The following is a 72,089-nucleotide window of genomic DNA, read 5'->3' as shown; positions in this document are numbered from 1 at the left end:
CTGGAATGTTGTCTTCCCCGGAGACTAAAATATCGTGGGCGAAAAGCGCTAACTGAGTTTCGCACGATCTGCTTTTCCTGAATCCATGTTGAGTTCCCATTAATAAGTTTTGCGCGTCTAGGTGTTTCATTACCGAGCTGACTACGATGTGTTCAAGGACTTTGCAAGAGATGGACGTTAAAGATATCGGCCTGTAATTAGATGGCTGTTCCTTATTGTGTACTTCTTCACCAATGTCGTTTACATAAAGAAGGAATAGGAGTGGGCCTATGACACTACCCTGAGGGACGCTGAAGTGACTCTGACCTCGTTGGAGACTGACCCGTCTATTACTTCTCTTTGCACGCGGTCACTCGAAAGTTCTCTTATCCAGGTAATGACATCTTCATCTAGGCCGGAAGATTTCAGTTTTATTATTAACTTTCCGTGAGGTACTTTATCAAATGATTTTTTGAAATCAAGAAAAATCGCGTCTACTGGAATGTTGTCTTCTCCGTAGACTAAAATATCGTGGGCGAAAAGCGCTAACTGGGTTTCGCATCATCTACTTTTCCTAAATCCATGTTGACTTCACATTAACAAGTTTTGCGCGTCTAGGTGTTTCATTACTGAGCTGACTAAGATGTGATCAAGGACTTTGCGTGAGATGGGCGTTAAAGATATTGGTCTGTAATTAGATGGCTGTTCCTTGTCTCCACTTTTGAATATTGGCGTTACATTAGCAATTCTCCGGTCATTTGGTATTTCGTGTTGCTTGATGGATTTACTGAATATTAACTGCAAGTAGGGGGCAATTTCTGAGGCCAGTTCTCCGTACACGCTGGAAGGGATTTCGTCAAGGGAAGGGTAGGTGAGTAAATATCCCCAACAAGCACTTTAGTACGTGTATGAGTAACCACAATCAAACGTACACAGATGTAGGTGCTAAAATTAGTCTTTGCCCCGCTTAAGCGACGCACCTAGTAACGTTAGTTTCTAACAGTTTTAATGTATTTTTACCCTGGTAGGTTTCCTATCAGCTGAATGAACGACTTGGGAAACATATTGAAAAGAGTATTACCCGTCCTTATTTTTGCTTCCAATTTTGCACAAATGGGCAAATGTTTGCAGGCGGTATGAACTTCCACCAAGCAAGCGCTGATTCCTCGTCCACGGCAAAGAAGAAGGTGTACTTAGTCGATACCTGTATTTTGGAGGGCTATGACCGTGCTTGATACCCAAGTGTGCAACTAAAAGGTACCTGCTGAATACTATTAATATATAATAACATCTTTGATGCTTGTACCTAAGGCATATGTAGCCAATAGAGGAGAGAGCAGCTCATGCAAGAGATATCACCAGCAAATTTATATGATATAACACCGAATGACGAAGATTCAATGCAATCTTGCGTCTATATCTGAAATATGAAGGGCATGCTGTGATGAAGACGCTGGGATCAAGGAGAAATAATGAAAAATATTCTGATCATCTAAAAAATTCAAGCGAAACAACGGAATATCTTTGAAAAAGTATTAAGGATATTAAAAGCGGAAAAATGGCCTCATACTTGACCAAAATTCCTACGGCACATAAGTGACATTGCTGAATTAGTACAAGATCGATATTACATAGTGATGCTAAACCTGCCCTAGTAGATGCGGCATCTATATTAGAAACTGCCACATTTAATGATAAAACTAAAACAAGTTCAAACGAAGCACCTATTCCTAACGATAGGGAATCCACGAGTGCTGCTACTGATTTTAGAGTTGAGGTAGGGTTAAACAGAGTAAAATTTGCATCCTTTTAATTTCGATTTCGCTCAATATCTTTGAGAATATAATTTTTCCGTCGATTATGGATCATATTGACGGTCGAATACTGTTAGCCAATCGTCGACATAGAATGAAGAAAAGGTTCTACAAAAGCGAGAAATATTCAGTTTTTGAGCCACGGACTTTGAAGTTAACGGTGACACAATTTGTTTGGACCCTTGCGAGTAATTCGATAATTTTTGGTACACATTTATGATAGCGGAAAAGCCAGAAGAGTACGGAAATGATTAGCGGGATCCGCGTTGCAGGTGCGATCAAAAATATTCCCCATCGGGAGAAAAATTTTTATGAGAAAACTTTCTCCAAATTTCTGATGGGGGCTTTGTTTGTAATTCAGGGTAATTTTATATGATTTCTATTACTCCTTCTTTTTAATTGTTATGGCTACTGCCGCAAACAATAGAAATATATTCCTTTTCGCAGATGCCGGGAAACTGAGTTTTGGGTGTGTTAGAAAAATACCACGCTGCTGCGATGGAATGGTGTAATGCACGATTGATTTTCAAATTTACTCATAATTTGCCAGAATATGTATAAAATTATTTATGATATTTTGACTTCATGGACTGTTTCTCTTTCCATAGCAGTTTCCAGTATTGGGTCAAGAATCGGTATAAGTAAGGAGTCGACTCATCTCCAGTTATTGCTGTAATCATAGAGGCATATTTAATACCTAGATTATCATTCAATTCACCTCACTACACAACTTTTCTCTATGTATACGCAATACCTTGTGAGGCACTGCTAGTGTATTTGGTTGGGAACGAGTGTTATACCCAACATGCATTCAGCTAAATGTTGATTAGTATAAGATTCTATCACAATGACATATTCGCATGTGTGTCATGTGTTAGCTCTCATCCAGCATGAAGGATTCATCCCATTGCAAGAGTACTAAACCCAGAGTTTCATATATCTCAAGCTAAATGCATGGAAAAATATAAATATCGACCAGTTACATTCGGGCCGCTACCTATCATTCGGAAATATTGATTGTGAGTAATAAATCAAGCAAGTAGCCAGTTTTCCTGACAAAAGACCATCTTTTAAATGACGCTTATAATCGTGACTCCGTATTATAACGACACATTATCCTATCAAACCGTTTGATCTCCTCCTTTCCCCATCCTCTCTCTCTCTCTTCAAATCATACTCGCCGACCCTCATATTTATCTCGCGGTCCGCTGTAATGTGTCGGCGGAGACAAGAGCCATCGCGATCGACATCCATCCACGATGAACGGGAATCAATGGGAACACCTTTTTGGCCACGTCCTGACCTACGACCCGACGCCGCACGGCCCAATTGAAAATCCTCCGGAGAGGAGGAGGCGCTGCTGAGGTGTGGCCCATGGAATGTTGCCCCCTGGCGGCAGGGCGTGGAAGGGGTCGCAGCGACCCACACGCTGATAAGCCACATGCGTGAATGGGGCAGGGGAACCGGTTGTCCACCCCTCCCACCCCCCCCCACTGCCACTCTGGCCAGACAAGGCAAGGGGGATTGGTTATTTTTTTTCTCTCTACACCAGCTCGGTTGAGTTCCCGCATCACGTATTATGTGAGGTGGGATCTATGAATGAATCTCTTCTCTCCCTTTAGACACCGCTCTCTCTCTCTCTCGTGGGCCTCGGATCATTCCGTCCTGCGATGAAAATAAAAACCTCCGTTCCGGAAGCCTTAATTTACTTTATTCCTTGACGGGCGTCATTTCGACATTCTCTTCTTCTTCGTGGACGATTTTTTTTCACCGTGCTCCACGACGGGAAGTCAATCGCATTTAAATATTGGACGTGATGGATCGAAATGCCCCATACCCATCGCATTGGAAGGGCAAAACCCTCTTCCTCTCAATAAAATTCTTACATTTCCGACGTAGGTACTGTACCGCAACAGTTATTTTAAAGCTGAAAAATGTGTTTGAGCATTTCCAGGGCTAAAGCGTAGATTTATTCGACTATATTTCTAGTTATTGCGAACATTAATGAGGCCGAAAGAAAAATTATTTATACATGGAGGTGACCAAAAATGTTATCCAGGACAGTGTTTGTGGACTTATAGGTTAACTCTCTTAGTACCGTGGGACAATATATCGGCTTTGCTTCTTAGCCAATAAGTGCTACGTACCGAAATATCGGCTTTTGGGCAATTCACTGTTCCAATTAACAGTTATGCCGTAACCAAGTACTTGAATGAAAAATCAGGATTCATTAAAAATTTAATAAGTATTATATTAAGAGTGAAATTTAATAAATAGCATATTGATATACCAAAAAAAGGCAACAGAATTTTTTGAAGATGTTACTTACCTTTGGCATTTCCACTACGAATCCAAGGGAGGAAAGAAAAACTGTTTTCTGTGCTGCCAGAGTTTTTTTCTCATGCAGTCGGATCAAAACCTGTGGTGGTGGAAGATTTTCAGCAGGAATTCGGTACGTCTCCATTTACATCTACATAATACCCTCCAAGTCAAATCTAGGGTGTTTAGCAGTGGATGAACAATCAGCGGCATGCAAGAGGATTACCACATGCAGAACACACAGACATGAAAATATTACGCATGCTAACAAATTGTGCCTCCACGCTTATGCAAAGGAAAAAATTTCCAAATGATTATGAAGGCAATCTGTCAATGAAGCCAGAACATGCTAATCGTGCTGTTAAGGCCTGGCTACACGATACATTAACATGCTCGGGTTAATGTCTAAATGTATGAACGCGAGAATAAATGCCAAAATGCACGGTGTAACCACCCAACTTGTGCGAATGCATGCACAGAAAATAGAACATGTTCTAATTTGGTTCATGCATTCGTACATGTTCCGTTCTGGTCCACCAAAATCATTCACGCAAACGTATATTAACTTGTACGTGTTAATGTACCGTGTAATCAGGCCTTTAGAAATGCTGGGAAAATTCAGAAACATGCACTTCTGATTGGATTTAGGTTTTTAATAAGATGCAGCCAGAGGGTCCGTCAAGTATCGCACATCGTTCATCGCATGAGACCTTATACCGTCAGGGACGGTCTAGGGAGATTTGGGGCCCTCGGCTGGGACTAATTATGGGGCCATCTTCTTCATCATGGAAGCCCCCCGGAAAACTTAAGGAAATTGCACGCCCGGAAATGGATTTTGACGCTATTTTGGCTCTTAAAAATTAGATAAAAGTCATGAACAATAATATTTCACAGCTTATAAACTGTAATATTGCAATATGGTTCTATTAACTATTCAGTGAATTCGTTCCATGTGCTTGCACGGTCATCAATAAAATCTCTAAATGACATTTTGAACAGCCTCTTCAAATAAGCGTCAGGTTCTTTTTAATCTTCTAACACCTTTATTTTATCTATTTTTCATGATATTTTCTCACTCAGTATGTTGTAAATAAAGCTACAAATGAAAAATTATAACTTTGTAATTACAAAAAAAACTGGTTGAAGTAATCTGAATCTTTTTTATAAGACTTTTCATATACACTTCACGGTAGACGCGAGCGTTGTGGGGGCCCCCTAAGCTCGGGGCCCTCGGCAATCGCCGACCTGGCCAAACCGCCCCTGTATACCGTGATTTTCTTAGCGCCTAACGTGAACTGTAACCCAACGCTGGCATACAAAGTTCAATTCGCAGAAAAAATATTGTTCAAAACTGCTTGTTAATAATAAGTAAACTATCGTGTTCCGACATTTGGATACTTTTCATCGTTTTTGGTTTTTAGTAGTTCTTCTTAAATTTTGTGGGAGTTGTACAGGGTAAATAAGCAGCCTGCCTTTAGTTTTTCCTTTACTGACAGTGGGAAGCCAACAGGGAATCCAATCATCCCAACGGTGTTAATTGGAACAGTCAATACCGCCGATGAGGTGGAGACATTTACACCACGGCAGCGACAAGATTATGGTTTGAAAAATATCCGCGTAAAAGAGTGGTCGGTCAGTCAGCCAAATTTCCCTTCTCTTGATATGCTAACCTCACGAAATAAATGACCGGGGCTGTTCAGTTATACAGGAAATGACAGGTACCTGCAGATTTCACTCTGGTAAGGAAAGGAATAACGCAGTGGTAAAGATTTGGAAGAGAAGTGAAGGGAATTTTGGGTCCTAAATTATTTTCTCCGCACAAATAAATAAAGGGAAGAAGGAGAAGAACGATGGGGTTGCCCAGCTTACGTTCCTGAGACTACCCCGCGGGAGGTGGAGTTACCCACGAGAAATCAATACGTCACCACTGGGTTTTGAACCCGAACTCTCTGGAGTAAACGACCGCACGCTGAGTAGCCGTTCCTTTGGACTCGTAAATATCTTACTCTCAAGGATACAGAGGCTTATGTAGGTTCGCATTCACTTCAAAGTCTACTTTATTTTATCCTAAATTATTTTTCTAGGTAGCAGGACGTTGAACTCATGTGGAAACCATTCCCTTTGATGGAGAGTTTATGTACGTGGCCGTTTTCACGTATGCTGTAATTAATGTAATTTTCAATTAAATTTCTTAATCATGATAATTTTCTAGCTTATCCATTTTCTTGGTGGTGTTGCGTCAGCCATTTATTTAACGTGAGAAGTGGCATTTGTGTAGCCAAATACCATTACACTTTTTATGTTTCATTTCGGGTGTTAGGGTATCAATTCACAGTGATGAATGCTTTATTTCATGGTTTTTATTACATCGCATAAAATAAGGACTTTATTTATCATATAGTTCAGTCGTCTTCTGTTGAGAAACTGGCAGTAATGGAGCCACCATAACATTGCATGATGTTATTCTTCACAAATTCAACTTTGAACTATGCTCAGCGTGGGTCGCTAAACATGTGTGCAGTTTAATAAGAATCAAGTTTGCATGGAAATGAAATGGAGGGACACGTACAATGGGCAAAGTTTGCCATTAAAAGACTAGTCTTGTTATAATTGTGATCAATTATGTTGACTCATATTTATACCGATTGCTGGTACCGGGGTGGATTTGAAATTGCCATTCCAATCGTTTTAGTGGGAATGTCATAGCTTATGATCCGGCTCGAGAAGGATTCTCGCTTCCTAACGGCAGCCACGGCTTATATTTTGCTGCTGTCATTCCTTGCACTCTCGTTATCTAATGAGGATTTCCATTTCATTTCAAAGAGATGTACAACGACGTACTGCGGGTAGGTTCTTTGCGCAATTTAGAGGGTAAGTAACTACTATCCATGTAGCAATATGGCGAGTTTTTCGGAGAAGGCCTTACTTCACCATAACTTTTACATTTCAAAATCGTTGCGGTAATTATGTCACATAATATTTCTGATGTAGTTACCGTACGTTTAGTGTGCTTTAATAAGGCCTAATTTTGATGCTGCCGTCAAAAAAAGTAGGTAAATTAGAGAGGATGCTGCTTTCACCGCGTACAATGCACAATAGACTTTTAATAAAGGTTTCGTAGCTACCAACTTTTGGCATACCATGGCCGTTACGATAGAAACTTATAAAACTGCGAAGACAATAAAGTAAATTTACATTACGTAGGAATAGCTTTAAATATAGCACCTAATATGGTGGTACATACCCACAATGGCAGGGTTCATTTATGAATAGTGTTTCCGAAAACTTAAATCTATTTTGTATCATTTGACCCTTACATATACCTTGAAGAGGCAAGGACCAAAATTGAGACTTCTTGCACCGCATGTATGGAAGCAAGCAAATAGTACATGTACCAATATTTTTGGAGCCATTATACACTCGAAAGCTACGTGCTAGGCCTAAATTTCTTCAGAAATTAAGATTTGATTCCTTGTAGAGCAACACGGAGAATACCATCATGGAACTAGGTAGACTAAATTTCCTGGTCTGACGGTAACGATTAAACGAGAGAGATATTTCGGCGAAGGGCTTATTATAGGAATCCGTTTATCCCTTCAACCATCATCATCATCACTGGTCAACAATCCTAAGATAGGTTTGTCGCTGCCCTTCATTCAATTCTCCTGACTCACCTACCTGTTTATTCCCTTTCACATCCTTATATATCTGTTTCATATATTTTACTCGAGGTCTTCCTTTTCCCATCTTTCCATCCTTTTGTCCCTCGACAATTGTCTTCGTCAAGCCATCAGGTCTCAAAACATGGCCTGTGGGGTTTTTCGTATCTTATCAATGTGCTCATGACGCTTCTCTTCTCTCCTTCTCTTCTCAGGACTTCCCTATTGCCAAATTGGTCGATCCTTGATCATCATCATTGACTTGAATATCTAAATAATACCATGCTGCTCTGCCCATGCCTCACTTCCATCTACATCTAAGCAATACCCTATGAGCCACCTCTAGGGTGTTCGGCAGGGGGTGGTCAATCACTAGCATGCGATAGGATTCCAACATGCACACCAAACGGTCCAAAAACATGTTACACATGCTAACAAATTATGCTACCACATTCGTTTAAATGCAAGGATTGCCAACTAGTCACGAAGGTAATCTGCCAGTACAGCTAAAACACCTCTAGAAGTAGATGTACCAGAGAGCCACCCTTGGATGTAGATGTAGGGTGTTTGGCAGAGGGTGATCAATCACCAGTATGCAGCATGCGATAGGATTCCAGCGTGTAATAGGCTTCCAGGACACCAAACGGTCCAAAAAACGTTACGCATGCTAACAAATTATGCTATCACATTCATTCGAATGCAAGGATTGCTCACTACTCACGAAGGTAATCTGCCAATAGAGCTAGAACACACAAAACAGTGGAAGAAGGGAACTTTCGTTGGGAAGCATACTCCAAATGTAAGTTATGATGAATTGTTTCTTTACTTGAGGGCTAAGATTTCTCGTTGTAAGTGGATCTTTCTTTTGATGGAATGTCTCTTCTTCCGGGCTATTCCGCAGAGAATTTCTTTCTTGCTTCTCCCATCGCCAGTTATCCTGCTTCCCAAATAACAGAATTCCACCTCTTTCAGTTTTTATTTCTCTTTGTCGTTATTTCTTCTCTTTGGCCGTATACTATAATCTTAGTTTTCTTTACACTTATTTCCGCCTGATATCCCCATTTCTCTACTAGCCATATCCATCCATCCACATTAACCAGAATCTTTTTCAAATCCTTCTATGTCTCTGCTTTACAGTTGTCCCATCGAAAAATCATGGCATTCTACTTTTTTCTACTTGGACATTAAATCTCGAGGCCTTTCCATTGATCGGATTATTTGATATAAACGTCGAAAATTACACGTTTCACTACATTCTGGTTTCACTCCTTTCCTAATTCTTGCTTCTTCACACCAGGTTCCGAATGTAATCACCGCTACTTAGTTTTGCATAGATTGTGAAAGAACTTAAATTAACATGATTTTCCAAAATTCCCATGGACCGGGAATCAAACCACGGACCGTTGTCTTTCCAAGCCACTGCGCAGAACAATACGCTATTCAGGTTCCTGAACTTCCATGGCAATTGTTCCGATGCTACTCATTGCTCATGGCACTTGATATTAGTACTTGAATTAATGGTAGATAAAAATCATATAGTCAAATCTATCAAAATCCGCGCTTAGATTTTTCAGTATCTTAGAGGAAATTTATGGCGGATGTGCTTACACCACCCGCCATCAGTTTATTGCGACGGATTGCTGGATTCTTCGTCGGTGAGGACGAAGCAGAAAGTGGTATGAACCGAGTACCGCTATGCACCTAAATCTGCAAGCCACCACCAGGGTGTGTGGAACGGGGTGATTCCACATATGAAGCACTCGTCCTTGACTTCATCAGAAACGCTCTTGCTCACCGGACACAGGCTAAGCACACTGAACAACGACACGGGGTCAGTCCAGAAACTGGGAGAGTGCTAAGGACATGAACAAGCTACCATGCAAATAAAACTACTAGTTAAACTTTTAGTTACTAAATAGAAGTCTGAAGAAGGCATCTTTGAAGTAATCTACATATTCATGAACATAATACCCTGCGAGGCACCACTAGGGTGTTTGGCAGGGGGTGATCAATCACCAGCATGTAATAGCATTCCCACATGCACACCACACGGTCCAAGAAACGTTACGCATGCAAACAAATTATACTACCGCAAATTCAATGGAAAAACTTGCTAACTACTCATTAAATATTTATGCCAATAAAGCTAGAACACACAAATCATGCTGTTAAAAATAATAAGAAAATTCAGAAACATGTATTAAGGTATACATCAGTTAGTGGGCTACAATACAAGCCATCTAATATATTTTTGAGTTCCAATTCTACCGTTATAGTCTTTTATTGATCATGGGAAAAAAGACACTCTGAATCCATCTGTTCTGCAGTCTATCTCTCTTATTTTATTTATATTATCCGGTATACCGCAGTATGTTGGCGTTCGTAAGGCATCTACATCTACATAATATTCTGCGAGCCACCTCTAGGGTGTTTGGCAGGAGGTGACCAATCACCAACATGCAGACTGCAAGTGGACCGCCACATGCACACCGCACGGTCATAGAAATATTACGTGTACTAGCAAAATATACATGCTTATTCATAAAAAAAACTTGCTAATGGTTAGTAATTCCTAGAGAAAATACATACAAGGTTAGAACTATGGAAAAAAACATATAATGAGTCATCCTAGCGCGTGACGCCATTAATCCTATCAATTGACACAACGTTGCTATCCTTAATAGTAGCTCAGTAGTGGTATGGCTAACTTCGTCAAAGAATACGTTTATACTTACTGTTGATTAGTGAGAATGACATGAAAGTATAAGTATTTGTGGCTAACATAAGTAAGAAGAGGCTTAGGCACTTGGTAAATTGTGAAGATAAGCGCGAGCTTGAGTGCGTGGTAGTCGCGGGACGTGGGCTGCGCGGAATACAATGGATTTCGAGCGAAGTATAGCCCTAGGGAGGAGCCGATGCATGATGGAGAAACAATTACAGATTTCCAAGAAAAATAATCCTGAAGAGGATGTGATTGTTAAAGAAATAAAAGCCGTATTAACCACCACAATAGAGAAAAGAGGACCATTAGGAGAAAGGGGTCGATGTGAAAAAGTTTTTGAAACCTAGCGCTATGAGATTACGTAGAATATCAAAAACAGACAAAATAAGAAACGAGATGGAATCATCCATAGGATGAAGAAAATATCCAATTACAGAAAGAAATGTGGGGACAACGCTGAGCGTATTTAGAAGGAATATCCCATTTTTGTTGTAAACACCCACCGCTGATGCCAAGAATGGCGTATTGTGATGCATAAAAAGTACACCCAGTAAAGTTGCGAATAACTTGGCGTGAAGAATAGCTAGTAGTCACGTATAGGTTAGTTAAAATTTAACTAGGCGCTTTGTGCATCGGGTGACAAGCAGGCTTTTCTCACGGCTAAATTCAGGTACAAAGTTATATCACAAATGCGTGCACTACTTATTTGCAGCATATACAATTTGGTCAGATGTTGCATTGCGAATTATTTCTTAGCATATAGTGCAGAGCGCCATGTGATATTTGGATGAAACTCACATCATTTATTTGAATATGGCGTTTCAACACTTTTTCAGCTGGCGACAAAAATGAAGAAACATGTCAACTGAATGAAGATAGTCGGACAAAATGTGGTGCGACCAAAAGTTTTTAATACACCCTGAGAAAATGTTTCTAGCAAAACTGTATTCAGGATTTCAAGTGCTTCTGAATTTTCAGCGTAATTTGGTTTATGATCAGTTAGACTCAAATAACATGGAAGCTGTTGTAAAAAAATAAAGTACTTATTTCAGGAAAATTGACCATGCGTGTCCAGAAAAAAATATTTGCTAAAGAGCTGTTACAAATGCATTCTTGTGCTTGTAGTGCTCATGCTCGGGTAATGTAATAGTAGTAATGTTTATGATCCTGCTGAATAACAACCAGAAATTTTATTATTACATCAATTCGTCTTAGAACCAAAGAGAAGAATGGTGAAAACATCATTAACTACTCATTCCAGCTGTCATATTATTTATTGCCTGTTTTTTCGTCCAACTGAGAAATGTACCTACCATCAGCGAATGATGTTCGTCTCGCCTCGTCGGAATTTCTATTTTTGTTGTACTACACTAGTCCCAGCCGCTTTGGCTGTCTCCAGTGGGTTTCTCATATTTTTATTTCAGGTAAATTTTATCATTTTTGTTTTTAGCTTTTCAGGTGGAAAACTATTATGGGGGATGAGATATGGCTAGGGAGAAATGCGGAATTAAGGGTTCGGATGATGTTCTACGCTACGCTGAAATTTCGCGGATTTATTGGATCTCAAGTTCCCAGCTGATTTAGCTGTCTACTGAGCAGTTCTAGACTATTTGTTGTTTAAGGCGATTCACATTCTCGGTGTGATCATGGCATAGATTCTACGGCTTGATTAAGTGAGGGTGGGAATATGGGAAGGGATAAGGGCAGTTTTGGGGACTTTGTGCTTGGCGTATGTTCATCTACATCTACATAATACCCTGCGAGGGTGTTTGGCAGGGGGTGATCAATCACCAGCATGCAGCATGCATTTGGACTCCCACATGCACACCACACCGTCCGAAAAACGTCCCGTATACTAACAAACTATACTACTATATGCTGTTAGAAATAATAATTGAATTAAGAAACATGCATGAGTTATTACATAGGTTAGTAGGCTACACTACAAGCCATGAAATCTATTTACGAGTTCTATTGCTGCCGTTATAATCTCTTATTGATCGTGGAAAAAATGACATTCGGAATCTGCCTGTTCTACAATCTATCCCTCTTATTTTATTTATATGATCTGATCTTCCGTAGTATGTTGGCGTCCGTAAGATATGGTTAACTTCGTCAGAAAAGACGCTGCTCTTGAATTTATCTAAAAGGTTTAGTCTATTTTTCAATCTACGGTCCGACAGAGATTCCCATCCGAGTTTATCTAAGAGGTCAGTTGGGTACCCCGAATTATATAGCTACGTTGTAGGGAGTTGTTTTTCTTCCAGAAATTCATTACGGCGCATTTTTTTAAATTTAATTCTAACTGCCAAGCATCGCACCAAGCTAGTTGATGGGGTATAAACCCAAAGAGTGTTCAGTAGTCCGTTTTGCGTAGCAGCGAAGGATTTTTCGAACTGGGTAAGATATGATTTTTAAACGGTAAGGAGAGGAGTTATTTTCAGGTCTTTCCTAATATTTTTGTTCGACACGAACCTAGGTGCGCCGGCAATTCTTCTGACGATGACGTTTTCGGCTGATTGAATACGTTTTAGATGCGTCGCGGCAGCGTGGAGCCAGGCCGGGGATGCATATGACAGAAGAGGCTTGATGCAGCTGTTATACAGGAGAAGTTTGGTTTTGAGGCTCAGTAGGGGTTCGGATGATGTTCACCAGAGTGATAATGAGTTATATCTCGGGCTTGGGTCCTAGTTTCGGCCATCCAGGATCGATCCATCCATCCATTTGCCTATGTATGACGAATCCCTGCAACCCCGTCAACTAAAAGTGAGGTGCCCTGTCCCTGTGTGAATTTCTTCACTCCTTAAGGCGTAAATAATAGTGCTATTCCTCGCAGGGAGAGTGGGAAAACAAGTGTATAGGACCGGCTAACCTTTTCAGCGTTACTTACAACAACAGTGTTCAGTTTCAGTGTTCTTACAACGAAAAACTTAGCGGCTACACGATTCCGGAATGTAGAAAAAAGACAGCACAAAATTGAATATTTGATATTAAAATTGATGAATGTGTATAATTCCTAATGTTTCCAGACTTAAATAAGACAATATGTTAATATTGAGTAGCATCGCCTTAGCAAGATATTTGAATGAAAACGATGCAGTAAAATTTCTTCAAGGCAATAACCAACCAATGGCCGTCCACAACATGTCGTCGGTCATCAACAACCACGATCAATGGCTCTCTTAATCGGCATTCTTTGGCGACCGAATCACCTACCTGAAAGATTAGTGGTCATCAGAGATTTGCCGATGATTAGCCGTTATAAAATGTCGGAGATTCAAGATTTTTTCATGAAAGAGTAACGGATGAAAAACTAGAGTAACTAATTGTTTAGGCAAGCTTGTAGTTCAAATAGTCCGTATCCTATGTGGCCGCTACAACTCTGTTCATTTTAGCTCCACGATGGCAATCGCCAATGCAAAACAATCACTGCAAAAACGTCTGTTTTCTATAATTTTGATCTGTTTGTTTCACTTGTTGAAAACTTTGATTACGGAGCTTAGTTTATTATCGTCTAATCTAGATGTTTAACAATGGAGAATTTGTGTAATAGAAGTGCATCGTTATGGACGAGGTACTCTGGCTCCTTGGGCGTTAATATTTTCTATTGTTTCCATCGCTGGTCGTTATTTGGTAACGCGTTTGCTGAAAAAAACAGTATTCGCCGAAGAAAGGCCCATAGCCGAAAAAATATTTATCGCGGAAAATAAAATAATAAAGCTCAGTTAAGTTCACTTTTATACTTATATACGCTAAGCCTGGGTTCCATAACATAGTGTCATCTTCATGTTTACTCCTGGGTTGTGCCTATTTAAATGTAAAAGGTTACCAAACGAGGTTTTAAGTTCATAATCTTACAATGGATAATTTACTCATAGTTGAGTCTGAAGTTATGTTATAAAATATCTAACATCCAATATTGAAAACTGAATTGCAAGAATGAAATTTGCAGATTTAATAAAATAATCAAAAAATATTATTTACCACTCCGGACCATGATTGTCACTTAAATTCCTCATTGAACGATGTACACATTGTCGAGAGTATGTCACGATTGACCGTATAGATTCAGCGCCTGTTCCCGCTATCGTTTCAGTGGCTGCTCTACCATACTTGTCTCTCTAACCTTTTCTCCTTAAAGGCCACATTTTTGCAAGACGGTTATTCTATTAGCACTCTATCAGCCGACGCATATTCATAAGCCTCGCTGAGCCGGCAAATAGATAATTCGACAATGTTTACGATTTTAGCCAACACGCGGCTATGTGGTAGGTGCGCCGTGAGCATCCAGAGAGTTGGCAGTCCTTTCACTTGGCGCCAGCCGCTCCTCGTGGAGAGCCTTTGGGACAAGTTCATTCACGCGCATAGCTCACGGACTGTCCTTGGGAGCCAAGGCGAGCAGAAATGTCGTGGGAGGCAAGAAGGGCAAATATCCGAATTTCTGAAAGGTGACTCGTTTATTATGTCTTTTTATAGCCGGTGTAATTTTATCCCCATTGTTCAATTACGTTGTAATTCACCATATTGTTATAGCTGTCAAATAATGTGTTGGATTGAATAACTGCATTTCTAATTGTGCTCTTATGGTATATTGTAAGCTCCTTCCTGAAGCGCGTGCTGTTACGGTGCCTGTTTGACATTACCTACCGCGTTAGGTACCAACAGCTGTTCTTTACAGCAACCTATTTTTATTTGCGCAATGCCTTCTCGCCCGTAAGCACATGTATTTTTTCTAGTTTGGCAGGTCTTAATAATCTTCATAAAAAATCATTAATCAACAAATTATTAATGAATTTTTTTAGCTGTGATTAGATAATTGATTGGACTTGTTTGTCTTTCTTGCTCTTCAGACTTTCTCAATTTGTTTCCCTTGGCGATATAACGAGGATGGAGTTATGGGTGTTCTAATGTCTTTTATGTGCATTGATGTCTGTTGGAGATTCAGCGATCGGGTGAATTTATGTACCTAAGTTATGGATACGTTAGTCTCCTTAGAGTTTACAAGTTTCGATTCTCTTGCTACTGCAGCTTCAAAATTATCTAAGGGCATCGGAATTTTATATCAGGATATGCATGATATGTATGTTTCACTCGTAAGTAACATTTTTGCTTCTTTTATAGATTTGTATTTCGTACCTTCTCAACCATAGAATGATGACTATTACCATGGATACCCACCGTCCCTAGGGGATTTAAGCTTTTTTTGCAATATGGCTGTGTCATAGATTTTTATTGGTGAAATTTCTAAATTAAGATGATTAAACCTGCCTCTGTTTTCGTGATGGACTTATTTCCTTTCGAAAAATTTTTGGGCACAACGGTTTCCCCTTAGAATATACTTAATCATTTGCCTGAAAACATTCTCGATAATATCGTGAAAAATAGAATGGCTAAAATATTCAGTGTTAGAACAACGCATTTCATAAGCTTTAGTAGCCTCTGATATAATTTAATTTCTTATATTTCTCATTCGTAGGTTCTCTTCAAGGCTCTACGTTGGATTCAATTCGGAACTAGAAATGCTCGTGCTCCAGAATAAACTTTCAACTTTTTGGTGAGATATGGACATGACGACCGCTTTATCTGCCTAGCCCTGTGCATTATAATGGGCGCGAGTGTACAAGTAATTTGGATGATGGGTATACCTCCAATTATAAGCCAAAGGCTGCATTTACGCCTGGTCTGCAATCTATAACTGCTTCTGCATTTCTTTCTTTACCCAGGTAAGCTCTATATCTGTGAGAATTTTCAAGAGCCATTTTGATATTCTATGTCACAAAACATATTTATTTTCCAGCACAACTTTTTCGGCAATTATACGATATTATGCACGGGATAGCTATTTCTATGCTAAATTTGGTCACATAGGTGTGAGGTATAGTAATTGATTACGGTATGTTTTGATTCCATCATCGCTTTTATGATTATCTGTTCACAAGTTAGTGTTCAATTCTGAGCGAGAGCACGGAATTATAGGGTTCACAATAAATTTTATTGCCTTCTAAATCAAACTTAAAAAATATCAGTCAAGTTGCTGACACGAATGCTGTTGGATAAGATTCGATAGTGACGTACACTGGGACAGGGGCGTAGCCAGGAATAAAGGCTAGGGGGGTTATTGGCGCAATTAATACTGGGGGGACCTGGGGGTGTAGCATACCCGCCAGGGTAAGCGGGATGTGCGGGGGCCCTCCGACGTAAAAAAATAAAGATAAATGGTTGAAAATTATGAGTTATACGGCATTCTGAGAGATATTTTATTAATCCTTGCACTATTATATAAGTACTATTAATCCAATTTTGTTAAATAGATTAAACTTAAAAATTCTCTGAGCTCTGGGGGGGTTAATCCCACAAAACCTCCCCCTCGCTGCGCCACTGCACTGGGACACCCCATGATTACTTCAGAGGCCGGTAGGATCGGTTGCCGTCGGGTAACTGGACAAAATGCAAGCCGTAATTTGCTTTCTCCTAAAACAATATCCAATTACCTGCTCCTGTGGTCACAGGTTCCGTGATTCTAGGAAATCGCCAAGTTGAAGGAAGTTATTACACCCCAAAACTTAAGCCGGAAAATAATCTTTGGCTATATTACGTTGGCATTATATCCCTGAACGAACTGAACTAGAGAACTTATCTAGTCTCCATCCAAAGTTCCTCGATGGATCGAGAATGAATGAAAAAGCCAATTACAGTGGTTGCACTCATCTATGAAAATTTTCACTCAAATCTTAGTGTCTATTGTGAAAGGCATTTAAAGTTATGCAAAATTCCGAATGCGAAGTGAAGTGTCATCTACGTGGGCGATTATAAATGACGCCTGTTCGCTGACGATTCCAAATTTCATTACCTGTTTCCCATATAGCTCTGTGAGACATAACATCCAGCACTTCTGACTCCGTATATATTCAGTTGTCAGGTAAGGTGCTGACTAAATTACCTGCTGGTATATGCACCAATTGAAATGCGACCACTACTGAATTGATGCGTAAACAAACACAGTCTCAAGCTACATCATATTGGGTCTGAAGGTAGAAAAAAATTCCAATAATTTTTCAGCGTTGAACTCCTAACATATTGGCCGCTCACTCACCTGTCTCTTCAAGATGGCATGCCTAAAATCGAGATAAAAAATGACGCTCCGGAACACACACTGGTTAAAGCACTAAACTTTACGCTAAGGGAGCCGTTGAGCATCATACCGCATCTCCACGACTTCTGCGGAGCCGCCGGGCGATGCGGTCGCCGCACCCGCGGCACGCCTCCCAACTGCCGCACCCGCTCCTCCCTCCATCCCACCCACCAATCATTAGCCCGGACGCGTGACGGCCCGTGGATATTCGCCTTCGACCGATCCGTATGCAGGGCGACTTCACGTCTCTATTTGCTCGGGGGCGGGGGTGCCGGTGTGGAAGGGGGCGGGCGGTGTGGGGGGCGGAGGGGGGGGGGGCCAGCCGAGGGGATCCGGGCGCACCTCTCATTCTCTCGCGCGCGCCGCCCCCCCACCCCACCGCCACCCCGCCGCCCCCAACGGCCCACGCGCCCGGCCCGTCGTCACCCGGATGGCGTGGGCGGCCACTCCCGGCTTACCTCTGACCTCTCGCGTCGGTGCATGTCGCTGGGGGAGCGCCCGACGTCGACTGTTTTCGTCTGCCGTGGGCATGAACCGCGCCAAGGCCCGTGGATAGATCTCCTTCGCTGTATGTATCGGTGGTGTAATGGAAGGTTCAATGACCTGCGCATGGTACATGCATATTTATTCAAATATGGTTCAATCTTCTCCCATGATTGTCATGGACGAAGAATGAAACTACATCTTTGAAGGGAGAGCATTCTTCGAAAACTTATGACCTGCGCATGCGCATGCAATGACCTTTACATGGTACATACACATTCATTCAAAATCGGTTCAATCTTCTCCCGTCACTGTCATGGGTGAACAATGAAACTACATCTTTCAGGGGAGAGCATTCTTCGAAAACTCATGACCTGCACATGCTACGCACTTGGCCAAAATATTTATCCGCGGTCAATTCAATTTTATCTGTTGGCTTTCGGGTACTAGGACTCATATCCGAGTTTTTCTTACTTAACAGCGTGGACTATAAGTTATGATTGGAATATGAGAATAATTTCAACCTCTTGACAATATTTTGTGTATCAAAGGGAGCTCAAGTGATCATGCATAATGTAATTTCTTCGGCTATACTCACTATTGATTTTCTAAATATATGAATATACAATTATATTAATAACACCTATTCAGTGACAAAACCATTGTAGATCATTTCCCATCATATTTCACAGATTATTTACTTTGCATATGCATGATAAATTTGGTTTTTCGGGTACAAAATGCTTGCTGACGCGGCCCGCCGGCATGGCCGCGCCATAGCATCGTGGGCGGCCACTCAGCAGTGCTGCCACCTGCCGAGAGGTGATCGAGTTGGTGCTCAGTGGCGGGAGGCGCGAAGGATTGTTGGGAACAGTGCGCCGCGGGGCCTTTTTCAACGTTTACACTCGGAAAGACTTGTCCATCAGTCCGCTCCGGCATTCAATAATCGTCCTTTCGCCTGGATGCCTGTCCAAGAGAGGGATGTTAGCGTCATTGAGAGGCATGGCACAGACGAGTGAACTCTTGACAAAGGATGAAACCGTTTCGGTTGTATATTTCATTAACGACGTAGTACACTATCAAGAGTCAGATATATTGCACTCGCGTTGAAATGCTTTGTCAATCTATTTTCCTGAATAGCCATCGAATTTTTTAACGTGTGATTGAGGTACAGTTGTTGAAATTTTAGGTTTCATTTAATAATTAAAAGTGATGATCGACATAGAACGCTGTCAAGTGTGAGATCACGATTCGTTTTTAAGATATCTAGGAATACAACTGTATGTATAACATCAATTTAATGGCAAAGCTGTTATAAATAATGATTCCCATCAGATCTTACTGGTAATGTACTTTGCACTTGCGTTGGAATGCTATGTTTATCTATTTTCTTGAATAACCGTCGAATTCGTTACGGGTGACTGAAATAGAGTTATTAGAATTAGTTATTAGAAGGCTTCGCTCAATAATTAAATCTGATGATCTCTCACGTAGACTGTTTGGCATTCTCATTCACTCTCATGGGTAAAGGTTTGCATTAGTTGGCACAATCGCTTTTATAAAAAATGAACTTTCTTTCTTGCTTGTTATTTTTCTGCAACGAAATAGAGTTCAATTAAATGTATATTCATGTTCAATGTCTATGTGTAGATCTTCATATCATCATTTCCATTTTTGCCGAGTAAATTCATTCAATTCAAGCGATATATTGTGTAAGTTCGACAAATGGAAATAAAAGGTAGCTGTTCTTGTCCAAAATACTATAATTGCTCACGACGCGTTCCGTCTCACAGATTCATCGTGTGGTGCAAGACGATCTTCTACTAGATGATGATTCTATGAGCTGAAACGTGTCGTACGCATTGAAATTATTATGGAAAAGTGGAACAACCTTTTATTACAATTTTCCAGGTTTTTGCACAGGTATCCCTCACAAGTGGAGAACCATGTTCAATTAATGTCCCCACCCAGCATTGACAGTAATATCAAGTGCGTGATTACTTGATAGTTGGGAGAGCTTTTCACCATTTAGCGGTACTAAATGCTCTTCAAATTTGAATCCATGGGTTACAGTTACTGATTTAGAATACAATGAAGTTGTTTAAAGTGGACTTATGATGAAGGATAGAATTTCTTTTTTTTAAAAAGGGCAGTCATTCAATATGCTGCGAGTTCCTTTACTCGGAAAGTTTTTCCTGGTGCCGAGTGGTCAAGCCTGGAGTCCTATGAACGTTAGACCTACCGTATCTTTTTTTTACCTATTACTGGTGGAGGTTAATTTTGTTTGCCGTCGAAAGTCAACCCATTTCATAACGCATTCCCACCCTTTCCTCCAGTAAATTTGTGAAAATTGCTAAAAATTTCATTGACCAAGAAAATAAAGATAAATAGTAGAAAACACTTCGCATGATTTCCAACTAATTCAGAGAGCCGAGTATGGGGGAATCCTATTTGTAAACATAGCAGAAGTCTCATATGGGTCATTACTATGCACGTATAAGAGTATCATTGTAAAACTAGTCGTCAAGTTAACGGGTTAGTGAAATAGCAATGCTTCCGACGAACATTTTATTATGAAACTCAAGCCATTACAAAGCCCTCGGAAGTTAGTTAGGATAATATTATTTTATCTCTTTGCAAAGAAACAAAACGGTTGGAAACCTAAATTCAGTTTTATCTAAGGCAATTGCTTCGACTGTTCATGACGCTGTTACGATTGTTTTCCTTACCAAATTTAGTTAGTTACCTTTCCATCCCTACTTGGCTCATAATGTAAAAGATTCTGTCCTGGTATTACCTGTGAGGCTTAACCACAGTTCTCTTTGCGTTCACTCATCTCTTTTCCGTGATCTATTCGCACAGCATCAACTCTCTAATTCAACATTTTAGAAAACGTATCGCAAACTTGGTTAAAAAGCAAGTCGATAACGAGAATATTCCAAAAGCATCCCAATGCTGTTTTAGAAAGAGTAGGTTGAATTCTAATTTTGTCACCTCGATACGTATTGAAAGCAACTGACCAAGGTTTTGGCATTTAATGTGCGGATTCAAGTTCATTTTATTTTACTACCCTTTTACATTCACCTTAAATTAATTGCGTCGTCAATAGGTCATGGCAAGAAAGAAAGAAGAGCATTACCTACTCATAAGGTTATGTTTCACTTTCACTGCTTATATGTGTATCCATGACTTCTTTTCCAAATTTGTATTTTGCTTGGCATTTCGCCAAAGATTTTTTCAAGTTCGTCTGTCAGTGATTGGAAGATAGTATATCCATGTTTTTACAATCATCTATGCATCACCAAGTATCTGCATCCATTGGTACATGGTGGAGACTGTAATGACCTTTCACAGAAAGCGGAATGAAAGTGCGTTTTTTAATTTTGCATGCGCATTAGTAGTTTTTTAAGGCAGGTCGATTTTTATGAAAGTTTTTATTGCCAATTGCACATTTTTTTTTAGAAATCTTGGCCTGCACAACAGCCTAAGAACTTTTTAAGTTTTCCAACCCGTCGTAGAAACTGCGGCATTTTTAAAAAATCTGCATTACAAAAGCTTACTGTATATACCACATCCACCCTCGTTAGAAATGTTCCGTCTCTTCCGCATGTTTTACCTGAAGATCATCCCTCGAAGAGCTCCATGAATTCTATATTACATAGAATTATTTCATAAAGAATTTTAAATGCATGACTTACAATATTGACGTTATCGTAATTCCCTGACATAAGACTTCATATTGGGACTTCATTTAAACTCGATCTCCAGTGAAATGATTTTTTCGTCAATATTTATTGAAGTACATTTTTTAGCATATTGTTCCAAATCTTTGCTGTGAGCGTGATCTTGATATGTCCGGTGATAGGATATCTTAGTGCAAATATTTTAGTCTCGGTATCTCTAGAAGATGACCACATCTTCTAAACGCGTCATACTGATAACAAAATACTGATGTCATTTATATTTTAGAGAACAAAAGTATTTCAATTGTGATTCAACATTGAACTCACGGTATCAATGAAACTATACCAGAGCTAATTACAACATAACAACTTTTAGCTTGTTATCACATCGAAAAGTTTATATTGATTTTAATTTTTCTTTCATTAGGCCCACTAGTTCTTTGGATAATATTCATATCGATCCTTTATAATGGGTCTTTTGAATTCAATAAATAATACGTAAATAAGCTTTCCCATAGCACCTGATTTGAAAACGTCGTGAAGATATAACGTAAGCTGCTTAACACAAGATTTACTTACCATGCAAAGCAAAAATTATCTTCCTATAAGGAAGACATGTGATAGACACGCTTTCAAGGTAAACATTCTGTTTTATCATTGTTTCTTTAACATAAGTTTTACTTGTAGATGGAAAGAGCAAAAAAGATTAAATTTGTTTATAATTTTGCCATACTTTCAGTCACCATTCGCAAAAATTTCAATAAGTCATGTCTTTGGATAATATATATAAGCTCCTGGAAATTGGGTCGTTGTTTTTAAGTCCACAAGAAAGCAACAATTTTCCTTTTTACATAGGAAATATAACATTATTTACAAATATGCACGAATAAAGTATGCGCTCTTCTTTGATTCATTCGTTTCCGATTGAAACGTTAAGGTACTATTCGTGTCGGAAGTGCCGTACCCAACACTTCTGACATATCCGTCCGATGTCTCGTCTACCAATTACAAACTAAAGTTGGTGCGAAGGCTTCCGCGGTGCGCTGGTAATATAGGCTGCATTTTCCGGGTTACACCGCGTCGTGGTTGCGTTGGTGACAACAGTTTCTCCTGCATTCCAGCAGGCGTCTTCAGGTCGAAGTGATTATGTCAAAACACGGCATAATCACTTCGACCTGAAGACGCCTGCTGGAATGCAGGAGAAACTGTTGTCACCAACGCAACCACGACGCGGTGCAACCCGGAAAATGCAGCCTAAATTACAAACTAGGCTGTTAATTAAATAATGTATGGTGTCGGGTTCTACCTTTGAAAGCGGATCATTCAAATCCCGTTTTCCATGGCGAATACCGGAGATCTCTCATCAACAATCGCCTTAGGCCATTTCAATTCCCTTTAGTTTTTCTTTCAGCCGTCCAAATTTGTGAAAACCTGGCGGAGATACGTAAAAAGACAGTTCGGCCCGGATTTTTTTTATTCATTCAGTGATGGATACGATCTAATAAATCAAGACGGTGGGGGCAAAGGTGAGACCACAATTCTAAGATGTAAACCACCACCGGACTTACATTAAACAGTGAAAAAACAGTCCCGCTTTGAATCAACATCGTATTTGGCCAGTGGCGTAACTAGGAATATGCTTTGAGGGGGTTACGAGAGGGGTTAGTGGGGGATACCCCCCAGGAATCGGGTAGCTCAGGAAAACTTTTGAAAAATAACATGCCTGAATATGCATTTTACATCATTTTGGCATATAAAATTCAATTTAAACCAGATGCAGTTATTAAATATCAAATCCAGACAAGATTTTAAAATACTTTTTGATTTCTGTGAGGGTTTGGGGGGGATACATCCCCTCATCCCCCCCCCCCCGTAGTTACGCCAATGTATTTAGCTATACAACTACTAGCCTTAAAATTATCCTTGCTCGTTATATAATTGATAATAAGGTGAAAATATTAGCAAAAAAGAAAGCCGTAAAAGTACAACGTGAAAAGAGCAATTGTCACCATGACATGTCAAAATGTACAGCTTATTAGTTCGGCAGTTGGCTGATTGAGGGTAATATACTGTGGACATACTAAAAAAAGAGCAATATTATAAATGAATGTAATTTCAAGCTTATGAACAGAAGCTATAAGGGATTTCTTCGTCAACCGCGATTTGATATTCACTTGACATTCATCACTAAAACCATTGTAATAATTCGGAGAATATCGGATGTTCGCTACATATTGAGATATTACTGGTATAATTTTAACCCAAGTTGATTCTTATTAAAAATCTATGTTGAAATTGCCACCACATGCAAATTACCTTCCCGCCACATCTTTTCTTACACTAAAGGAAATATTTTCGCTTTCGGGAATCAAGCAAAACATAAATTTTCTTTTCTACTCAATCATTTTAATGGGTCATGTCTTTTAGGAGAGTGCATGTTCTTCCAAAATAAAAGAATAATAACATTAAAATACAAAGGCATATATAAATCATGCATTTTCCTCCTCAACTTCGAACACTGCTTTAAAACTCACACAAAACTCATGGCACATAAGCAAAGGTAGAATTCAGAAGAGTTCCTTCAGCAGTACCTACAATATAAAACTTAATTCAATAGTTCCATATCTCTATTGTGGTAGAGACTATAGAGAATCACCATGTTCATGAATGCAAGTACGCTTTTAATACTGATTAAACTTTGCAAATAAAATTTCCCAAAAGGGTAATACAGTCACTTTGGAGTGATTCCAGGAAAGGAGCACAGCGCTATAATTGTCACTCAGTCAAATTATATCATATTAAGTAAGTTTCATAGTGCATTGCGTGTCATCCACTCTTGATAGGAATTTATGACCGCCTACAGGGAAGCTACAACATCATTAGCACGTGATGGCTGTCATGGCAGTTTTTGTGTCGAAAAAATCACTGTCTTACACACGTGTTCAAGAAGGGAAATGGAACACTCCTCCGTCAAGGAGCCATGAACGCTCATTCATTTGAGTCTACAGCACACACTAGTTGCTTCTGACTAGCACCACTTTTAAGTCCCGTGGTCCTCACAAAGATGAGAATTGTCTACATGGTCATGTGCCTCTTCATGTGCAAGGATAGGTGGTCGGAGCGGGAGAAGGCCCGCTCGCAAAGCCGGCACTGGAACGGTCGATCGCCGGTGTGCTTGCGGTAGTGGCGGGTAAGCTCGTCGGAGCGAGCGAACTTCCAGCCGCACCCCTTCCAGCTGCACTGATAGGGCTTCTCTCCTGTGTGGGTGCGGAGGTGAGCCTTGAGGTGCGACGACTTGGTGTACGTCTTGGCGCAGCCCGGATGCGAGCAAGTGTGGACGATAACCTTGCGCCTGCTCCAGTTCCGCCTTCTCCGTGCCTTGGGTGCCGCAGCCTGTGCCGGGGGCGGTGGCGCGGGTGCGGTCGGAGGCGGCGGTGGTGGCGGGGGTGGTGGAGGCGGGGGAGGGAGGTGGGGGGCATGCAGAGGATGATGTGGGGGCATTGGATGGTGCTGCGAGTGGTGCACGTGGTGCGCGCGTGGCGGCGGACCGTGGTGGTGCAGGAACCCGGCACCCCCAGCCGCTCCCGGCTGGTGCAGGTGATTGGTGAGGTGTGGTGAAGACGGTGGTGTGAGGATCTTGAAGTGCGGCGCGAACGACGGCTGTTGCCGGTAGAGGTCGCCGTAGGATGGTGGCGCGGCTTGGTAGTATGTGCCGCAGTTGTCCGGCGTCGGGGGAGGCGAGATCTGGCTGAATGAGATGGATTGGTGGTGCGGTGGATACAGTTGGGACTGGGGGCCGTTGCCGTACGGGGGGCAGTACTGCTGGGGGTGGACGGGGGCGTGCGCCATACCATGGTGGGCATAGTGTGACGTGGGGTAATGCTGGTGATGGACGTATTCTGCAGGCTTTTGCTTGGTCGGTGGGTAGTACAACTGCTGTCCGGGCGCATCGCCCTGCACCCCGGGTCCGCTCATCTGGGAGCAGTCTTCGCCGCTCCTCGGCTCGTCGCTGGTGCCCGAGTGGCCGCCGGTCTCGCTGTAGTAGCCCGACTCCGGGGAGCAAGCGGGCACAAATGGGTTGTCGTGCTGGACCTCCGCAGACAGTGCGTGGCTGCCGCTGGACGGGTCCTCGATGGCGCTGCAAACGCTGGCGTTGCTGCGATCCGTGGTTTCCTCTTGGGTGAATTCGGTGACTGGGGTGGCTTGCGCTGGCCCTCCGGCGCCCAAGATGACGGTCTCAATATCTTGCCACATCTGCGGAGTCAGAAAGAAGGAGAAACGGTTACTTTCTCGCTCAATTATGCATCATGAATTGATATCGGTGTTAAGATTGCCGAATTCCATAATTAACAATGGTTATGCTTTTTATAGTTGAATTCTGTTTTTAATTTTTATTGACCATTCCCAAATAAAGAGGTCCCGTTTCATTTATGTACAGAGCAAGTTTCAAAACGTTATCAAGATTAAAGAGAAAGACAAAAATATATATGTATTGATAAGAACAAGATACCTTGTTTGAATGCAAGCAATTTATTTATGCAACCATAAGTATGCATCGGATACTTCACCCTCTCCATAGTGGAAAATAAATAATGAATATCGTTCATTGTTTAGGTATTTTGTGGAGTAATTTCGAACTTGCATCAAGGTATGCTTTTCTTTGTGACAATTTGGATGTCAGCTTAAATGTGATGTGTAAACTATGCTCTATCCTAATATCTTATATCCCTCTTACAAATAAAGAAGTGGACATTATGAAATGTAAAATATAATTTTGACGTAGGATATAAGGATTTTGCATGCACTCTGTGTAATTAAAAATAGATGAGACATTTGATACAAAGTATCGCAAACTATCCTACGATGTTTGATAGAAATTATTTTTCAAGAATAAAGCAGGTTAGCGAATCGAGAAGACATTTTTATATTTGCCTGAAGTAATTTCAGTTGGTTTACAGTCATTACATCGTAATTTAATGGCAAGGCCAGGTGTTCCAGAAATATAAAGGAAGAAAGATTTGCTATGAAATCTCAGTAACTGCTCACTATCGAACGAAAGAAAAAATACGATTTTCAAGGATACGCGATTGGCGTCTATGATATTAAGATTCACTCATGCCTTCCCACGCATGAACACAGAAGACTTTCAATCCTTTCCATGAAGCAAGTTGCTCCACTGTACTTCTAGCTCGTCTTCCTTGAATGTCATGCTGACTGAGTTGGCGACGATAGACGAGATAGTTGTTAGACGAGAAACCACCTGCCAAGTACTCCCGAAACGTATGTCTATATACCAATTGATGTGCGGACGCAGACTGCAAAGTGATTTAATTTTTTGTGTTTTTTGCAAGTTTACTCTTTACGTAACATTGGTATACATGTCGTTCGGGAACACCAGAACACTTTCGTCACGATTTTCCATTCATGCAAAGGGACGATGTTGCTATTGATACATGTCACCCCTCTGAATGATCGAGCACTATTTTTATCAGATGCCGTAGTTGCGGCCTTAATGAAAAATCAGACTGTATAACCTATCGTTTTGGAAATAAGGAAATTTTCTGTCCATAAGTTACGAATTCAAAGGAGAATTCAAAGGAGATACAAATTTGTTTATATGGAATCAGATATCAAATTTTTAGGCCCTATTAAACATCTATAAGACTACGGCTGTTGTACTGTTTAGCATGCTGGTTAAATTTGATGAGCTATTTGAAATATCTTATGTAACGAGTTTATCTGAAAGCGTACTGGCTCCGGTGACCATTAATTACCTTTTGATTGCGATATTCATGAAAAAAGATGGGAAGCCTTTACCGCTGACCCTTGAGTTTAATAGTCATCGACCTCTCACGATACTTGCACGCACTCATTAGCTAAAGTAGAGCCCAGTAGTTCTCGCAAAATCACATTAGGGATGTACAAAGGAAACTCAGTGTTCGTGCAACCATTGTCATTACGTGGTCTGGCCATGTCTTCTAACTTGCATGCGCACTTGCGTGCACTGTTGCACTTCTCACATGTCATTAATTCATGTACCAATCCAGCCATTTGCAATCTGCGGTACATTTCTTGCGCAGTTTGTCCAGCTATCTCCGTATAAATGCAGGGGATGATAGTTCCATTAAGGTGAGAGATGAAGTCAAATAATTAGGTGTTACAATAACCTTTACCCTCATCTTTTGGAAAATACGTAAGAAATATTTGATCTAAGAAGGCTTTTGGATGCATAAGTGAATGAGAGCATCAGGCCACACTTTGAAAACGCTGCGAGCACATGACATTCAGCGTGGAAAGATGCAATAACTGAACTGAAAATAAACAGAAAGGGAAGCTTTGGAAGTCGTCAAATAGTGCTACGTGTGGGAAAAGGTTACAAGGCTTTTACAAGAATTGGGGTGGGAGATATTACAGACTTATAGGCTACGTTTTAGGCTAAGATCGCCGATTTACTTAGCACAGGTGTCATTTAGAGCTAAACAGAGAATGATTTTATTTCGTAATTCAGAGCATTGAAATTCAAAACCTTCTCACTATGTATAAATATGAATATTATGAATTATAGTCAATCCTTCGTTTGTATTTGTTGTATTTCTTCATAAAATGCGCCAAGAATCCTCCAAATAACTCAATTAGCATCATATGCATACCTTATGAGCTGGCTGGCAATTATCTGTCTCTATTTACCCCTTGAAACTACACCAATTCTCTCATGCCCTCTCACAAACGTACACAATATTCTTGCGCAAAAATACTTCTTTCTCTGGTTAACGTCTTATTTTTAATACATCTCCCTGCTCTTCAGAAACTCGTTATTCTGCAGTCATACTAAAGAATATATATCCCTGAAACCACCTTAGATTCCATTCAGTTTTCGTTAACTCGCAAAAATGTCTAACCTTTAGCGCCCCTTTGTTGTTTGAAAAGATAATTCTCTAGAGTACTGGGCTCATAAAAAAACATGATATGTCGGAAGGAACGTGATATCGGCTTTCGTTGACTCGGGTAGCCACTGGTATTCATGCATACTAAGTAAAACGATGTTAAAAAATGAACAACATTAGTATCATGCATCCCATGTACAAAACCGCAATATTCCAATAAAAAATTAAGCCCTTAATTTCACACGCAAGCCAGGCTCCGCATATTCAGATATCCCGGAAGAAATGAGTTTTTCTGCATAGCTAAGAAATCTCTGGTAAACTTTAATTCAATACATATCAGCAAAGGACATACCAATTTGGGTCCTTAAACCTATTATCATAAAACAACCTTTTTTATATTAATATTTTTTTTCCGTCAATTCCGCATTCTCAAATCCTCAAGTTCGTACTTCCCCATTTCTGGGTGTTGCACAGGAAATGATAATTTCCCTGGAGTGGTTATTGATCCATACAAAAGTCCACTCAGGAAGATCATGGCGGTATGTTCCCATCAATTACTAGGTGACTTGGGTATGGTCTGCAGAAATTATGGACCAGAAGCACGAAAGCAAATTACTGCCACATCCGAGAAAGAGAAGGTTACAAAACACGATGATCGACGTTGGACACGGTGGGGTTTGCAAGGCTTAAAACGAAGTGAGAAAAATGATGAGAAAACGCGACTAATTTCTTAGAAATACTTGAATTCTTGTAACTTATGGAAAATCCTAAGCTTTTATGTTATGGCCCTACATTAACCACGATAAGCAGTTATAATAGTGTAAAGCTAAGCTTACAGGAGGAAACCCTTAATTTGTTGAGAAATCCCGACGTTTTGAGACCTTCACTGTTGTTTCAACTGAAGGAATATTGGCGATAATGAAGGGTGGTCATTCCATAAGGAAAAGAGATCAGTGTAAGTCGCGAGTCTCGACATATCTCGAGATTAGGACCAGAAAAATTAAATACATTCTGTGCAATCATGGACTGTGAATACCTGCATGGGCAAAAATCTGAGGGATCTTAGAACAGGGCTGTCCTCAACTCTATTAAGACGCCATAGATAACAGAAAACCGTACCCAGATGACCGCGCTAAGTGAACAATGTATGAAAAAATATGTAATATTTACATTGAAAACTATATTTTTTAACACATTGGCGAATCCCAGGAGACTCGATCTAGCATTTTATAATTTAAAGTCAATCGAGTATCCAATGCGCATTCTCAAGACTGTCATTGCTAGCCACAAAGGAGAAAAATCTAATACCACCGTCATGATTCAAAGAAATACGATTTTTCCCATAACTCATGCATTCTTATATCCTCGTACCGAAGGAATGTTATATTCTTAGGTTTCCTTGTAATACGCTGAAATAATTCTTGAGTGTACATGGGTTAGAAATAGCTCTTTCAACTCTAGCGCATTCCTGAAGAAGGTGAATTTGTGAGCTGCTGATTCGTCGAAGATGAAACTATTCATCCGGCTGGCTTCAATGACTAATGCTCTGTCGTCCTAGCTTTCACGAAAGCACAGATCGCTAGGACTCCTAATTGGTAATTTGTTTCACGACGACGAGCCTAAATAAAGATAATACAAGTGAGATATTTATTGAAACATACATTTCAGATTCACCGATTTCCTTCATGAAGCAATACGAGCGATACGAATAGAAAGAAGAATACAACAAAGTTGGAATACTGGGTATACTACTGTAAGTATAATAAGACCGCCTAATGAATTATTTTTAAATGGGAGTGAACACATCCAGAAATATAAAAACTCAAAAAAATAGACTACCATTATACTGTTAGATAATTACATTATACTATTAGATATAGACTACCTTTGGAACATATTTTTTTTAATTGATGGGCAGGTACTGTTTCTTTGGTCAGTGAGACTAAAGTACAATATTTTTTTCCGCTCCAAGCCGGTCGTGTTCAAGCCCATTGCGTAAGTCTAATGTAATGTACTTAGCATTATAGGCTCCTTTATTGCTAAACACTCCAACCAAAAATTAAGCAGATCACGAGAATTTATGCAGTCTCAGTCAGCAATATAGTGTGTATGATTTTAGGCCATCTAGTAATCAACTATTGGGAATTTAAATTGTAGTGCTCATGGATTTAGGCTGCAGCGACCAAAATCCCAAGAAAACAATCAGCAAAATTTGAATTCGCCGAAAAGGAGCGCGGGCAGAAATTTTACCCAAAACTGTACTAATAAGGGATCAATGAATGTAAAGGTGTTCATTTTGGTGCGAATGCAACCTACTACGCGATTTGCAAAAATTCACGTAATGAACCCAGGAGAGTATTCGGCCTAACTTAAATTCACACGCAGTGGTCTTGAGATTCCATACTGTTAAGTGCATAAAGAACTAATATGCCAATGTATAAAAAGGGTAAATTCTCGTTAATAAATTACTTTTACGCTCGAACCACCATAAGCATAATTCCAGCCTTTAGGGACTCCTCCATATGGTGAAAGGCTTGGAGATCCTTCTCGTTGAGTATTGAACCTCACATACAAATTAAAAAATAACAGCTGTATCAGCTATGAAAGGCATAGAGTTTCAGGAAGGAAATGAAATTCACCGTTATGAAGCCCCTTTGACCAATCTCGGCCAAGATATAATTTCTGACATTCTATCCTTTTGAATTTTTGTAAGACAACATTACATTGGATGTTCTGCAAGTGCGGCAATAAAATTCTCAATGAAGGTCATATTACTCGCGGAACTGTTATGTTATACATGAAGAACAGCTCGTATTTGGTACTCGTATTGGTATATTGCATAAGTGGGAGTGACTATAAGCACAAACGACCGCTTTCGTAGTTGGCACGAGATCCCGTTGCCCTAAGGATACCGCCTAAGAACTCTGAGCCAGCATTCACAAATGATTTCCGTTTCTCGAGAGGAAAAGTAATTTAGAGTTAAAAATCGTTCTTCTACTACCAAGACAGTGTTACCCACATGGCACTTAATAATTAAATTACGCGGCAAATTACTCAGTGTCCATTAGCGATAGCCATATTTTTCTAGCATTCATAGTGCACTGTGAATACCTGCGGAATCCTATCTCAAGCGGCGAATTGCCTGTAATGATGATGACGATCGTGTTCTGTCAACGCCTATGCCAAGGTGATTTACGACATGTTTGAACAATAAAATATTTACCCTAGACTTGTTTACTTTGCCAGTGTAAACATATTCTAGAATCTAGTGTTTTATCTAGGCTGAGGAATGGGTGAATGTTAAAACGCTCATCTTCCCTTGTCATTAGTCTTAATCGTTTATTTCACGGTCAATCATTTCAAATGATGGATCGCAGAACAGTACCAAAATCTCTACGTGGCTGCCTGCGGGTCAGCCATTGGAAAAGGACGAATTTACCTTGTATCACCAACGCGCATTCAAGGCAAATATGCCGACGCAGCCCATTCATCCATCAAGTATAGCCATTTGGCTCCGAAACCGTTTAAAAACTTTATTCCATGGAAAATATACCCATGAAATACAGAATTAAATATTAAATTTAGGAGATTCTCTTGCAATAACCTACATGTTTTACAGCAAACTCCTTGTACCTGAACTAGGCTCTCGGGCAAAAGCAAATTCTTCGCCTTGTAGCCATGAAATAAAATTATATGTGCAATCCAAATGTTACTAAGCTGCCCACACAGTTAGCATGCAACGTAGTACTAGAAGACTTAATATCACAATTAGCTCCAACCACAAGTTTTGCTTATTGTAGATGGACACCAAACTTGAATGGTTCCGCAAAAACGCTAACATAAAAAATCGCTCCTCGTTAACTTTCGCATCAGAAAATTCATTTTTTAGATTGTAATTTGTTTCTTGTTTATGAAATTGTTTTTTGTAATGTGATATTAATGCTATGCTTTCAATGTTGCCACTATGTAGGATAATTGGAACCTTCTGACAAGACATATGACATATGGCAAGGACCAAGTTTGTATATGCTAATATAGGCAATATCTATATTTAAAAAATATAAAAATACCTAGCATTGTTACCCAGACTCAATGCAATTATCAATACAGAGTAAAAGTACTGATAAGCCAGGGTTGTTCCTCAAGAAAGCAAGTAACTAAGTTTACGCTACCAACGAAAGAATAGACTGATTGCCATGAATGCTTGCACTTTCTGGAAAAAATCTCTCATTGCATGTTATCTGTGAAGGCAATAATTTTAACGACCACCTTGTCGTCATTTCGGTGCTGCTTTTCAACACTAAGTTTGGAAGAGCATGAATGAGTTACAGGAGTTAAAAACATTTCTATTGTATACCATTTTATGATCAGTGGCATATTGCCTATTCGAACGACCTAAGACGAATTGATATGAAAGCGTGGTAATCATAACCTTTAATAAAACAAAATCTTGGAAAAAATGCAAAAAACATATTGTTTCATTTAATAGTAAACCTACTCGCGCAATCTACCCGCGTCATATTTTCAGCTCCGAGAAAACCTTAAGAAAGGCATTCAACATATGAAATCGGTACAAGTACTTGACTACTGATTTGTAGTATTTAGGTAGATGATGTGGTTTCTTTTACTTTTTAGGACCATGATGACGGAAAGTGAGTAAATTATGATGATGATCAGAGTTAATCAACGTCGTTCATGTAGCGCTTTCAGTCAATGTTATGCGCTCGGGCCGTAAATGAAACGACGCACCCACGCAATTGCGGACGCTCTGTTCGCGGTATTCGTCAGCAGCGCTGCCGCTAGGTGCAGGGCCGAAATGTGGGCGGAATAGAAATGCATCAGGATGAGTGTTGTGAGTCACTTTGTACAACAGAGCTAGAATAAGTTTACTGAAATTATTGAAATGACGTAACTACTGTACGCCGTAAAAAAACGTAGAAAAAATGCTCGCAATCAGAGAAATATATCTTATCCCGAAGATAATTATTCAACGCGAAGAAATGATTTTCTTCCATTCATGCACGATACCAATGTGTATTCATAGTGCGAGACATATCGGTGCAGCGTATGTATAACAAAGTGTCATTTGCAATGGAGTTTTCTCTCCGGACTCTCGAAGTAATTTTCCTTCAATGAACCTGAGTGACTATGAATTAATACAGAAAGCTTTAATTCTTGTAATGATCTACGGCCTACGACTTCGTTAATGAGGAAGAAATATAGAAAGAATCGATTCACAACCTTTTCACCACAAGCATGGCAAATCCTTCTTTATCGGCAAAATTTGTTGCAAATGAAGTCATATTGCGAATCATATTGCTTCAGGCACATGTGGGAGAATCTTTATATAACCTCCCGGGTATGGAATTTGTGGAGTATATCTGTATTAGTTCATTTCCTAATGACATTTGAAAAATGGATGAGATAGAAGTATTGTTAAAATTAAAACGAGGAATGCCGCATTCCGGTCATGTCGAACCGATAATCCGCATCAAATATAAAGTTGTGTGCCACTCACAAGATGACTAAACAAAGGCTAAAAGATTTCAATACAATCAAAAGATTTTTCTAGTCAAAGGCGACGCTTCATAATCTGAAGAATTTCGGCTGCGGCTTAAAGGGACTACAATGCTAAAATTCGCTCGGGATGCCAATTTGGCCCGGAAATTACATGTCCTTCGATTTCATGGGTAAACAAGAAGAAAATTCTTCAACTCTGTTGTGATTCCTAGAACGTTGAAAATATTTACACAACATTAAATTTTCTCCTGAAATTAAATGCACCATACGTATTTGTATGTTGTGAAATTCGTATGCAGTGAAAATATTTACACAACGTCGAATTCTCTCCTGAAACTATATGTTCCACTCGTGTTTGAAGGATGCAGTGCAAATATGCATAATCTATACACTTAACGTAATACCCCTTCCCACTTTTCAGCAAGTTAATCGATTACTTCTTTAGGGAGGACTCAGAGGCATATGGTTTCTTATACTCGATGTAATTTTATTTTCTTCCAGAAAATGCTAAAATCCTGTATGCAGGAATAGAAACAATAGTCTGAGGAACCAAGGAGATCTTTTGCTCAGGAATCATTTGCTTCAAGCAAGTACAGACGGCATCATGTACACAAAGTGGGCATTGCCCTGAGTGCTTCGGTGAAAACATTTGCATCAGTAGCATGCCGTTGACAGATATTGCTCGGTGCTAGTGAAGAGCCCCATATAAAAATGCATGGTGGACAATCTTACACTTAAAGTAAACGTCTCCGATCATTTTCGTCCTAATGAGTTTATTATAAGCACAGAGAGTGATACTTTGAGGCTCGAGTCGGGGAAATTGGGAAAATGTTTTGAATCATTGGCGTTATGTAATCGTTAGGCATATCCCGATACTATCAGGGCCCAAAGAGGTTGCAAGACCTTGAAGATGATCGTGGTTCATAACGTTGCGAATTCTCTATTTCCTCCTATAAAAACTAAATGTGCGGCCCAGCATAACGTGGTAGCACCAGAAAACTACTGATATATTTCATGGCAGAATTGATATTCTCAACTATTAAGCAAACGTAAATACAAGGAGTAATAATGGAAAACTACATGCGTTGAGTTTTTTCCTTTCGTATTCGTACAAATAGTACTTTAGTGATAGGTTTGAGTTGGAACAAGTACTGGAGGCGAGCCCGAGATTAATACACGAACAGACTCATGATTTTTACGATAATGGTGGCTGTAGTGGCCTTATTAAGCTATATTGAATTAGGTTAATAATATTTGACTTTTAAAATGATGTTATCTCTCCCCTCCACGACGCGTAACATTGAAACCAGGAAGGTAAAATAAATTCAACGCAATTGAAAGAGTAAGAAAGTACGTTCTCAAATAAAATCAACTTAGTCGTATACGAAGGCTATAACTCATAATTTAGGCGTAGTAGGAGCAAGAAACTTTTGCCTTAGGACAGGCTCAAGATTTTCTCTCTTTGAGTGTAAATATGACATGTAATATGATTTTCGAGCGCCTGCACCAGAAATAGAAATTGAATTACTTGAAAACACGTTTAAGCTTTAATAACTTGTGGAGGGAACGCAATAGTCTGGGCTATGATGCTGATCAATGGGCCCCTTGCTCATATCCCGGACAAAGCCTTCGAACCTTCCCAACAAAATATTCCCCAGGTGGCCCAGAGTTTGGCCTGGCTTCACCTACGCTTGTGTGAAATTCACACGTCTGCGGCTAAGTCCGAGCTGAGTTCTATCTTTACCTATCCACACCAACCTTCAGGTTGAATCACTGAGGGACTTAATATCCGTTCGCAAGCTAAATGAACATTCAGAACGTAAATTATTCGTCGACCTGAAAGGAGAACAGCAAGAAGTTACTGGATACGTGGATACTGACTTATGCTAAGCAGTGGGCTGACTTATAACGAAGCGCAGCTGCCAACGTGGATAGACTAATAGGAGATTATTGGTGTACATGCTTTACTATTTAAAATAGCAGTTTTATTCTTGAATAATCGTTTCATCTGCCAAACAAAAGAAGGCCCTTGCGATGAATGCCACCTAACGAAACATGCAGAAAACTGTAGAATGTACTCTGCCGAAACTCACTGCGAAGACGTGCATTTAGTCTCCTCCATGAGGCGTTTCGTATCTGAGATAAGGAATTGATACATACCGTTTAAGTGAGCTGTACCATGTACGACCAAATGACTATCCAGCAATTAACTTATATCATATCGGTTTCTGCAGGTGAAAGCCCGTAATGGAACTAATTTTACTTCGCGAAGAACACACCGGTTTGCAAACTCGGAAAAACCTTAACTAAAACGGTTTGAAAATTCGTAACCCAATGATTAGCGGTCTTATCGAGGAACTGGTTGGTTACTACGAACGAGGACCTGGAGGACGACGGGATACCATATTGTGAATGGGACGCCCGAAAAAATTCCCAAGCCTTGATGCGTGTACGCAGTTGTTAGCACTTAATGGCGTAAAACAGATTTGCCTCATACAAGCGAGTACTGAAACTCCATATAAAACAACGCATGTATTTTTCGGGAAGTGAAAGGTGAAATTACGTTCCTGTATGTCGCACATGACCCTTTGGTTTATAAACTTTATAGCTGAAATTATTTCCTGGAAGACTAATGGAACATGTTGCATATAAATCTATCGCGGAAACATTTGTACCATAGAACTTAACCAAAAATCCATGAGAGACATCAATAGATGGGGATATTTTGGGGGCGCAAAGTGAGTAAATAGATTTAAACATTATGTTAACACTATCATCAGTGGCGCACATGGTCCTCGTATTTCAATGCACACCAGTGGAATCCCTATCCATGCTATTATAATATGCGGTCTGGGGTAATAAAAATGTTGTCAATCCCTGAGTGATTCCAAAACGGCAGATGGTCAAAACTTATGCGTTTTCCTTGTCGATATTTTGCTGGAAAGGAAGCTCAACTAGCTGCAGATGAGAAATTCAAAGTTGTAAAGCGAACGATTCACAACGCCAACGTAAAATTAACATGCCAGTCTCAAACATGTAAAGCTAAATATATTTTTGCGAGGAACCGGGATGGCTATTGTCAACTAAATGTACTTATGGTACAAAATCCAGACAAATGGACCAAGGATGAATTCTTGACTAAAGTTTTTGATGCATACTTTATCAATCCTATATCCAATGTTTTAGCATTAACACCCAATCCAATGTATTGGGCCAGAGCTTTGCCTTTGACTGCGATTATAAACCTGTACTGGATTCCGAATAAAACCGTAACTGAATGATTTGTATACACAAATATAAAGGAAAGACATATTTCTCCATGGTACAATCCATGATATTGTAATAGATTCATGTAGATTACGGCGAAAAGAAATGTACGTCCATAATCTCGGGATTCAGCTTCCCGCAACATGCTTTCAAACCCAGTGCGAGACGAAACCCAATAAGGATACAAAATTTGCACCAGTAGCGGTACGCTGAGTGATATCTGTTGAGAGGAAAATAGTTTCGTTCCAAGAAACGGCCCTTAATCGATTACTTGGTAGTGAATTCTCTCTTGTAACAGATATCTACCATTCTACGTAACACAACTACAAAAATGAGTCAAACCGTCGCAGGGACAAGTTAGCTATGAAGAGTGTAATGTAAAAAGGAATACGTCGTGCAATGAAAACATATGGTGAACGTACCCAAGTACAAGGAAAACTACTTCTCTCGTGGCTAGAAGGGGAACTTCACTGCTGTACATCTTCGCTAATTTCCCTATGGCGGGTCACTGGGTAAATCCATCACTGCAATGACCCAAAAAGTTGAAGGAAATTTCCTTCTATCGTAGTGTACCCATGGATAAAATATCAGAAAAAATATGACGATAGGACCTCACAAAGTTCGTGGTAGTATCTATTGAGCATAGACGCCTTCAGGCACAGGATATCATTAATGGAAGGGCTAAATTCACCAATTATTATTTTAGCAATGATCCTGCACTGCCAGCACTCTTTTGGGACGGAATGATACTACGCCTAAGCAATCAGAATGGTTTTACCGGTGTTTGTTAATCACGGACTTGCCACTTCTCACTTCCTGTCCACCGCGTCGAGCATGAAAGATGGCTAGCGATTGCGTAACACGCGTAGTAGCCATCGCTAGTTGTCAACTGTGACGACGCATACTCGCACACTGTGACGACACGTAATGTGGAAATAATGGGAAAGTGACTAGCAATCAACTGATTCATACAAAATAGAATGAAGGCTGTTACACACTCTTACTTCATTGAGGAATAATCTTTGCGATAAATAAGACAACACATTTACTGGCCAAGATGAGTGGATATCCTGAATGACTTCATAATACACACGATTACGCTGACATTATACTTGATTATGAAGCGAAATAGAGGTGAGGCAATCTCTATGAAAATATGGTAACTCAGGAGCGGAGTACTCCTGTAATACTTTGGGTATGGTTAGTGCCACACAAAATTGGAGGATAATGGAAAATCCAAAGTATTACGTATTAAATAAAGAGATATTTAGCAATGTATGAGTATGCAGCAGGGATATGTATCCAAAGAAAAACTGTCAGGAAGTGAGTAAATAAGGTGAAATAAGAAAAATTAACTGTGCACAGGCTTCTAAATGAATAACGTATATTTACAGGCAGCATGTCTGACTGCACTCAGCATAATCAACGTGTGCAACGTCCTCAAGATGATGCAGTGTATGGAGACACGCTGCCTCTTAAATAAACGTTATTCATATGGGAATTTGCGCAAAGTCTATTGTATATATTTCACATATTGATTTCCAAAAATTCACGGTCTCCACTATTCACTTTATGCGTGGCTTAGGTAGCGAAGTGATGCTAACTAACGTTAGTGTTACCCTCCTCTTTAGGGTAATCTATTAGGGAATTGTACAATCACGAAATATTACTTGCAAGGGAAATAAAGTTTACATTAGTTGAATTTGAGAGTGGCGATTGAGAAGAGGAAACAAAGGGCTACGTTTCTAAGCAACATAATTAATTCCAAAGTTAAAAAAATGACGGCGTTAATTCTTGCGAAGGGCAAAATAGTGTTACGATCCTGAGCAAACTCAAAATCAGTACCATTCACTGGTGAAAACGAGTAAATCATATGTTAACTTTTCTGCGGAAGAGAGAACCATCATTGGATAATGGACGGAAGTTAACAATTGAAACACTTTGTTAGACGTATATTTTCCTGTTTTATTACAATGGTATCCTACGTGTTCTATCTAAGTTTTTCGGTCAGTTGACTCTAACCTTAGGAGGCTGAATTCAGAACCTTGTATCCCTATTTCAGCTCTTTCAGGGGATTTGTATCCGATTGTACAAAAATTCGTAATTATGGTAATGAGAATGGAGTATGCTTGTTGATTACTCACTCCTCGCCACATCACTTTGAGGCAGGTCACAGGCATTTGCAATGAACGATGCATGCCTCGCGTGAGAGGACAGTAGCTACAGGTCGATACGTTTTTGCGTAGTAAATTTCAAACATGCGTGGCGTTGTGAAATAAAAACCTCCCCGCCAAAGTCCAATAAAAAAGATGAATAACTATGCAGGGAGAGATGTATATTTCCTATATAAGTGTCACAGTCACCATCTGCGGCACCCTAGGGTGCTATATTTGTGGGAAGGCTCATATTCATCGGGGCATTGCACGCGCCGTCAAAGAAACACTATTTTTAGCTGACATCCCGCAAGCGCTACGATGAATGAACAGTCCTGAGTGATCTACCAGGTAGCAATTTTTTAAATTCCCCATTCCAAACAAATTAATGATTGAAATAATTACCTTAAAATCAGTAGTATTCATTAAATAACATTAGAATAACTGCAGGCCGACGCGCATCCTTATTATAACGTAAGACTAGGTGTTCAAATTGTATAATATCAAAAAAGAACTTCCTTGCGATGAGAATCGGAGGTTGATAACCAATTTCCGTCAGTCACGTATATCATATCGCACCTAAGGTTTATTATATTTATTATATTAATTTTATTATAGAACGATCATTTAGCCAGCATTCCCTACAGCTCATCCGTGCCTTTACTTTGTACATGAAGAAATATGCCGGCATACAATCCAAATTTTATCTAAACAAAAGGAAAAAGTAGAATTTAAATTTGCGTTAATACTCAATCAATAAAAGCCTTCAATCCAATATCTTACACAGTTATCTGCAAAAATAGAGAAAATCTTCCGTGATAATGAACTTCACTCACCTCTTCATATTTCATAGCAAGTCCGTGTTCTCGTAAGATGAAACACAGTGCTCGGTTGTATGATGGAACGATCATTCAACCTTTAGGTAGAACTACTAGCCAATACAAAGGATTGAAGTTAATTCTAATTGTAGGAGCGTCTTGTATCAAAGCCCGTCGTAGGAACAGTAGATGCCTCACGCAATAAGAAGAACATGATTTCCTCCAATATTGGCATAATATTTGTTTCACGGTCAGTCAAACGATTGAATCTATTCTTTAACACGGACAATAATTATAAACTCTCTTTTTAACAGCCATCCCGGGGCTCGATTAAAGGATGTGCAGTAACTAATTTTATTCAACCACCTTATTTAGCTTGAAACAGAAAAACTTGCAATGTGTCATAAAATTATGTACATGACATTTAATTATTACACTTTCCATCCCCGCCAATCATAGCTAAATGAAAATATCTAGTGGTGTCACGAAGAGACAAAATATATGTGGCCTACTCGTCCTTCATGCGAGGAAATAATTTAGCCCTTCGGTGAAATATTTCTTAACTAAAATATAAATATTGAATTCAGCGGACATCAACGAAATATCGTTCAATGATACAACGCAAAAGCGAAATGTAGCCTAGCAATAGGCCGTCACGGTTCATTCATGGCCAAGAGGAAAATAGCGACACCCGATCTCAGTATTCAGGTTCTCATATCCATTACCCGTAAAAATGAATGTGATAGCTTGGTTACATATATTAAAGTGGATATGGTTGTGTCCAGTGATGATTTTTGTGAATAAAACCTTTGATGCTATAGCGTTAACTGAGCTGCTGAATATAATGAGTACAGCATAAGGTTTAATGTAATACAGAACATAGATGGCTCTTTTTGTTAAGACTGGAAGAATCCTTCAAACTCCATTGCTAAGATTCAGCACTTCTATGACATACATGATGATCCCTCGTAAGCATTTATTTTTACTTCTCCAATATGCTTTATTGGAGGTAAACAATGAACCCCAACAAATGTGAAATAATGGTGCATGCCAAAGCATGCAGGATACATTCAATAGGTATATCTAAACCGATTATCGAAATGAGAGGCTGCGTCACTCGCATCAGATGTGCTGACAGCAGATGCAGTGTTCCTACAAGATTCCCTTACCAGCAGAACCATGAGGAATGCATACTAACTTTAAACTAACTCATTGCTGAAAGCTAGAGAAACACAGGTAGAGAGTCGTGGCATTTTGTAAATGCTATTTTGTAAGGAAAAAACGGCCTTTAAAGTTTTTTAATTCTGAATGGTGTTAAATGATTCCACCCCAAACATTTTATAGAAAATGCAAAGTTTATTTTCCTTTCAAAAGAAACCCGGCTCCGCAGCAATATCATAATTGAGAGATATAAATCTTTCTTTTATGGCAGCTTTTCGATCATTTCTTTACTTTCAATAAGATTTTATTGAGGTGTCTAATCAGATAACGTAAGTTATACAACATCCAGTAGTAAGTTCATAAGAAAAATTTGCCGACCTTGAGAAAAAACGCGGTAAAAAACTAAATTTGTTCAATACAAAGGCAACTGGCATCTGCTTCTAATGTATTCTTGCGAGATAGCGTCGGTGGAGTTTTTTCCTCCATAAAGCTTTTATTCTTGAGGTCTTCCACTCTCAATAAGACATTGTAAGTCTTTCATTACTTCCACGCTATAATTTTAAAGATAGTGGTCAAGATTATTAAGTGTACTATATCCCATTGCTTGGTCTCATCTCTGAAATACTCCTCAAGTTATACACTGTGCCGGTAAGGCCTCACAGTACATCATACAATAGTACAGAAAGGATAGATTGTCTACTTATCAATGGAAAAGTCATTGACATACTGTTGCTCACGCCGTTTAGGTTTTCCCTAGGATTCAATAGCTTTATCTCACAATTTGTTTTGAATGAAAGCGTTCTGCGTTTTTGAATTAAAAAATGAGAACGCGTAATAGTGGAGTTAACTTCAGATGAGTCTATGTGAGAGAATTTAAACCACGACCATATATTGGAGAAATGCACATGTTACATGTTATTTGTTCAGGTTTCAATTAATCCTCTTGATTATATATCGCTTTCCACTTGAGTATCACCCGGAAAACCACATCCAAAGATAATGACGGTGATTAATCGATGCACTGCTATGAGAATTACTGCTAAGATATAAGTTCTGCTTATAAGTCTGAAGTAAGCGTGCACTCAGAGACCCTTTGGTGTGTGATAGTTCTGGATTACTACTCGCATACATTAGTCAACAATCAATTCAACAACAACAACTAAAAGAAAGATTTATAGCTCTCAACAACAACAATTAATCAACAAGTATTCACATATTGCCAAATACTCTCATAATATCCTCCGAATGTAGAAAAGGAGGCAAAGATAGCCCATCCTTCCACGAAAAATCACAATGTATTGATTTTCACTACCATACCTTTATAGATCCAAGTGATTCTGTGAATATTGTGCAGGGAAATCATCTACTAAGTGCGCCTTACAGGGTTATGAAATTGATCAACTAACGGGTTACTACAGGTATGTAATGATTAATACTTGTAATCTGAGTTACCTCATAATGTAAATTCCATCGCTACTCCAGCACCTAACTCTAGTTAAGACTAATGCTCCGCTAGAAAGCATTTAATCTATTTGAAGACATTCACCTCAAAAACGCAAGGAACACAGTTGAGGGAGTCGGATATATCGGGCGGTTCGCGAGCCGCTCCCCGATTACCGGCCTGTTACGCATGGGTTCCACGCTTTCCTGCGGACCCTGGCTGAGCGGCTGAATCACCTGGGTATTTCCTCGGAGCGCTCTGCATCATTACCGCACCTTAAAGAAGTTCTAAGGACTTTGGGAAATGAGCCAGGAATACATACTTGATGCTTGGAGGTGTACCCGAAAACGTTGTGACAAATAGCAAATGTTATGAAAAGTATTCTTATTCCATCGTTTATACGACGGTAAAAATAATGACGGGAGAACAGCATAGCAATTGGGCGTTACTCATTACATAAAATTTAGACTTTAAAAAATCGTTTAAAAGCACTCAAGTGTGTTCCCGGGACTTTACCTAGAACGTTTCCCACCTTGAATAGACTTCAATTATGTTAATTTTTTTGCTTTGATACTTTCGAAGTACTAAGAGAACTAATTGCATTGTATACCCTTTGCTCTTATCTGAATCATCTCTAGAAATTATGGTTTATTCTGTTTGTGTACGCAGCTTCCAGCCATACTATACTCCCCAAGCCTCTTCATGGGTGTTTTCAGGAGGTAAGCTTTTGAACCCAATTGCACTACGTTGTATGCCACATTTTTAAGACAGCTCACATACGCTCATGCATACAATTGGTGTAAACTACTGCCAAACATCACTATCTCATGCACCACCTATAAGTATTGGAAAAATAAACCGCGAACTTGATAAAAGCTGATTTCTTTCATGAGCCTAATCTCATCGGTCACAGCCTATGCTGGGTTAGTGCCCATCAATAAGTATGGCGATAAAACAACCAGAGTATTTTTAGCAAGTATAAAAAAATCATTGATTTGTAAAATTTTAAATGCATCTTGTAGCAAATATGATTCTTTCAAGCTGGAGGAAAGGCAGTGAAATTTTTCAAGCTTTACCTTGTGGAAACCCTGAATGAGGTAAGAGACTTTTTAAATTCAACACTGTTATCCACGACCAGGATATCAGAGTATCAACTAAAACTACCATAAGTAATGTTATTGATAATGAGAAATTTTTTGGGAAACTTGTTCGGAGAAATTGTAACGACAATGGCGAGTTTCTTTTTCCAGTTGGGGAAACTGTTCAAATTAGCCAAGTTCTCTAAGTAAAACGACAGTGTTTTTGCTAATCAAAATTTTTCGCATGTAGGTATTCATCATTTACCGGAATACGTTATTTTGCCAAATTTAAAGCTAAAAAGGATTTGAAGTGAACGATATCCATCCCGCTTTAAGGCTAACATTATAATTTTCGGAGCGACTAGCGCCGACGAATGCGAGAGTCCTCGGCGGACGGAGGGTGGGTCCGGCGGGCAACGTCTGGCACTTCGTCGGCCAAGCGATTGCCTCGCACGGTCGCCTATGGTAATGCACAATTCATACCGGAACCAATACCATTTACAAATTTTACTCTTCGTCCTCACTTGCAATAGACAGTTGAACTTGAATGCTTTAATATCGAACCATAATTCACTATAAGGCGTTCTAGGCAGGGAAAATGGAGATTCTTTCCAGTTATTCTACCAAAACACCACTTTGAAACAAATAGCACTGATGGAAAATAAAGTTTGATAAATTTTGAAGCTGTTAGAAGTACTGAGTTTTGCCTGATAATATGGCAGAAGGCGCAAGTTTAGTTACTTCTTGACGCTATGCATGAAATTACCCTAGAAGGAGAACGAAATTGGTCAGCTTTACCACCTTCCCATCCGTCAGAGAATATGAGTTTTTGGCCGATCAGTAGAATAGTGATTCCAAGTTTTACCAGGAAATCTAAAGAAGGCAACAGAAAATCTCACCGTAATTAAGAGCATGGTTATTTCTCTCTTAGGTAAGTTCTACTCAGAAATTCGTCTATCCATGAATCCCCAATGCACACAAAAAAACAACGGTTCACTCCGAATCACTCCGTTATATTTTGCTGAACGTCGAAATCTCTGCGTGTTAAATTTGAAGCAAAAGCAACAAGTGCTATCTAATCAGAATGATTAAGCGAAGGGGTGTTTTTTGCAACGTAAAGTGTGTAAATAGTACCGAATGCCCTGAATGCATCATCTACCTAATTATAAAGTCATAAATACTGTGATGCAATTCCGATTATTTACTAAAACACCAGTAACGGCGCCGTCCCATGTCTAAGCAATGTTTTCAGTTCAAAACCTCAAGCACTGAAATATTTTGTCTTATATGGCGCAATATACTATTGCCAGCTGACCATGTGAGCTTCACATATATAAAGTAAGATCCACGGAGTGTCACGCAGTTCAGTCTCAGTTTCGTGATTTAGCTGTGTTTATATGATGTTACTAAAGCATTTTCCCGCCGGAAATCGGTTACAAATCCTCTCATGGGCAAAACAAGATTTTCCAGAGAGGTAGGACCCATTCCAGCTTTACCGATGGAGCTGGACTAAGAAGTCACGTCAACAGTTCCATGTCCCGTCCTCCGAGGCGCGCGGCCGAAGGCGCTCCCGAATCACGCATGGCGAAGCCGACCGTGCAATATGACTCCCTGCAATTTTGGAGCCCGAGGCGTACTTAACTCAGTAATTCGCACAACTACTTAAATAGCTTGGTATGTATATGAAACAAATATGTGTATCAAGCCATATTTGAGAACTGAGTACGCCATCCTATAAGAGACAAATTTGGGGAAATTTCACTATTTGTATGCGTAATCGTTTTTAAGCCCCATGACAAGTATTGAATATCGTGAATTGTTGTTTTGATTACTCCTTAAGGAATTCTAAATGAGCCGGCTAAATATTTTGAAACAATAACCTGTGATGTACAAGTGAAATAGACACGGGTACGCGTTTAGGTATGAAAACGGTTGATTGATACGGTTTTGTGCACCGAATCAGGTAAGAAACACTGCCTCTAACGACTATTTCTCGTCTAAGAAAAACACCACAACCGCACTTTAAGTGCAGCCCACAAACTGTTCCTAGCTTTCGCTACAGAAAAACTGTACTGGCCTAAAATGGTACGGAAAGATGGCTTAAACTTAACTACCTGTTGCTACACTACTCCCCCGGCCGACCTAATCTTAACCACGATATACTGAAAAATGCTATGGCAAATTCTAAAAATCCTCGTCACAATAAAAGTAAGATAGGAGAAGAACCACTTTGTCACCAACCTCTTGGAAATCGGCCATCGCCGTCCGGCTGCACTCCCTCGCTGGCCCGCACCAGCTCGCTGCACCCGCACAGAGTCCGAATCGAGAAGCACTCAAACGACACCCTTCCGGGAAGGATCACAACGGCCGCGCCGAGCATCGGCGGGCTGTCACCGGGACACGGGGGCGGCGGTGCCGCGAGCACCTTGAATCTCGGATCGAAGAACACTGCACTGGTCCGTGCCTTGGGCGCAACGTGCGCGCCGACCGAAAGTCCGCTGAGGAATGACCCGTCCTCTCCGGGGGCGCTCGCCGCCCACTCCCCTCCCTTCCCCCTCCCCTCCTCTCCCCCCACCCCGTCCTTCCCCCACCCCCGTTCTGAGCGCACGGCCCGCCCCCTTCCAGTGCAGTAACACCTGTTCTTATTGCAGTGCGTTTTAGGCGGTGATGCCGCCAAGTGCGTGTAATTCTATCGCGAATTCCCTCCGACTCAGAAAGTCTGATCGGGTGACATCGCTGCATTTGCACCCGCACGGCACCCTGCAATTTATCTTTAGGGTGTTTGGCAAGGGGTGAGTTGAGACCAAAACAAAACGCTCGGCTGCTCAACGTGCTTCACATGTGGCTGAAGGGAATCCCATTAAGAATTCGTTTTGTGCGTCCATAACTAGCGGATGGTACAAGTAACGCAGTTTCATTCACGTTTCTGATTAAATAAAACTCTCGCGTAAGATCAACATGCTCTTTATTTTTAAAATTCAGCTGTCGCAACCTAGCATTAATTCCTATGCAGAATTAAAGGACGGGTACACAGGAATTATAGTTTCACGTATAGTTAATGCTATTGATTTATGTGGCTCTCAGAGCAATGAGTACATGTTGGTGCATTGTTTCAAAATGTCTCATCAAAGGGTCACATTGGAACCTCATACTTATTTCAAATAAATGTTTAGGTTTCCTATCGTCATGCCATTTTTGTTTTGCATCGTGCCCCTAAAGATGTAACCATGCTACGAAAACTGGTCGTGTTTTTTTAAATACGTTAATTGAACCTTACAAACAATTATTCTTTCATTGCCCATTTAAGTTTTATTTATAGCGGGTACGTAAACTCGGAAACGTTTTCATAATGTTTGGACTATCCCCAATTCTCCCTAGTCATTGCTACCAAGCTATCTCGGGGTTCTTTACAGTGTGTTATTATGATGTGTGTATCCTCTTTTGTAAAATAAGAATGTCAATAACTTCTCCAAGTGTATTCCTCCGTCGAATTCACTTTAAGATGAAATTAAAGATTTAAATTATCGGTGGGTAAGCCATTTCAATTCAACATTTCAGGCTCTTATGAGTGTGACCCATTGACGCACATCGTGCTTTCTTTGAACAATGAAACTTTAAATACGATACAACACCTCTAAACACCGTAAAACTTTCTGCTTGAGGCTTTCACAGCATTGGATAACATTTGCTATCGTGGTTTCCGGATTAGCTACGTCGAAGTTGAAGTAATTTTCAAGAGAAATATTAATAAAAACTCCGACGCAGCTAACTCGAAAACAATGAAAAGAAACGTAAAACTTAGCCATAAAGCCAACCAGATAAGGATTAATGGCAGGGAACGCAATGAAACCTCACGATCGATACATTTTAAAGTTATGAATAGTTTAATATTGTCTATTTTAGAGTCTTTTCGCTTTTCTAAAGGCCGTTTTACACGGGGCACGTCATTGCACAATGTCCAAGGATTTTTAGGAAGGACGTAATGGAAAATGTCCAAGAATCTTTAGTCTACGATGCTTTTCCATGTGGTAGTTGCTGTTATTCGGAATTCGCTGCGATTAAAAGACTTATAGCCATGGGTGTATTCTTCCTTTAAGATATTTTCCTCAGCAACTGAAATGTAAAAGATGTCTTGCAAAACCTCTTGATGAATTTAATGTCTAAGTAAGACGGCTTATTTCGAAGATTATCGCATATAAATCGCGCATACTAAAGGTCGTTTTACACGGGGCACGTACTTGCACAATCTGACGTGTGTACGAAGGCGCAGTCAAAATTGCGTCGTGTAAAGCGGTGAATTGCTAGAACACATGCGAGAATGTGTGGACGTGAGATGGCAAAATAGCCCCTATTCTAATTTCGTTCATGCAGTCACGCAATTCCACGCCATTTTAGGAATTAATGCAGCTCTAACCTGCATAATTCCTTGCCCCCGTGTAAAACGGCCTTAATACAAACTGATAGTTTTATTTGCGTAGTAGCATTTCCGTGTACTTTACACTCTCCTACATTTTGGCACGACGGACGTACGTGTTGTTGGCCTGTTTCCGGCAAACTAGCGCGTTTCTGGTTAAGACTAGGATGAGTGTTGCATCCCTTGTGCGGAATCATAACGTACCACACACCCTGGTGGTGGCTTACACGGTACCTCGTAGATAAATATGTACCTTCTTCGGTAGATGATGGCTAAACGATTTGCGATGGCTTTAAAAATATCATACCTACGTCCACAATGTACCGTGCAAGCCACCACGAGGATGTTTTGCACGGATTGATTCCACACCAGCCATGCACCACTCATCCCCTCCTTAATCAGACACGCACCCGCTTGCTGGACACAGGGCAGTGCTTTGCGCCCGGACTAGAACCTAAGAGGGTGATAAGGTTACCAAAATGCAAATAAAACTATTAGTTCAAAATAGAGAACGAAATGTTAACGCATTACATGATTCATCAATGAGAAATAACAAACCATAAATGTACTACAGCTACTATTGGCATTTTATCGTGCAGTAGGTTATAGGAAAACGAAATGATAAAAAACCAAAATACTGAAAATGAGGCAAGATTCAATTTTTGACAACTGTAAGTGTCAATCATGAGGTGTCATTTCGAGTCTCCGGCCACCAGTCCTCGTGTGGTAGGTTTAGTGGTTAGGTCCTTATGTTTAATATCCCTTAAAGTTTGATCCAAAATATAGCGCGCTCCCTCACTGTCAGTTAAGCTGAGCTAATGTCTCGACAGCACTCCTATGCATTCTATGGATCATCCAACGCCATTTCCCTTCTTCCGCTTCCCTCTCGTCCCTCCCTCCTTCCCCCATGTCATTTCCCCACCCCCCTGCTCGCATTCCCCCGCCATTGTACCCACCATTCCTCACCACCAGTCTGACTTTCCTTCCATCCAAGTTCATTCCGCTCCCATTGAAAGTTCTGAACGGTCTTCCTATGTTCGTTGCATATGCTAAAGTACCAATATCCACTCAGTTCCACTCACTCACTTGGTGAAACTACCCGAAGGTTGGTTTGGATAGGTGAGGGGAGAGCTCATATCAAACAAAGTCGCAGGAGCGTGAATTTCACACATCCAGGGTAGGGCGCCACCTCGCACTACGGGGATTTCGTATAATGGTGTCAGAAGTCTTCGCCCGGGATTAGAACCCGAGACTACCCGATCAGCAGCCTAGTGTTCTACCCATTGGGTTTCCGAACTCCCTATCTCGGTTCATGCTGCTGAAATAATAGCTCGTTGTTTTAAGATGATAAAAGTTTTCTATCAGAAATATATGCAACAGGTACTTGAGTAGCACCCACCCATCTCACTGTATTGTGTAACCTATGTTTTCTGACGCCAAACTGCATCGCTCAGAAAATTTCTAACTGTTAGCTAGCTAGAGAATCTATAAGAATGATGCGTTTCCTCAGCGTGAGGCCCAATCTATTTAGCTGTATCAACGACCTAGTTAAATCGTACCTGGAAATAAATAAATAACAACGTATCAGTTCAACAGATTCAGGCTTCAATTGGTGGAAGTTAGACATATTTAAGTAAATGAAAGGTCGTAGCACTTTTCTACAAGAATTTTTAATGCGTACAACGCGTTTCGGCTCACTGAGCCATCATCTGGTACAGTCTTGTACCAGATGATGGCTCAGTGAGCCGAAACGCGTTGTACGCATTAAAAATTCTTGTGGAAAAGTGCTACGACCTTTCATTTACTTAACAATGTATCAATTATTCTGCGCGTGGGCGCCAAAAATACTGGGTGACAGTTAGGGAGACTGAAAATGTTCCAAGGAGTGCAAAACGACGAATCGATTAAAGTCACTTTAAATAGTCGAAGAGGAGATTTTTCAGACGATGCATAGTGGGCCTACATCGAAAAAAAAGTGCGACGCCGAAGGCAACGCTAATTTCTTGAACGCATGGCTAAGGCTCGGCGGCGCGCGCTGGGCGTCGGAGACCCGCGACTTGTTTAGCGTTTCCGAGTGATGACGACATTTTTTTCATCAAAAAACCAGATATTGTGCTGTTTACATAATAATCGATATTCATAGGTCCTATAGCGATTCAACATGCTGGATTTTGTTCCGAATCGATGGAAAAGTAAGAGGTTTATGTTGTCTCTTTGCATATTTCCCAGGAAGACTTCGTATGTACACCATTTAGTCCAGAATGAGCTGCGTTGTTCTAACAGATATACCTAATGAATTATTAAGTAGAGCGAGATGATGATTGCTTTGAATTTTGTGTTTTTTAAGTTTAAACTGTCAAGGTCGTGCAAGAAGACCGAGGTAAAAAGGACATTTTCGGCATCATCGATTCATAGGGAGTATTGCACGGCGATTTCGATTTATCCCATTATTCTATCCAGTCTATGTCCACTTCTATGTCCATGTGTCATTCTTCACATAAAAATCCTCGGTGTTTTGCGTGAAATGAATGGAGTGGAAGTTAGCAAAAACTGAAGCACCGACTATTTCCTCAGTAACAGTCAGTGTTACTAAATCATTATGTCTTCGTCCTTTTTCCACTACACATAATACATTTCATTCAAATCAAATGAAGTAATGGAATTATTTTGATGGTTTGGACGTAATCCGCTCTTCATTCGTTGAAAGTGGAGTGTAACCCAGTAATTACCACGATTCAATGGCCCGTTTTGCAATCAACAAAAGCGATATCATCGCAATTATACCCCGAGGTGATTGTTTTCAATGGTTGTTCTTTCATTTCAGCATACTTATTATGTTTTTACACAAGACTTGCAAGTTTTAAGACCTGATCACGCGACACATTAACACGTCCAAGTTAATGTCTAATCATAAGGCCTGTTTTTGTGGAACGGAACATGTACAAATACATGAATCAAATTAGAACAGGTTATAATTTCTGTTCATGCATTCGTCCAAGTTTGGTGGTTACACGGTGTATTTTGGCTTTCGTTCCGCGTTTATACAATTGAACATTAACTTGTTCGAGCTAATGTACCGTGTAAACAGGACCTTAGGCAATAATGCTGGGTGCCAATGCAACATGTTTTTCTTTACAACCATGGGACTGCGATCATTTAATCTACACCTGCATGTACGAGGTACCGTGAAAGCCACCACCAGGGTGAGTGGCAGGGGGTTATTCCACACCAGACATGCAGGATTCATCCTAGCTTTAATCAGAAACGCGCTCACTTGCCGGAAACAAGCCAAGCACATAGCAGAAGGACGCCCGGTCAGACCAGAAACAAAGAAAGTGCTGTGAGTGAAAGTGGAGAGTGAGAGAGGACACAAACTTGCTACCATGCAAACAAAGCTATTAGTTTGTAATAAAAAACGCAAAGTTAACTTAGTAAGTGATTCATGCATGAGTTATAACATGCCAGGAAATTCGATCAGACAGCTAGTGTTGAAAATTATAGTAAGTTATTTACTATACATGCAGAGGTTATTTTACCGAGTCCCACGATTCTAGAGCTAAAATATCGCAGGCATTATGTTGGTTTATTGTACGCGAAAAATTAATACATATCAAATCTGTTGCTTTTACAGTCTATTCCGCTCCCATTGAGGCGTTTTGTTTTAAATTTGTATACTTACTTATTAAAACCTCCTAGCACAGGCATTTGCATTATCCGAAAAGTTTACTTAGCTAGTATGAGAATTCACGTTTAGTGAAAGAGGAGATTTAGTATTCTACAAATTATCTGTTCATAAAAATCTTTATATGACCGACATCCCAGCGACTGACGTATCAACAAAGCAGGAGTTCTTACAGATATAGGAAACGAATATGATATTTTTAGACTTCAGAAAGGCATTCGATAAGGTTCCACATTTGAAGCTGATTCAAAAGTTGGAAGCGTACGGCATAGATACACACGTAATTGGTCAGATCAAAGATTTCCTAAACGATCGCGTACAGAGGGTTGTTTTGGATGAAGTTCGCTTGGATACAATTCATGTTACCTAGGGCGTACCCCAAGGGAGTGATATCGGTCCTCTTTTGTTCCTTCTTTACATTAATGATATTACCACCGTGGTAACGAGAAAAACCCGTCTCTTCGCAGATGATGTGGTTGTATACAGAGAAGTTTACGTCCATAGCGATAGATTAGCATTAGAAAAGGACCTCGTTGCCATGAATGACTGGTGCAGTATTTGAGAGTTAGAATTAAATTTTTTAAAGGTGTATGATGATTAATTTTTGGGAAAAGGATATATCTTCAAGAAGGAGCTACACCGCTGACGTGATTCCATTATCAAATTTCGAATTCGTTTAATACATTGGGTCACCGTTACCCGGGAACTTTCTTGGGGTAAACACATACGTGAAGTATGCGGGAAAGCTAACCGTAAACTGGGATTCGTAAAAAGAATCATCGGTAAATGCCCAAAAAAGGTGAAAGAAATAAACTACCTGACTCTAGTGAACCCTCTCTTAGAATATGCTGCTAGCGTAAGGGACCCTTACGAAGTAGAACTAATAGCTGAAATCAATCGAGTGCAGTGCAGGGCGGCCAAATTTGTGATGAGTTGTTACGACAAAAAGTGCAGTGTTTCTAGTATGTTACTCGAGTTGAGATGGGAATCTTTACACGAGCGTAGATCGAAGTATTTGCTTAACTTACTTAGGAAATTCAAAGAAGATGTTTTCTCAGACGACGTGCATCATATCCTTTGTTCAGCATCGTACTAAGGTAGACGTGATAATGAGAAGAAAATAAAAGAAATAGACTGCAAAACAGGGAGATTTAAAATGTCATTCTTCCCTCGTACTATTAAGGACAGCAACGTTGTCTCAACTGATAGGATGAATGGCGCCACTCGCTAGGATGACTCATTGCCTTTGACTCATTGTCCTTCTTTATATAAACGACATTGGCGAAGTAGTGCAGAGTAAGTTACGATTATTTGCAGACGACGCTGTAGTTTACAGTGAAACCCGTTCCAGCAAAGATATAGATGAACTAACGAATGACCTTGCTGCTATCCAAGCTTGGTGCGATGCTTGGCAGATAGCATTAAATTTGGAAAAATGCGTCGTAATGAATTTCTGGAAGAAGAATAACTCCCTACAGCGTAACTATGTCATTCGGGGCACGCAGTTAAAGGCAGTTGAATCTGTGAAATATCTAGGGGTTAGACTCAATAATGATCTATCGTGGAATAAACATATTCGAGAAATAACCGGTCAAGCTAATCGTAAAATGGGTTTTGTTAAAAGAATATTAGGAAAGTGCGACGACAAAGTGAGAGAAATTAGCTACTTTTCCCTCGTTAGACCACATTTGGAATACGCTGCCAGTGTTTGGGACCCACATGAAAAAGGCTTAATAACAGAGTTAGAACGCGTGCAAAGAAGAGCTACCAGGTATGTGAACGGTCGTTACGATAGTCTTGTTACTGTAACTGACATCTTAGATAAACTCGGATGGGAATCTCTGTCGGACCGTAGATTGAAAAATAGACTAAACCTTTTAGATAAATTCAAGAGCAGTGTCTTTTCTGACGAAGTTAACCATATCTTGCGGACGCCAACGTACTACGGAAGATCAGATCATATAAATAAAATAAGAGAGATACATTGCAGAACAGACAGATTCCGAATGTCATTTTTTCCACGATCAATAAGAGATTATAACGGCAGCAATAGAACGCGTAAATAGATTGCATGACTTGTAGTGTAGCCTACTAACCTATGTAAAACTTACTGCATGTTTCTGAATTTCTATTCTATATTCTATTTCTAACAGCATATAGTAGTATAGTTTGTTATTATACGGGACGTTTCTTGGACGGTGTGGTGTGCATGTGGGAGTCCAAATGCATGCTGCATGCTGGTGATTGATCACCCCCTGCCAAACACCCTAGAGGTGGCTCTCAGGGTAATTTGTAGATGTAGATGTAGATTGCATGTTTTTTTCCATAGCTTTAACCCTGCATGTATTTTCTCTAGGAATGACAAACTATTAGCAAGAGTTATTATGAATAAGCATGTTTATTTTGCTAGTATGCGTAATATTTTTTATGACCATGCGGTGTGCATGTGGCGGTCCTCTTGCATGCTGCATGTTGGTGATTGGTCACCCCCTGCCAAACACCCCAGTGGTGACTCGCAGGGTATTATGTAGACATAATAAATGCATCATTAGCTGAACCCTAACGAACCTACGATTCGTAATGCGTGTTCTGGAAAGGCTTTCCGATAAAAAGTGGAAGAAAGCTGATACTTCTTCGTTAGGCCGAAGGAACTTCCTTAGGAGGTCTGGCCGTACCTTGAATGTACAGCAGGCAGCCGGTGCGGAATTATTAAATGTATGAACTAAATAAATGGCAAATGAATGCTGAGCGATACGTCAAAAACTCCGACAGACGAGCACCATGCACAAGTGAGCTTCTTGCGTTAATTAGCCTGGGAACCTCTAGAGACTCGAAGGTTAAGTACTAGGCTTGGATTACTTGAGCAATTTAGAACAGATACTGTTCAGGGAGACAAGAATAATATAGTCTTTGAACCGATGGATCTCTAAATCGTTTTTCCTCATAAAAATATAAGGCTATGAGAAATACTAGGTCAAACTCGGGTAATTAAGTTTCTCTCAACGAGCACCTATTTTTTGTATCCTCATACAGGTTAACACCTTGAGTTCAAGCACCTCCTGCCTTACGCCTATGGAGTGGAATATGTGGCAGCACCTAGATGCAAATATAACCTTTGCAGAATGTTACAGGATGCTACTGCATTAGTACATGCTGCTAAATTTGGATGCTTCTAAAAATTCTTGCTTAGTGGGTTGTGGCAATACTATTTTGATCGAAAAACCGCGTAAAAATTGCTAGTGAAGGCGGCTCGGTAGATCTACCGGGTAATTTTCTCCATGACATGGCAGCCATCGCTCGAGCTGCCTTCACTATTAGCGTACGCCGGTATCAGATCGTTGAAAAATCGGCTCTCTTTTTATATCATGGCATCATCGTCGACCTTCTGAACTAGAATACGGATGTGTGTTATCATCGAAAATCATTGTAGTTACCGTGATCCAACAGAACTGCTCCGACGGCCCCTTAAAACATTACCTATCAAGTAAGATTTCTTCCCATGTGAATATTTAATTGGTTTTTAGAACGAGATAACTTATACCAATGGACTACGAATGTTGAAGCACATAATTTTCTTGCACATAGCGCAACACTACTGCGACTAAATGTAAAAAAAACGCCTGGTTGTTCGTTGTAAATCAATTGTAATTACATTCAGTGGCTGATTTTTGGCTTTGCACAGAAATATATGTGTAAACTCGCAATTTTGTCCTTTCAGGTGTCAGGAATTGGCCGCCATCAGCATAATGGCATATCCCTATGTCCTGCAACCTTTCTTTCTCAATACTTTTGCGTTTTCGTTATACATAAATTATGCAAGTGATTATTCGTCATGTAATACTATAATATCCCGATCATATTCTGAACTTCATATACTGAACTTAAAAACACTTTCTTCGAAAAACGAAGCTCTCTTGTAGTATGCTACTCAGTTTCGTTCCTGATGCCAACATTTTATATTGATATTGAATACCGTGGAATGTAGAAAGACTCGTGAAGTATGTGGAGAACAAAGAGGTGGTGTTCCAAGACTTAAAAAAGCAGCTTCATTTGTGTACGTTGTGACTCTATTTCTCTATAGTGTACAGCACGCTTGAAGCATTGCTGAAAATATCGAGTAGAGTGTTTTAGCTTAGTCACATAGTTTAGCTCATAGTATAGATCAAAAAAGGGTCATTTGCTTCTTTGGTGCCACGAGAAAAAGGAATAAGGAGGAGGATTAGTTGATGTAGAATAGAATTTCTACATCGCCTTTTTGACAGTGTGAGAGAATATGCCATCATAGCCATGGATGGTAGACATACAGACGACATTTGGTCAAACAAAATATAACTAACCTATCTGGAGGAGGGGTGTTGATTGCGGTAAAAAAAAAACTCGATCGCTAGACCTAAACATTGCAAAATATTTAAAACTTATTCTAATCTACAAAGAATGTTCAGACAGTAGTGATTACCCTAGCATTTCCTATGGATTCGTAGTGGTAATCATATTATCATTTTAGTTTTTAACGAAGCTTATTGTGAGAATTCCATGTACTGACAGGATACTCCTGGGCAGGGGTCTCAGGGATAAAGAAGTACATTTATATGACTCAGTCGTCGCACACCCCAAGAATTCTTTTCAACAATCATAGCCTCTAATTTGTCATTTCCTTTACCCGTTATCTCTTCAATGTGTTTTCTCCGTGTAAGATCATTTGTCATTCTTGAGGTGGCTCTCAGGATTAAGTAGAATTTATCTCCAAGGTATTTGACTGACATTACCCATTTCTAATCTGTGAGATATAAAGTGCTAGTAAACTAGGTGTTGCTTTTCTTTTTACAAATATTCCCCGTCCAGAAAGTTTCCAAAATCAACTGTAGTTGTCATTTCGAATTTCCTCAAGGCCTTTCGCCCGGGCTTTGTTCTCGCTATAGGGATTAATGAGTGCACCACTGCGTCATTTGCAAATAAACGAAGTGTACTAACAACAACTTCACCGGTATCATTAATAGACGATAGGAAAAATTGAGGGCCCATGACACTTCCTTGATAAACTCCTCATGTGAGCTCATCGTCATTATATGTAACTTACGCTACTGTTTGCTCTCGTTGGTGTAAGATATATCTAATTCATTTGATCCATTGTCATTCAATGCGTATGATTTGAGTTCTTCACCAAGTTATTGACTGGATATTGTGCACTTCACCAAAAGGTCAAAACTACACAATCGATTTGGTCGCTTTCTTCGTCCAGATACAAATATTGACAAAAGCGTGGTAATTGATTCTTTCAAAAATTACTTTTACCGAAACCGTGCAGGAAAGTTTTGACAATTATGTGAATTTTGAGGTGTTTCTTAGGCGATATTAACAATAATTGGTTCTAGAAATTTAAAAATGACAGAAATAAGAGTAATTAACGACCTTACTCCGAGCAAATATATTTGGAGATAATTGGTCAGGTTTGTCACTATTTAGGTTTTGTGAAAACAATTATCAGGAAGTTTGATGACTAAGTCAGTGAAACTGACTACTTTTCCCTCATGAAATCTCATTTAGAGTCCACAGCCGATGAATGGGATCCACATTTTTTCCATTTACATTATACCCAGCGAGCCACCTCCAGGAGGCCAATTACCAAGGCTCCCCACATACACACCACACGGTCATAAAAGACACACATAATAACAAAGCAATACCTATGTGCACATTTGTGCAGGTGTTGTGAGCTCCTGCCAAGCGTGCATCGCTCCGTGCAACCCGAGACCAGATCACAAATACACTCACGAAGAAAAGTAAAGCATTAACTGTTAATAATTAACACAGTATATCCATACTTGGTTACATCTACTGTCTGGCCTGAGAGTTTTCCGATGACATTTAGAAGGGTCTAAATGGGGGTAGGGGGCAAGGTTGCCAGGTAAGAAAGGGAAACGCCCACCTCACATGTAAACAAAAGGGTTCCGTGAAGAAAGCAGCCGGAAGGGACGACGAGCGTGAAGGACCCAAAGGAAGAATCCTCTATTTTGGTGATTCGAAGAAAGGGCTTGTTTTGATGGCTCAGACTTGTTTCAGTACTTCTTATGCATGTGACAACGTTGCATGGCTAGGAGAGGGTGTGATGTGCGTTTACGGGATAGCGATTGGCTGCAAATCGTGCTGGCGCAGGGTTATCCGCCCCTCATTTTGTACTTCCATCGGGCAACTTTGGCCGGGTGAACTGCATGAACGGTTAGCTTTTCCGCAGGAGGTAAGCGTAATCACTGAGCAATAGTGTGTGCAGGTAGGATCAGAAAGATGTTCAAGGATGATATGATAATGTAACCAGCATTACGAATCTACTGCTATGATCAGGACGCAATTTCCTGATTATCGTTTAAATCTCAGGACCGATCGTATGGTAAGTTTCTTGGTGAATTATTTGCACATCACGACAGTGATATTTTGTGAAATCCTGCGCACTGCAGTAGATTGGACGCTAAACTAAATGTCAGAGAAATAGATTCGAATGTGGACAGGTGAAAAATGGGAATGTTTCCCATATAGAGCGCGATAGAATTAACCTCAATATGTAGCTTATCGTTCGATAGTTTAGTTACTAGGTTAATTTTTTGAAATATTCTGACGAATAATACTCCATGAAGTTGGAAAAGCTCGGGCGGTTTTTTGCACGCATTAGGCATTTGATGCATCGCGACCTCGGTCAATATACTGTCGTTGGTTGCGGATTTAAATATTCATGCTAAAGTGAGCCAACCCCTGGTAGTACCTTAATAGTTGGTGGTGCAATTGAGGGAGTACCTACGCATATTTGTTGGGGAGATGTACTCACGCTCTACAATACACCCCAGAGGTATTTCGTAGGGTAATGTGTAGACGTTAGAGATTATCTTATGCAATTGGTTGGACGTTTTTATCGATACTTCTGAATATTTGTACAAAAGTTGTTACTTTGCTATGTTTTAAGAGCTTTATTTGGAACCACTTCCAGATGCTCGTTCTCTGTACAACGTGTATTAATATGAAACTATTTGAAATAATGTCTATTGTGAGAGTTGAGTGGGGCTGTTTCCTCAAGGTGTTAATATATTCGTGAAAACAGCAAAGTCTTAATTCCTTCTACATCTACATCTACATAATACCCTGCGAGCCACCTCTAGGGTATTTGGCAGGGGGTGACCAATTACCAACATGCAGCATGCCAGAGGATTCATCCTTCAACTCCTATAATGAAACATTTCCTCAAAGTCTCGCCCGCTTCTATTGCTGACAACGTCTTGCGGTCTCCCGGCGAACAATATATCCAATATATAATATATTTGAACATATGATAAAATAAATCTAAATGTGGACGTATAATTTGTTAGTATGCGTAACATTTTATGTCGTGTGGTGTGCATGTGGGAATCCTCTTGCATGCTGATGATTTATCTTCCCCTGCCAAATACCCTAGAGGTGGCTCACTGGGTATTATGCAGATGTAGATTTATGAAAATATGTGAATGCAGCTGAGAATACAAGCATAGAAGTAAGAAAACAATTAATCAGATGCTACATATGGAGTATGGTTCTCTATGGAAGCGTGGCCTGGACGTTTTCAGCAGCATAGGAGTCAAGAGTGGAGCATTTCGAAATGTGGTGCTGCCGAAGAATGATGAAGATAAAATGGATTGGCCGTTTAAGTAACGAGGAAGTGGTAAGAAGAGTGAGATAAAAGAGAAACCTCCTAAAAACCTTAAGCAGAATACGGGACAACTTAGTTGGCCACATTTTGAAGCACGATGGCCTGATGAAGACAATCGTTGAAGGACAAGCGGAAGGGAAAAAGGGCCACGGTCGGCCCCGAATGAGTTACATAAGACTGGTTATAAAGGATGAAAAGAGAAGAAATACGTAGCTATGAAAAGGTTAGCGGATAGGAGAGAGAAATGAACAGCTGCGTCAAACCAATCCTAGGATTGTTGACTAATGATGATGATGTATGTGTATTATGTAAATGTATTATGTGTGATATAATATTTTTACGAAAAAGATGTAGATGAATGTTGGTTAAGATCTCTTGGGTATCACACTTGGTTTCCTATCTTCGCTGTCAACGTTTCGACCAGCGATACGCTCGTCGTCTTCAGGGATCCAGGAATCCGATTGCCATTTCATTCACAATTGTCTTATGGAATGATAATGGGATTCAATAACCCAACTATTTCTTATCGTATTTCCCGACTTCTAGTATTGCTGAAATCCCAGCTTTTAGTATGATCCCTGATGACAATGAGTGTCTCACTGTTTGTAACGTTGAAAGGAAAGATTGAAAACCTAACCCGGTGTGTAACCCGATTGAGTTTATTTTCCTAGAACCAAAAAAACTGGCATGAATTCGTATCTCCTTGGTATGAATTGGCATGACATGGATATCTCTCGGTCCTTGATACATGTTATGGCTGGTACACCTCAGTAAATTTTCAACTCCATGAAAAGAATACTCATATTTTGGCATGTCTCTCTGTAGTTGAATCTTTGCTGAGACGGCATAGCTATTCAAAGCGTTCAGTAACCCTGTTTTTAAGGTGGTGCTTAAGAAATTGGGGTTTCCCGAAATGGTCTTAGAAATTTGCTCTTTAAAAAAGTGCTAAAGCACATTTCAGTAGGTGTGAGTTCTCACCGGTCATGCATTGGTCTATGAAAGATGACCCCAAGCATACATACACAAATACACAAATTTTGGAGTGCATAATTTATCCATATAGCTGCATGAAACTACTTCAATTCCGAAAAGGAAAACCAGGACAAAAAATCCAAACCAGGAAAGGGGAAAAAATACATGAATTTGGTCAGTCTAGCGATAGCAGCGATTTACTGTATTGGTGGAACATTTGTTATTATCCTTGATAATCCAAGGAAAGACCAACGTCTTTAATCCCTCTGTTCTGAAGTCCATTTCTTATACCTGCCTTTCGTGATCTCTTCTACCATAATGCAACGGTAAGTTTGCAGTTACCGTGATCCAACAAAACTGCTCCGAGGGCCCCTTAAAGCATTATATATTAAGTTATATTTCTTCTTATATGGATATTTCATTGGTTTGAGAACGAGGTACTTAACACCACCGGACACGCAATGCAGCATCACATCATTGTCTTGCTCAGTTACTGTCACTAAATATCAACGAACGCCTTGCTGTTCGTTGTAAACGAATTTTACATACATTCAGTGGCTTTTTTGGGGCTTTAAAAAGAAATATACGTATATAAGTAGATTATGTAAGCTCGCAGTTTTGTCCTTTTAGGAGTCAGAAATTGGCCACCATCAGCATAATGGCATATCCCTCTGTCCTGAATCCTTACTTTCTCAATACTTTTTCGCCTTCGTTATTTTTAAATTACATTAGTGACTATTTGACATGCAATACTATAACGCCCCGTTCATACACTATCTCTTAAGAGGTAATTCACTTTCACTTTCACCGCGAATAGCTCCTCTCTGAATTTGTGCAGTAGGTTTAGCATTATTTATTTCGTTCTTCGTTCAAGCAGCGTCTCCCAGTCTTACTAATATAACAAGGCGCTCAAGTTGCTCTATTTAGCGTAGCAATCCATCATAAATCTAGCTGCCCGAAGCTGTACCATATTGGTTTCCGCAATCAGGACTGACTTGTATGGGTTCCTTACACTAGCTGCATTTTCCAGGTGAGGCCTCACTGAAGTCCGTATGACATTTCCCAATTTATTGGCCGATCCATTGGATATTGGATTGCGGTCCAACTGACACACACCTATCTCCTTTTCAAAGCCAAGGACACTATTTCTCGCCCAATTTGGAAAATAGAACAGGTTCTATTTTTTCGCGGCCAACCTCCAATCAGAAGTCAGTTTTGTTGACTCCTAGTGGTCAAAATAAGAAGCTCCTCGCAATACATCCAGTTTGGCTGTAAAGCATTGGTTTTGTTCCGAAAATTTGCTTGAAGTGTCTAAAATGTGGACGAAAGAATTTGTTTCACTTTTGATTGAAGCGTACAAATCACTCAAATGTTTTTACAGAGTAAAATCATCGAAATACAATGGCGTTCTCTAGCGGGACATTAGAACACTATTTCGGCCAATATTGATGTAAATACTGATACGTAGCATACGGTACGTAACGCCCAATATTTTAAACAATATTGCTTGCTGATTTATTGGCCAATAAATTGAAAGGTGTCCTACGGGTTTAAAGACATAACTTTTAACCTTGCTGTAAGTGTTGTCTCTTACTTGATAGTTCAATCTGATGTTTTTTGTTTTGGCTTCCTCTAAAGCCCATTACGATCTTTGGTAGACTTACTGTACTTTTTCTACTTCAGGAACCTCTGCAGGCAAAATGATGTCTAACTTTCCCGGTTTTTTTAGTCTCTTTATTTGATTACATAATGAACGAGCAATCCTTTTCAGTTAACGACAGTCCTTCTTCCACAAAGTGTTCTATGTGCATTTCGGTTTCTCAATGTACTTGTAGTGGTGGTTAGAAAATTCTGGTTGTCCAGTCACAATTAAGCCCTGCCAAATAACTCCGACGAAACTATAAATGAGTGTGATTTGCTGTAACTTGAGTTAGACTTGGCAAAATTTCCAATTATGAATTATTGAAAAATTAAAAGTTTTCGTCACTACGCTTATTCCTTAGGCGTAGTCACGATGGTAATAAGCAGAGTATGCTGAAAAGGATGTCATTTACTGAAGCTCTTGGAATCCAAATAACTAATCCGCTGACATGAGAAAATCGTATTCAAGGGATGACAAACCAGGCAGATCTCTATGGGATTTGTGAAATTCATGTTTGGTAAATATGATTCAAACAGTACATGTGATTAGTGGTTTTGTACGATTTTGCTCTTAATGAGATTGATGAGACATGTTTATTTCCACAAGGGTTTGTCATGGGTTAGCTATTGCTTCTTTTTTCATCTTTAAATGGTGAAGAGTACCACAATAATATTAACAGCCATTATGTTCTCGTGAGACCTCGTTTGGATTACTCGGCAACTATTTTCAATTCTCATTTTACAGGCTTGATCACTGAGATAGAGATTGTGGAGCGAAGGTCATAAAGGTACTTAAAATTCTTTGTGCCCGTGGAATTCATTGCGTACGTTAGGTTTTCATGTAACTCTGGGTCCGGGTGTCTCATATTATTGGTTCGAAATGGACTCGGCAGCTATTCCCACATGTCATTTTTGCAGCCACTGTATCCACTGCATATTCATGTTCTTCGCATCTTATCTGCATAAACCAGAAGAAGCAGTCAACCAGAGATTGAAATATTTTACTCTTGTTAATGCTGATTTCAGGTTGCAAAATACTACTTACTAAATGGTATACGCATTCTGCCTGTTGGTGGATACAGTGCCAACCGAAGATAAAGATTTTTTTTCCTTATTTTTACAGACCTCCGGAGCCTCCATATTCCGTCTTAGCTTCGACTTCTGATCGCTTCGTTGATCCGCACTTGGTAAGTATTCATAGATTTATGTAACAGATTTATGATTTATTAGTTATGTGAGCAGCAATTTTTAAAATTTAATATTTCGAGTTTAGATGGATCAGATATATTTCATTCTTTGAGAAGAAGGAAATACTATGGCAAAAATTGTGGAGACTTCAACGAGTGTTTATTGTGACTCAAGTGCATGTAAAGAGAGTTGGAGTGTATTTAGCTTTAGAACAGCATTGGACACGAGGATAAAATGGATATATGGGCTCAGTCCACGTGACTCAGTGAGGAGATAGTGAATTGAATATGTAACATAAAAGCAGGACTCAATGAACAAATGGTTGCGAAGGGAAAACTCGTTGCAGGAAATGGAATTCAGATGAATCAAAAGAAAATTTGTTGAAATAATTTGTGAAATTTATCACAAGCAATCGTAAACTTGGATGAAATTGTACAAATTTTCTTATATATTTCGTCAAAACACGATTGCATTGTTGCAGGAAGGAGACTACCCAGAAGACATTTTTATGTTTAAACCGAATTTGCGGAGGCAAGCCTCGGCTATCTTGTCTTATCTCATCTCTTGTACGGCATTGATTTGATTTTTTTCTTAGCTTGCAGTACCTTTATGAATTAGAACGATTAAAAAATATGTAGAGCACAGGGTAGAGAAAATAACCTCGGGACCTAGAGTTACAGGATGCTACTGGATTAGAAGATGCCGCTACTTTTGATGTCTTTAAAAAATCCTGCCCTAAACTTGGTGGACAATGGTAATATTTATTGCTCAAATGAGCATTTAAAAATCGGCTCTCTGTTTATATCATGGCACTTTCTTCCTTTCTTTCTTTATGACTGTTACAATAATCTAACCAACATGCTCCGAGGGATCCTGAAACATGTGCTATTAAGTTATATCTCTTACTCTGTGGGTCTTTGATTTTCTGGGTTAGTTATTTCTAGACCTACAATTAATTTCGTTCTTAGTTTGGAATACCGTTATGAAGTACAATGATCGAAAATGCATAAGGCACATCGATGAGACCAGATTTTCCTCGCTGCAATGGTATCTTGACTTATCACCTCTTCGCCTCTCTCTTACCCACTTAGCCTTTTTTCAAACAATTTTGAGCGTGTTGTCGTCTGTATTTCCCTCAGTCTATCACTAATGTTCTTGGACATTGAAAATATACCACAACAACTTCCATTCTGCTTCGCCAAAGTAAGAGTAATCTGCATAATAAAGAGTAAGTAATACTTAGGTATTTTCCTAATCTTTTCTTACCCTTAGGCCAAATTTGAAGCCACTCGTGGGTTTACTAGGTATACTTTAACATAACTTTCCAAAAATAACGTCATTTTTTTTCTTTTTGCAAATTTTACAACTAAAGCAAGATAATTATGACTTGAAAGATGATAGTTTACGATGGAGCTTTACTAGCCTCACTAAAGTTACATGGTGGCTCCGTGCGAAACGATATGCAAATAATTTAATCTTGAAATGTTGGGTTAAATGTTGAGTCTTGGGTTGGGTCAACTGTCTTCATTAATACAATGCACTAAGTTTGTAGGTTGTAATTAGGAAAAAAATCAACACCTTATTCATGATTCGAATTTAGCAGATAGGAACGGGTGCTTCTAGAATCTCTACGTAGCGCTTAAATTCAGTTAGACATTTAGTAGTAATCCAATCACCTTGTTCCCATCATTTTGATGCATATTATGCAAGACAGACTTCATCACATCGATTTTTCCAGCAGGCGCCCGCAAAAATTAGTCCACCAAGGGTTAACCTTGATCATTTTATAATTTCTCACATATTTCCGAAATTTTATTGTATTTTACACGAGATTTTTCCTAACCATTCACATAAAGTTTACTCTTCAAAATGCATGCATAAAATAATGAGGCGAGAATAGAGAGCAATCGCTAGGATATTATTTAATGCTAAATAAGCACGGCAGTGCTTGGTGATAACAATTGTGTGTGCTCCTTGTACCATATTAAAGACAGATTTGATGCGTAGACTCGTCGTCTAGGTGCCCATTCACATTAATTTATCAAGCCGCGTCTTATCATTTAATCTATTTGGCAAGCCAGCGTCCCCTCAACCTGTTTATGGGTAGAGCAAGAGCGTATTCAGTGTATAGGGGGTCTATATTAAGACAAAAATTGCAGCGTTTCCAGAATGTTACATGAGTTACGATGGGAATCTTTACACGAACGTAGATCGAAGTGTAGGCTTAATTTACTCAGTAAATGGAAGGGATTACCCTACCAAATATTATGTTTGATGTATAATGCAATAGCAATAAGAAAGGCTCTTGCCAAATTTTACCATTGAGCGCTGAATAATTTCGCCCCTAGAGCAGTTTGAAGTTTCAACTTGAATTCCGCACCAAAAACACATTTCTCGGGCGACGCCTTGTTGATGACGTGTGAACCTCATGACGCAGAGTATACTCTGTGCTCATGATATCTGCATTGCTTGCACAAGGAGCGCATTGTTGACTAGATTATTTCGAGTGCATATATATAATAGACAATACGGGGAATTTTAAATGAGTGGGCGAAAACCTTACGCATACTGTTGAATACCGAGATGTGAATGTACCTCTCATAAAGCACCAGAAAAGTATTTTTTTGTTTTGCCAAACGACCCAGACCGAAAAAGGCGGTAGCACGAGGCTGCACGGAGACTGCATATTCCTTCAGAAATAGGCTGTTATTGAATTTGTGAGGGCCATTTTAATGTAAGTCACCTCTGCTTATCTAAGGGATTCAGTTTCCATTACTCCTTTTGTTATCTTTGGCCACTTATCGCAAAAATTTCGTATGTGCTTAAATATATACACACTCAACGGGAAATTTTCCTTTTTAATTGCGAATATAGCATACTGCTTCAATTTATGTTGGATTCAATGATTATTTTGTGTGCATTAACTGCATGTTTGCTCTGGTTTTTGCTCTTTCTTTCTACCATACGCATTAAAAGGCAACCACTGCAACGGAGAGGGTCTCTGACGTTAGCCTAATGAAATGTCAAATAGTACAAAGTAACGCATGATAATATCAATTTTGTACTCCAAGAAATACTACGATATCGTATTACTCACAAAAAGCAGAAATAAGCACAATTTACACCGGGAGGTACCATACGGTGCGAAAATGCACCATAGGATTAAAATTTGCGTCTATATTCTGTTTTAATTAATTGAATAAATTAATATACATCCTTCTTTTGAAGGCAATCTGCCTATGAAGGTAGAAAATACAATATATGCCATTATGCACAACCACTCAACTAACCTATTTCTAAGTCCTAACGCTGCCGTTATTGTCTCTTTTGGATCGCGGAAATTATGAAATTTCAAATCTGTCTGTTCTACAGTCTCTCTCTCTCTTTTATTTTATTTATATGATCTGATCTACCGCAGTATGTTGGCGTTCTTAAGATACGGTTAACTTACCCAGAAAATAGACTGCTCTTGAATTTACATAATAAGCTTAGTCTAATTTTCAATCTACGGTCTTTCTGTAATTCCCATCCGAGGTATCTACATCTACATAATACCCTACGAGCCACCTCTTGGGTGTTTGGTAGGGGGTGATCAATCACCAGCATTCAGCATGAATTTGGACTCCCACATGCACACCACACCGTCCAAAAAACGTCCCGTACAATAACAAACTATACCACTATATGCTGTTAGAAATAGAATATAGAATAGAAATTCAGAAACATGCTTTAAGTTTTACATAGGTTAGTAGGCTACACTACAAGTCATGCAATCTATTTACGAGGTCTATTGCTGCCGTTATAATCTCTTATTGATCGAGGAAAAAATGACATTCGGAATCTGTCTGTTCTGCAATCTATCTCTCTTATTTTATTTATATGATCTGATCTTCCGTAGTACGTTGGCGTCCGCAAGATATGGTTAACTTCGTCAGAAAAGACACTGCTCTTGAATTTATCTAAAAGGTTTAGTCTATTTTTCAATCTACGGTCCGACAGAGATTCCCATCCGAGTTTATCTAAGAGGTCAGTCACACTAACGAGACTATCGTAACGACCTTTCACATACCTGGCAGCTCTCCTTTGCACGCGTTCTAACTCTGTTATTAAGCCTTTTTCATGAGGGTCCCAAACACTGGCAGCGTATTCCAAATGTGGTCTAACGAGGGAGAAATAGCTAATTTCTCTCAGTTTGTCGTCGCACTTTCCCAATATTCTTTTAACAAAACCCATTTTACGATTAGCTTGACCGGTTATTTCTCGAATATGTTTATTCCACGATAGATCATTATTGAGTCTAACCCCTAGATATTTCACGGATTCAACTGCCTTTAACTGGGTGCCCCGAATGATATAGTTACGCTGTAGGGAGTTATTCTTCTTCCAGAAATTCATTACGACGCATTTTTCCAAATTTAATTCTAACTGCCAAGCATCGCACCAAGCTTGGATAGCAGCAAGGTCATTCGTTAGTTCATCTATATCTTTGCTGGAACGGATTTCTCTGTAAACTACAGCGTCGTCTGCAAATAATCGTAACTTACTCTGCACTACTTCGCCAATGTCGTTTATATAAAGAAGGAATAGGAGTGGGCCAATGACACTACCCTGAGGAACGCCAGAAGTCACTCTAGCCTCATTGGAGACTGCACCGTCTAATACTACTCTTTGGACGCGGTCGCTCAGAAATTCTCTAATCCAGGAAATGACATCTTCGTCTAGACCATAAGATTTCAGTTTTATCATTAACTTTCCGTGGGATACTTTATCAAATGCCTTTTTGAAATCAAGAAAAATCGCGTCTACTGGAATGTTGTCTTCCCCGGAGACTAAAATATCGTGGGCGAAAAACGCTAACTGAGTTTCGCACGATCTGCTTTTCCTGAATCCATGTTGAGTTCCCATTAATAAGTTTTGCGCGTCTAGGTGTTTCATTACCGAGCTGACTACGATGTGTTCAAGGACTTTGCAAGAGATGGACGTTAAAGATATCGGCCTGTAATAAGATGGCTTTTCCTTGTCTCCACTTTTAAATATTGGCGTTACATTAGCGATTTTCCAGTCATTAGGTACTTCGTGTTGCTTGATGGATTTACTGAATATTAACTGCAAGTAAGGGGAAATTTCTGAGGCTAGTTCTTTATATACGCGAGAAGGGATTTCGTCTGGACCAGGTGATTTATTTGGACTAAGCGATTTCAATATATTTTCTATTCCGAGCGTACTAATGTCAATAGCTGGCATCTTATGTATACAGGGATTGTCATCGGTCTCGGATGAGTTTTCGGAAGGCTCCGTGAACACGCTCTTGAAGTAGGAATTTAATAAATTGGCTTTATTGTAAATGCTTGTCAACACATCTCCATTGTCGTTTCTCAGCGAACATACGGTAGATCGTTTACCTTGAACTTCCCGATATGACCAAAATGCTTTTGGGTTATCCTGTAACTGCTCTACTAGTGTTTTTCTTTTAAAATTCGTGAACGCATTCCTGAACGCTTCCTTCGTGGTGGCTTTAGTCATCCTATTTTTTTTATTATTAGCTCGCGTTCATTAGCGGATAAATCCGTGCTGACTTTTTTCATTTTTGCATGACACGCTATCTGTCGCCTCAATGATCTTCTCACTTCCGCGTCGTACCATCTCGGTTCGCTGCCTTCTTTTACTGTTTTACTAGGAATGTAGCTATTTATTCCCGAAGTTACGAGCGAAAGAAAAGCTTTCCAAGTATTCTCTACATTTAACTTTAATACTGATTCTTGAAACTCGGGGAAAGCATTTTTCAGATGACTCTTAAGCCCATCGAAATCAGCTCTTTTAAAAATGAAGACTTTACGCTCTTTTTTAAAGTTTACAGCGGTATTTAGAGAAAACTTTGCAGTTACTACCCTGTGGTCACTAATTCCTTCGACAGTGCCAACGTTTACTACCTGATGTGGTATATTTGTCGCTAATAAATCAAGAATATTTTCTCCTCTGTTTGGTGCGGATGCTATTTGAAACAATGAATTAGATGTAAATGTGTGTAATAAAGCCTCGCAGATCACTTTATCCCACCCACCAGGAATGAAGCTATAAGTCTCCCAATGTATAGAAGGTACGTTGAAATCTCCACCTACAATCAAGTTTCTTTCAGGATACTTGGATGCTACGCTGTTTATTTGATTTTGAAAATCCAACATTGACGTTATATCTGAGTTAGGTGGTCTGTAATACGAACATAATAAAATAGTTTTGAATTTTGGACATTTAATTAAACACCACACAGATTCAACGCTGGTCTCAGTTACGGTTATCGCTTGGCTGACGATTGAATTCTTTACAGCTATAAAAACTCCGCCCCCAACTCGATTAATTCTATCTTTCCGATAAACAGTGGGAAGATCTCATTGTCTGAGTCATCATCTGTTAGCCAACTTTCTGTTCCAAAAATGACGTTACACTTCGTACTATGAATTAAATGGTGGAATTCGGGAATCTTATTTCTTAAACTACGGCAATTAACCACAGCCACGATTAAAACTTCGGAAGCAGTATTATTGCGATTCGGGAATAATTCTGATTTGCTTTTGTCGAATAGACTATTCACAGGCTCTATACCGCTGATAAATGGAAATGCATGTCTTATTGTCTCACTATCAAAATGACTTGAGCCTTGACTGCCTTTGAACGTATTGCTCGACTGACGCTTCTCGTGCTTAAATGTAATACCTGAAACGCTGATTTTTCTTTCTACTTCTCTCTTCTCATTTCTGGAAGAATTTTTGTCTGTGAAAAGTTTTGAACTTACCCCTTTATTTTTCAACCCACTAAGAGGTCAGTAAAACAGGCAAGATTTTCATTAAAACTTTAACGTACTTGGAAGCTCTTCTCTACACGCGTTCTAACTCTGCTTTTGAGCGTATTTCATGAGGATCCCAGACCCTGGCAGAATGTTCAAAATGGAGTTAACGAGAAAGAAGTAGCTAATTTCCCTCTCTTCGTTGTCGCGCTTTCCTTGTAAAAATGGTAGACATGGTGGATGAAGATCCAAAGCCTGGAAGTGTAATTCTGGAGACAATGGACCATTAGACCTGCTCAGCTGTATTATGACCATGTAGAGTGTGGATGTTTGATGTCGCAGTAGATACATGTTTGGGTACCTTCTTAATCCCATATTTCACTTCAGATAGTGCATCTAATCCTACATTCGATGCAGAATTAATATACTCTGGATTTTAGAGCGAAAAGTATTGTTTTCGCTGTTGTTAATCCACTAAATATGCAAATCCATTTGCAATTTATTATTCAGTAATTCCTTAGCAACTACATGTGGAAAGCTAACCAACGAACTAAACCAAACCTTGACCATTTCATAAATTGCTTGGATTCCGGTATCAAGCTCTTTCCACGCCTCTTTCTCTGTTTCCTCAGCTAGCTAAAATCAAAAGCAAAAAAGGCAAAATCATGTCTTGATTCTTAGTATCTTTACCCATATTTTTTTCTGCAACAAAGTTATACTGCGAATATAACAGTGTTTGAAGCATTCTGAAGCTAAATAAGTGGACAAAAAACGTAATGCATTTCGTTCAGAGAATAGTAATGACATATTGCCAGGTGTTGAGTAGGACAAGAATATATGCCCTAACCAAATTTCAGTGAGTCGTTTATCTCTCCTTCTTATTTACAATATATGGAGCATGTTAATTAGTTTATCCAACCGCACTCCGTCGAACACCTTTTCAAATTGAAAAAGCAAGTTATTTCATTCTGAATTCATTCAGATTTCCTTTATCACTATTTCAGATGTTATCTTTTGATTATCATGTTTAGCCAACTTACCCTTGCTTAGTCAAAAAGTGTATGCCTCAAGGATTTACTGTTTCTTTTGGGTCTGTCTTGTCATTAAAAATCTCACTAGAACTTTGTATTGATTCTAGACAAATTACCTAATCCATCAACTGCAACATTTACCGGCATATTATTTTTTGCACAAAAAATAATCAATATGCAAGCCTTATGAAAAAGAAAGTCATTGTACATGAATTATTTACATTCGGTTAAAAATTTTTTCTGGTTTTGTCCATCGTCTGAAACTTGATTTTACTGTTTCAGTGTAAATTTCCTGAATATTGATTGATCCCGATTTATTCCGTTTTAATTTTCGTATGTAGGGTCAAGGTCGTCTTATAATCAACGGGAGAGGTATCTTAAAATTACCCTTAGTAGGCAACTTTTTGGTGAAATTTGCGCGGTCGCCCAGCTTGGGGTGAGAACTGTGAACAATTTACTTGGAACTAAGTGTTCAGGAAAACAATTTCGACCTACCAACCTGGTCTCTGTCAAAATGACGACGTCCCAGGCCACACAGCAAAATACCTCCGACCTTCGCCTTCCGTATCAGCGGCTGCGACAGCCTCTCTGCATGCA

General features: G+C 39.7%; 1 protein-coding gene across 1 annotated transcript; it reads right to left on the bottom strand.

The window, feature by feature from the left end:
- Window positions 1–24,175: 24,175 nt before the first annotated feature.
- Window positions 24,176–46,601, bottom strand: LOC124170850 (Kruppel-like factor 3). The gene is made up of 2 exons (XM_046549847.1): window positions 46,356–46,601; window positions 24,176–26,045 (listed from the first exon to the last, which is right to left on the bottom strand). The coding sequence occupies exons 1-2, from the start codon at window positions 46,371–46,373 to the stop codon at window positions 24,867–24,869; spliced, it is 1,197 nt and encodes a 398-aa protein (XP_046405803.1). The 5' UTR covers window positions 46,374–46,601; the 3' UTR covers window positions 24,176–24,866.
- Between the last annotated feature and the right edge of the window lie 25,488 nt (window positions 46,602–72,089).

This window comes from Ischnura elegans, chromosome X (assembly GCF_921293095.1).
Source record: "Ischnura elegans chromosome X, ioIscEleg1.1, whole genome shotgun sequence".
Lineage (NCBI taxonomy): Eukaryota > Metazoa > Arthropoda > Insecta > Odonata > Coenagrionidae > Ischnura > Ischnura elegans.
This window is presented reverse-complemented; position numbering and strand designations above follow the sequence as displayed.